This window comes from Opisthorchis viverrini (assembly GCF_000715545.1).
Source record: "Opisthorchis viverrini unplaced genomic scaffold opera_v5_257, whole genome shotgun sequence".
Classification (NCBI taxonomy): domain Eukaryota; kingdom Metazoa; phylum Platyhelminthes; class Trematoda; order Opisthorchiida; family Opisthorchiidae; genus Opisthorchis; species Opisthorchis viverrini.
The window spans coordinates 112,640-176,002 of NW_008751913.1; the positions used below are offsets into that span (position 1 = coordinate 112,640).

General features: G+C 40.9%; 2 protein-coding genes across 2 annotated transcripts; both read left to right on the plus strand.

Annotated features, from left to right (window-relative positions):
- Window positions 1–12,486: 12,486 nt before the first annotated feature.
- On the plus strand, window positions 12,487–29,234 carry T265_14761 (hypothetical protein; the record flags this gene model as incomplete). The annotated part of the gene is made up of 9 exons (XM_009175114.1): window positions 12,487–12,568; window positions 13,582–13,776; window positions 14,408–14,548; window positions 14,754–15,083; window positions 19,486–19,798; window positions 21,052–21,191; window positions 22,717–22,911; window positions 23,871–24,198; window positions 29,015–29,234. Coding segments are annotated over 9 exons (1,944 nt in total), but the record flags the coding sequence as incomplete, so codon positions are not given.
- Window positions 29,235–32,391: 3,157 nt separating this feature from the next.
- On the plus strand, window positions 32,392–40,067 carry T265_14762 (hypothetical protein; the record flags this gene model as incomplete). Its single annotated transcript, XM_009175115.1, has 3 exons — window positions 32,392–32,745; window positions 38,784–39,154; window positions 39,761–40,067. Coding segments are annotated over 3 exons (945 nt in total), but the record flags the coding sequence as incomplete, so codon positions are not given.
- Window positions 40,068–63,363: the final 23,296 nt, after the last annotated feature.

The following is a 63,363-nucleotide window of genomic DNA, read 5'->3' on the forward strand; positions in this document are numbered from 1 at the left end:
ATATATATATATATCGGTTTTTACTTCGGAGACTTGTGAATGACCACTGAACTTCTACTATACAATCTATAAAAGACGCAGTGCACGCTTTCAGTGAAATCCGGCTCACGAGACATACCTTGAGTGGTCCTATCACAGTTAACTCCGGTCTTCCTATCTTGTCCATGAAACGAAATGTGCAAAACACTCACTTGTAGCAATGTTTTTCTCCTTATTGAACACTCTTCCATCGGTATGCGTCCAAGATCTTCCTTCTACTTAACCGTTCTGGAAGATCTGAGGTAAGCGTGAACGTAATATCCATACTTTGTTTCACTCCCTAGATGGCGGGATGGCTCAGTGGTTAAATAGCAAATTTACTGACCGAATGCTCGGAATGTGTTGATCGCGTGTGCTTTTTAGTGAGCCCGATTATCTAGCGTTTCAAATAAACAGGAGACCTTTTTAAAGCTTACAATTTTGCGAGGTGCACTGGGTGCAGGTTTCGTACACACCATTCATTTGATTGGTGTCCTGTCTGTCCTCGCCGTAGCGTCTGAATTCAGCCTGTTGGAAAATCAGCCTGGGGTGTTCGATAAGCAAAGCGAGTCTGTTGGTAACATGCCATCAAAGTACACTGAATGCAACACGTTACCCTGTCTGAAAAGGCGAACGCCTTCAGTCTCAAGCGATCTTATTAGTTCACTCAGCATTTTAAGCGACGACCTACTAATACTCGCAGTTTTCTCGATCGAAAAACTTCATCAGCGTTGAGGAAAATACAAGGACGGTCATTAGAGCTCCATTAAATCACAAAAATCCTACTTTTCTTCTGACCCAGCACTTTAGAAAATAGGACTACAACAGAAGATAATAGGAAATCTTCATCACTACTACACCACAAACTTTTGAATCTGTTTCACCTATGAACACTGGTTGGCTATGAAGCCAAGTAATATTGGTTTCCGCCCATAAATGTCAGCGTCTCTGATCCAATACAGAGAAAAGCACATGAAGTGCATTCCTGTTAAGCTTTTCTGAAGCTGAACTTCCATTGGGCCAGACGGAACCAACTTCATCCATACGTGTGTGGTTCTACAAACATTATGTGCTTGCTCCGCTTCTTTTCTGATCCTTACACAAGCAAATGGGCGACACAATCCGTCTTACATTCTGCCTTGAAAGCCTGGCGGACTTAAAAGTGTTGCGAAGAATGCCAAGCATCCTTAAGACCCATGTTATCGTCTTGTTGTCTTTTCGTTTGTTGACATGGGTTCAGCGCCTCCAGATTATATAAACACGTCAAAGTCTAATTCCATTTCTTCGAGTAATCACCAAACTGACTGAGTAGTCCTAGTTTCCTAAGACATGCTTCCTGACGTCGCTTCGATTTAGGCCAGACATTATATGTGTTGCTCTGCCGTTAGGTTTATCCCACACACGAAAAACTTTTTTTCGTTTTAATGCCGATTTCAAAATTCACGTATCACTGAAATCATTTCCCATCACCTGAAATCATGTGATAGTATATTGACACAGACAGGACTAATGTAACCACACACTTGTATGTTTATTTATCATATTGGATATAATTCATCATGACCCATAAATATACTCTAACTGGTATAACGAGATTCTAAGTTTTTATACTCAGATGAGGAGGTTATCACCAAATTCATTAGAGAGATTTTTTGCAAGGAAAATTAATTTCAGATGTTTTCCGTTTTCCTGAATCGGCCTATTCAGGCATAAAAACCAAAGAGAAACTACTATAGAAGGCGATTGCTACTTGAACTCCTCCGGAAAAAATCGCAGGTTGAATAAACATATGACTAGGATCGATCTCGGTATAAAAGATGCTCTGGAACTAATTTCTTTAATAAAAAGCATCAGATACTCGTTAATGGGGCCACAGACACGACTCACCGACGACCCACTTCTACATGAACGCGCTGAATTAGGCGGAACTTTGGATACGGAGACAGTCAATTTCTCATAACAGGTAGAATGCTTGAGTGGTCAGTAGTAAAGTATTAGACCTAAAAATATAAATCACTATAATCAGCCTCCATACCACTGATCTGTCGATCATTTTTCTCAGATGTGCTCTTCAGTTGTGTCTCCTGCTCTGCAAGTGATACGTGGTTAACTGACAACGTTAAGCGAATGATTATCTGTTGGATCACTCCACTGTCACTTGATGAGTATGAATAAAGACGGAAGTGCTAGGTAGACTTTGCTATCCGTTACTTGTCAGCCCCTCCTCACAAGGTTTGATTCCGAAATATTCAGAACGCCATTTGATACCTGGATAGTTCAAGAAGCACATGATCTTTGCTTTTGGCGATTACACTTCACAGCATATATGTATATACAGAAAGCATGCGAAAATATCTAACCCTTGCAAGAAACCAACAAACACGTCGACCCAGCGTTTACTTGAGCGACTGCTGTGGACAAAAACAAATGGGCTGTGAATCGCATGCTCCCAGCCAAACAACTTTAGCGGACCGGTAAAAGCAAAGTATGTGATATGACAGGTCTGTTCATAAAACCTGACAGGCCCATGCTGGTCTGTCAATCAGGAATTCAAACAAAACTACAGCCTCAACGAAGAGATCAAGTTCTCTTGCGCTAGTACAAACATGTTACCAGACAACATATTGATTACAATCCAAGAACAATCTTGCCTACCAACTTAGCGTTAGGGGAATACTTTTTGCCACACTGTACATAAGACTGCGCAAATGGAAAAGTCACTCAATTCGATTTAGTGTCATTAACCCTCCCAGTTTTTTTGTGAGGTGAAACTATTTCTTGCCTTCCTCACAAATATTCCCACCTAAATTCGCTTTTAATTTTAAAATGAACGGAAAGGATGAGGATTTACTTTGAATGGTTTCAAATGTCACCTTCTAGAGGAATTATTCAGAAGGTCACACTGCAAGTAGTCTGTTTGCTTGAATCGATTTTTTCTGGCCTCTAAAGTAACAGAACGCAACAGAATTTTCATTTATTCAAAAAGATGAATGGTTCTGTCAACAAAAGTGTTAGTTGGGCTGTGAAACTTTTGGGTGGGTGCACATCGCTGGCGACATTGTTGGCTATCTTATCGGTTATAATTCCTCTTTCTTAGTTCCATTTTGCATCGCGCTTAAAGGCTCTTGATCGTTTCCATCAAAAATCGTGCAATGAGAACTTGTCAATCTTTGTGAGAGATTATAATCTTATTTTTCGTCTCACGCAACAAAGTGTGATTAGAACCGGCAACATCACTGTGAGAAAGAATGCTCCGTGTTGCAAGTGAATGGCCAAACAGAAAAATAAATTTATATTTTTGTTTGAATCTTCTGAACTTGGGCGCCCCACTCAAAATAAGTTAAGTTTGGTGTAAACTAAGTGTGACTAAGTTCAACAAGTTAAATTCATTGTTCACTTTTGACACCTGCACATCTGTTCTGCATTGAAAAATATTGAACTTTGACAAGGACATGATACATATCTGGGCGTTTTCGCCTACGACAACAGTGAATCCATAGCACGTGAAAACATTTTCTGAATACTGTTTTAACAGAGGAAACCAATGCAATTTTAGACTCACGCCGTAAATCTACTGGTATGATCGTGATAGTATTACTATGTACTAAAACACCACACACGCAGCAACTCGGGTCTAAAAGTTACTTTATTTCCGTACATTTCAACCTGCCGACCAACAAAATTTGGATCAAAAACCAGACAAAACAGATTTGGATTAATTCTAAATCAAGAATTTTATGCGGACTATGTTGTTTTGTGTGTTGTTCAAAACGCAAGCTAAACAACACAACTTAATTTAAGTAGTGTAAGGTTTTAGCTCCTGTTGACATTGTCAGTAACAGGCCTTGGGACAATGTACACAAACGATCAATCATCCATACGAGGACAGTGGGAACACAATGCTCATGGTCATAACCAATTCCGGAATATGATAATGAAGCCGAAACAACAAACGTTTGCATCTGCTTACAAGTGAACGATAATCAACGTTTTGCCAAATGGGCACAGGCTTTGGTAACACCCATACAAAAATATACGGTGTCACTGACTAAGGTATTCTGGTCTGTTTCACACGAACCGTGTTCTGAGTGTACAATATTCTGGATGTATTTGACCGACCCAAGCTACTTTTGTGAGGAATCGTCTGTGAAAGTTTGTTTACCGTTGAAAGCAAATAAATGGATGCACCTAAGGGTGTTTTTGCTGAGAGACCATTTTAGGGCGAGAGGTAGAAGCACATATGGTCAGTAACCTTTCCTCCAACTACTACGTCAGTAAGTAAACGAAGATAAGTAGAAAGATGGCGGAATCCTGTCACAATTTTCAGGATAAAAAATAACTACTTATGACCGAGGCCAAGAACTGCGCAAACTAATAAACAGACGTAAGTTAGATTCTTACTTACTGTCACTGAAACATAATAAAATGTAATGTGATGTAGATGTAATATAATGTAATATAATGTAATGTAATATAATGAATATGCTGCAATGTAATGTATATAATGTAATAATATAATATAATTTGATATAATGTAAATGTAATGTAAAGTAATGTAATATAATGTAATGTAGGTTAATGTAAATATAAGCTAATGTACATAATACAATGTAAAGTCGTTGTAAAAGAACATTTAATCTTCGATTACGCTTTGAAAGTTTGGTTTGTCAGTATCCCCTGCTTTGTGTTCTCGGTTGGCCGGTTACCACTAAGTGACTAATGCGCAGAGTGCACTCTAAATCGCTAAATATGAGATGGTTATGTGTAGTCATGTGCACTACTAAAGTACTTATCAGCAGTGTTTTGTCTCACCGATGATATGGCATGGATTAATTAGACGGACCATTAAGGAGTAAGAGTATTTTTTATGTTTCAAAGTATTGCGATAATACAGATGTTGCGCGGGCTATACATGCAATTGATCCTGAACAATGAAGTGAGGTGTGAAAATCTGGAAAATCGTACGTTGGTAAAGAAGTGTTCAAAACAGTCTCTATATATACCAGGCCCCACTTTGTGTCTTTTTTGAGAACATCAAGGCGTACGAGCAGGCATATGAAAAGGCACGTGGTTGTATATGGCTTCAGTAAGTGTTTCACGACGAACTAGTTGAATGTCCAGCAACACTGAGGCAGTGAAAAAATGCATCTGAGTAACATGCCGATAGAATGCACAATTGGAGCATACGCCAGGTGTGTATTAGCGGTCACCTGGTAAGTTACGTAGTGGGGCGTGCTACCTTATGTGACAAAAGGACAGCGACCCTTCAGTGAACGAGTCACTTGTATCAAACCGTTATCTAGGTATCTATCTACCGTTATCTGAACCCCAATTTGAATCTTCTACTGATAACCATGGTTCTTTTGGTGGCTGATCATATGCACGTTGCGGCAAACAGTATAGTTGAATGACGTTCAGTCGCCAAAGCGAAAAAAGACACTTCACACGTTTAGGCAATGATTGTTACGAACGTTCTTGGAGTTAAACTAAAAGTCATTTCACTCACGGAAAACATGTAGTAAGTACATGGTCGAGACAGCTATATTCCACCGTTCTCCATCTTATTATTTACGACTGAATTAAGCACTTGTTTTGCCTTTTCCATCATTGCATGCTTCATCAATCAGGTTTAAGTAAAAATATAGTGGACAAATAGGCTACATATAAGCCTAGTGATCTACATTCGGCATCCATCGAAGCTGTTGACGGTTATTCTATTTCAAACCGAATCTAACCTGTTCTGCTAGTTTAACAGTGCTGGGTACACATAGAAGCTTCCCTTTTGCCAGTAAACACGTTTTTGGGCCTCACTCCGGAAATGTGTACGTTGTGGCAGCTTGTGTTGGAGGAATAGTTTTTCATATCCCTGCCAGTCTGGACATACGTGTTGTATGGACCCAGAAAATATTTGACAACACAATACTTCTTGAAACGGCCGACTAAATGAGACGTAAATTTGGCTTTCTTTAGGAGGACGTATACCTGAGACATGTATGCAATCAGCATGTAGTCTGTATTTTACCAAGTTTGCTGTAATACATTTTGTTATCAGGACCTGAATAGTTTTCCCCCTTATCTTTGGTCTCTCTACTCTGATACTGAGTTAGGGTGCTCCGTGCTCGGGAGTTTCGGTTTCTGAGTGTTTCGTGATAGAACACGCAAACTCTGCCGACCTTTTGGACTGCGCTTGAAATGCAGAACGTTCATGACAGGTGATACTGAACAACGTTTCATTTAGTGGACAGCTGGGTGTGAAATGACATCACAAAGACAACAATTTTGGATCATCTCTTCTGAAGTCGGAGGTTTTGTTAACGCATTTATCACGGTTCTGCGATTTACTTGTCACTCTGCTTCCGTAATTGTAAGATGTCATTCTTTTTCAAAATGCCATTCTACACAAATCTCTAGAACTAGGATGTAGGAAAGGGAACTTACATTCTATGTTGTTTATGGCACGCTCTCGCTCGTTCACTTCCCGGTGTTTCACAATCATAGCTCAACTTGTGAAGATATTGTTCTGCGTTTTTTTTTCAATGATGCACTTGGTCTGGGGCCACATTGTGATTTCACGCCATAACGTGAAACGTGAACTGACAGTGGCAATAAATTCATTGTAATTTCGCCCGGCTAGACATAACAAGGTATTTCTGTGAATTAAATAACTCATTGCTAGCTACTCCCGCAAACGAACCTAAGTAATCACGGTACTTTTAACGTCACGTATCTTAAACCACACTGTTGCACTACGCTCCTCTAGGAACTTTCGCTTATCTTCAATTACAAAAGTACAAGCGATTTTACGTTCAACAATTAGGAACTTTTTTAATTAGAATACTACAGTTTGGTTCCGAGCTTGAGTCACGCATTCTGACAGATACATGACAAGTGCATCGAGAGAGTGGTGTCGACAAGGGATAGAGTGATAAATAACCCTAACATCATCGCGTGATTAAGTTTATAATGGAGTCATTAATCATACACTGGCATGAACATCGCGAGCATTTCACTTTTCTCACACCCCAAGGAAAGAGGTGTCAAGGATGCGAAAGATTACCAGACTACTCATTGCTATTTTCGTTTGCGTCTGTGTTTACCTGTCCGGTTCCCTTAGAAAATCTATTTTCTTCAGGTATAAACGAAACTTGATTAATAACCATGAATGTAAACTGAGATGGCGATGTAAGGTCACGGATGCCATTAGTCCACAATGATATTGCATGCCAAACCGAGGTTTCTAGCATACATTTCAAACACAAAACTAACGAAAGTTTCTAATAATTAGATTATATGGGACTTGTAAAATGAAGCGTGTTTGAAATGTATAGTCGTTGGTCAATGTACACACCAAGCGGAAACAGTCTAGTTTTAATGATCATCTAAATGTGTAACAGGAACAAGGAATGGAGAGAATTTAGGCTTTATTGCAACGTTTGCTGTGTCTTACCAGAAATTATCAGATTTGATTGCTTCACGGAGAAATTCTACAGTCTGTAGTTGTAGTAGATTTCACTGTGGTGAACCAGACAAAAAGTCGGGTATTATGATCATTTGTTTCGATATATGTTTAAGCCTCTTTTGTTTGTGTTTGAAGGTTTCGAGACGGGTAACAAATCTCAGGATTATAAATCGACCGTATCCCCCCACAGTCTTACATTCGTGGGTTTGACATTTCAAAACATGCGAAACCTAAAAAGCATTAATTATCTAACCATGGGAACCCGGAAGAATACAAAGAGCAGTGTCCTAAATTTGGTGAAAGTTCAAAATTAGATTCCGCATTGGAAATCCTGGTGGATGATTGCCGGTATATTGATGTGTGTGGAAAATGTATGGTGTGAAACCTCAAGTAAAGGTTGAAATGAATACACGTTGAGTATACCCTGACATTTTGACTAGCAAACTAGTAACACAAAAATGATTACGGCCTAACGAGACTCGGCTGCATTCAGAGCATTGTAATAATGGTCACCTAAATCCGTTTGACCTAATGAGAGTTCTAATGAACAAACGCGAGTTTGAACTCAAAGCATCTGTGTAATTTAGCGGTTTTTGAAGATGTCTAATTATTGAGGTACTTTTTTTGCTTATCAGGCAGACGCCATCTTGAAGATGTTAAACTTTTTATATACTTCCGAAATTTCAGTTTGGGTAAGAGATTGTCTGGTAACTTTGAGACGTGTACTGGTAACATTGATGTTATCCTGATGTTTGTGTGTAATAGTCAGACTCATGAAGGATAGAGACAACATAGGGACTCTTGCTAATAGAAGCAAGCTAACAACATATAAGACCCCACTGATTTACAAGCAGAACCCCCGTTAACTTAGTCCTTGAGGACAAAGAGGCTGCGAAGTAATGTGTCTGAGTGAAAAAAAAAAAACTTGGATATGATCATGCTAAGGCATTTCTTAGCTTGATATTGATTGGGGAAGTCTTCGTAGTCACACACAGACAAAATAAACGTATTTTCAAAGTTGATGTCGATCATTCTCTTGTTTATTTAGAATCTTGAACAATGAAATATCCCAGTAGCCATTAGGGTGCGTGTGAGACAACAGCCAGTAATCCTGTACAGGCATTCTGACTTTAAAGTGCAATAAACTTTTCTTTGGTTCGCTAGCTATCGCTGTACCTGAGATAATATGGTATTCGCGCATACAACTCTGGTACAGTTATGAAAAGATTGTGATTCTGGGTTTTCCTGTATCTTAATATAAGTGAAGGTCGTCCACTGGGATCCCGTAAGTACGTTTAACTGCTCATCTCCAAGCAAAGCTTTGTAGGTTCTTCAAATCACCAAGCTGTCCTCAAAATCATCATTATACTGATGTCAATTTACTGCAAGATCTTTCCATTTTTGGTCGGAATACATTCTTCATAGACTTGCGGTATGTAGAGGCTGAATTTTGCTATATTTACTAGCTTGATACTTGCATACGTCAAATACAATTGCACGGAGTTAGTTCTTGCTTCTTATGCAGGTCATTTAGGGTTTTCCGCGCTTTTATGATGGCCTTGCATCCTGGACTTGCTTTAACTTCTGTGGATGCAAGCCGCGCAGCTAGTGTAGCCGTTGCTTAGGTAGGTGAGTATTCTGGGGATTCTTTCGGTCGCATCTGCGCTGAAATTGGCTATCTTCCCAAGGTGAACAGTTCATTTTACATTTCTGCTCTTGATATATCTCGTAAAACTTCTACTGTATCTCAGTGGCTGGTGCTTACCTGGTTATTCTAATTTATATCTGTCTCTGGCTATTCGGATACACGTGGCGCTAACACTCGTGGGCAAAAATGTACTGCCTCTCTTTAATTAGTGGTGTACTCATGGCGTAGACGTACAGACTTGTATGAGTAACATTTTGCTCTACACTTCACCAACAAACTTCCGAAAGTTTTCGGAAGCCCTAGTACTTAAAAAAATTCGCGGTTATTTGGGGCAAACGTAAAAACAAATGACCGCAAGATGGAATGATAAATTACCCGTACAGTCCGATAAATGCTGCCGTATGGATGAGGTAAGTGTAATCATTTACGGAACTCGCCGGTATGGTGTTTTTGCAACAAAAAATGGCTCTGACTGCCTAGGCATTTGCTTCGTCTGATTAAGGGGAACAAATTTTACCATAGGGTGAAGTGATCCAATCACTTCGACTTTCAAAAACCCTACTTACCGGTGCACTATCATATGATGTCCAAATAAAAAAATCTGTTGAGCCAAACTCACTTGACAAAAGGTGCCGTCAACAGCATGAACAGTTTGCATATTATGAAACTTTGCAAGTACTCGAGTATAAGAATGATTAGGTATGAGTAAGCTATCGTTTAAGCCAAAGTTCGATGATCGAATCTTCTGGTAATTCTTTTTGCAGGATACTAATGCACACCCACTGTCATTTTCGTAAACAGCGGTGTACCACAACTAAATTCGTTCATTTTAAATGAATCCTAAGTTTACCGAGCTTTTGGATATATATTTTTACCGCATTTAAGATGAGCGCTCCAGTTTTAGACCACCCGTTAAAAAGTAGAAGGGTCACTCCAGCTGTTGTGTATTCCCGTCATCAATTATTCACAGCGGCGGTGGTGCATGTCTCGAAGCTAGCTGCTAGCTTGGGATATGCATCACTTGTTTTGCTTCCTTAGAGGGAAAAGTCCAGACGGATGCTTTAAATCGTAGAACACTAGGTGTACTGAGTCTGGAAATGAATGGAAGGACAAAGAAATCAGGGGAGCCGTTAAATCTGAACAGGATGTTGAGCAAATAGCTGGTTTCTGGAAAGAAGGAAGTATGCGAAAGTCACGTAACTATGTTGCGGAACGTGAAACTCAGGCAAATGATATCGCCTAGTACATTTTGTTGAATCTCAAGTCTCTCAGAGTCCAAAAAGTCTCAACTACTTTTCAGGAAGTGAACGAAAGGAATGCCAATCTTTTATGTACTGACAGTATTTGAGCAGCTCTTAGTTTGAATGAAAAACGAGTGACCAATCGCCTAACGGGCCGTTAAAAAGCCATAGTGAACTTCTGACGAAAATATTTTGAATAAAATAGCTACTTCAATAGCAGTGATACTTTAATGGTAGCCTAACTGATTTCGGATGTTTCCAGGACAGCGAGAAAGCATAATTCAAAGTTCCATTTACTTTCGTCAGTCCCGAAAGGCAAATCACCATGTGTTTTCGTTGTGGGGTTTCGCGGAATATGTATTTGGTTCATATTCACATCACTCGTGTGAACGACTATCCTCTTGTTCTGGATAAATTATTCTAGTGAGTCCACACCAAAGAAAAGCACTGGACCCGAGTTTCACTCTTATTAGAGCTCACCAGTAGTGTATACCCAATGGCCGTGCCGTCCTGACTGAAGGATCAGAAGCTCATCACAACCAGGACAGTTACTGGGTCGACTTTCGATGAGTCGGGCACAGCAATCACATCGCCCAAGTGTGAATGTGTTGGCCTGTTCAGACGTGAAAATTCAGATGCGTCCAACGTGCGTTGATATAGTAACGGAACACGCTCGACTCGCGTGTCAGATATCCGGAGTTCAAATCCCCTCACGGCCATTGGATACGCAATGCTGATTGACTCTAATAAGAGTGAAAATCGAGTTCAGTGTTTCTTTTTGGTGTGGACTCACCAGAATAATTACGCCAGAACATCATGACCGTTCAAGCGAGAGTGGTGTGAATATATTCATGTGACAAGGATAGAGAAACAAACACTGGTTAAAAAGACCGGTTTACAAAGGTGAAAGAGTGCAAGGTCATGTGTTCCTGGTCAGCATATTCTGCGCGTATAGGATTGATCTCGTGGTGGCCAGCACGGCTTAGTTTTTTGCTAACAGTTGAGTTCAAATTGCACAGCGGAACCAAGAGTGACATCAACATGTCGCAGAGAAGGCCCCTTTCACTGAGACAATGAACGATCGAAAATCCCAGAGACTGCGTGATCAGTCGTACCGGGATTAGAACCATAACGTCGGCACATTAAGGAGAGCTAAGGCCCATTAATACAATAATAAGATGCTCGCCGAAAGTTCACATACCACGTGCCTTTATGGGACTGTTCCCAGACTTGAAAAATTCAGCTCATCACAAGCTAGCTCAATGGTTGATAGATAAATTTGACCATGTTCAGAGGTATTTGACTCCCTATTATCTGGACAAATTCTCTGAAATTAAATGTACCTTGGTAAATTTATCACCGTGTTCTCGAAACTTACCCTGTAACGATTTAGACCCATTACTTGTCGATTTTTGAGCTGCGTGGACTATTTGCTTACCTTCCTCAATAACAAAGGTTATTAAATGGATTTCCCCTTGAGTTACCAAAGATCTTATTTCATCGTGTACAGAAAATCCCCGCCTTAAGCTTGAAGGTATAATCTGTACGCAAACAGATAGTTTAGCTCTGTGTAGACTGTTAGGCTCAGCTCTGGCCGACGGCCTTAGGAAGGACAGGCAGGAAGTCAGGTTACCGATACACTGAATGACACTCAGTTCTACGAGTTTTATTTTGATAACATTTTGATCTTCTTTGTGAAAAAAATTCACTTTATTTTCGACCACATTAATCATTTACACTTCAACCGTTTTTGTCTGCCAAAACTCAAACTGAGTAATTTCTTAACTTTTCTAAACGTCCCGTTAACCCAGCCCCTTCGATTGACCTGCAAAACGACCAGTTTAGCATAAAGTTACATAGATTAGTCACTTGCTTTATTTTAGAAGCAAACCCCATTTCTAGGAGCTAGGAAGATACGCGGACCTAACCATTCAGGATGTCATCGGCTGCACAAACTGTTCAGTGGGTGTCTGAAACTGAGGTCAAAGGGTTGCGTGTTTCATAATTCTGCGTCCTTTCGGCGACCCACATTAAAAGAGAAAAGTGCCATCACGGACGAGATGTTCGGCATCGGACACATTACTGTGTCGAACCACATTGCCGTTGAATAGCCTACTTATATGACTGTTGCTATGCTCACTCGCTTGTTCACATGTGAAATTTTAATACCAGATCAGAACAAAGAAAATGGTAAACTGTTCAGTAACTAGACGTCCGCTAAATGGAAACATGTATGGTAAGGATAAGCACTAGGTCACCACTTACTTTACATGTAAATGAGTAAATCAGTTTTCACATTCTTGCCTTTGGGGCAGATGCAGCAACAAAGAGTGGCTTCCCAAGGAAGAGATATTACGAAAGGTGTTCCAAATGATGACTAGCTGAACTGCTGAACTTTTGTTGACGTCAGGCTTTCTTATTTACTACTCATTGCATGGAAGCATTGAGAGTGTATTCTGTAGTGCTGGTGTCAGAAGAGACTGAGGAACTTTTTCATCGATTGTGGTTCAACGTCAAATACGTGGAGTCATTGAAGTGGGAAAGAAAGACTAACTAGGTAAACTGGATTAAGCTAGTAAGCTGTCAAGTGTCTGAAAATATGCGTTGGCCCAGACATTGCAAACGAGCACCGAATGGGATAGGCGATGAACTGCCACAACAAATCCGTCATAAAAATAACGCGAGAATATAAATAGTGTAAACAAAACAGCAGAATTGCATTAGCCCCGCAGCACAGCTCGTTTGGAAAACCTGCAGATTGGCGATGATTCGCATCTGTAAAAATGAAACTTTTATTGCTTTTCGCTGTTTTTTTTAAAAAAATCGCCACTTATTAATGATGGTGGTCAAAGGTCTACACCCGATGTGTTTTAGTCTTATTGTTGTAAAAACGGTTTCTCAACATATATAAAAACATCCGGGTCCTGTAAAATATGTGATTCTCTCTATACGAAGTGGTTGTCGGCTCGTTAAATAATAACTAGTCAAACTCTCAGGATACTCATTTCATATATTATCACCACTCTTCGTAAGGTATTGAAGAATTTATACGCCTTCGACAATCCATACTCCACAAGCTCAACTTAAAACCTTTTTTCTAATGGACAATAGGATATTCGTGTTCTACACATGGCTTCTTATTTGGAACGAATGGATTTCACAAGCAGCACCACCTCCGAACTGGGATATTCGTGCAACAATCCACCCACCTCTAGCTGCTGTGGAATACCTACAGTCTGCCGACGACACCGACAACCCAGCGGCTTTAACTTATCAAGATAACAAGACACCGGACACAGGATCGGCAACCAAAGATTGTCTTCAGTCGCTAAGGTCATGCGAGACACAAAGAGGAATATGCCGTGTTGATTTGGAAATTTTCAAGCAGTTTTGTGGAGATTGGAGGAATGGTGAGTTGCAATCTTAAAAAATGTGCAACCATTTGCCTACGAAAAACATGATCCTCATGTTTTTGTAACTATGATGCGAAATGGAGGGTGGGCGTAAACTATCTGTAAGTCCGAAATTTCTTTTGAATGACACAGTGACGCACTACTGGTGAACTCACTAACAAGGGACAGTATCTTGCGTATGAGAGCGCATGAATACAGCCATTTGCTCACTATTAGAGTATTCCAATTGTTTCCACAGTATAATTTATTAAAGGCCCATCTCCATCGGTTCCCATAAAATATCTTGAGAGTCTTACTCAATCAAGTTTTATGCCATCAGATTTAGGCCATATCAGCATACCAGAAATTGTGCTAGAAGCTTGCGAGGAATAAATAAACATTGATTTGAAATTGTGAGGTGGAATACGAACACAGATTACACTCTGACCTGAATATTTATATTTATCCAGTGACTGAAATAATCCAGTCAGTGAAAAAATCAAACTCACTAACACTCGTAGGCTCAAAAGCATTGATTCTCCATGTGCATCTCTACTGTAATAAGGAAAAAGCTTTGGAAACGCGCTTCATAACACCAGATCCACTAAATGAGGGGATGATTAGCCAAGCAAAATGTATCAGTGGTTAGAGCGTGAATTGAATGGCTGGAAAGTTTGTATTTTGAACCCTGTCTTTGTATCTCGATTCTGTCTGTCTAGTCTTGTGCAACCTGGCAGTATCCAATCCTTTGTGCTCCCTTCGGGTAGCGCTGCAACTAGGCACCGAAAGGGTGCTTAAGTTGAACGATTATCTTATTATAAGCAACTAGTGGGAAATAAGGAGGCCCTCTTCACTGATACTGAATTATTTCAACGCACTGTCACACGATTGATCGTAAAACAGCGCACCACATACCATTCTTTAATGATGCACGTTTATTATTTCATGTATTCCGATAACACATGTTGCATTTCCAATACAATTGTTTATTTCAGAACGCAGTCTTCTTGGTTGTCACAAACAATTTGTAAAGGAATGTCGCTCAGCATTAAAGACCGTGAATCATGGCAGACCCAACCTGCGTCACTGCACTTGTGATGGACAGGTCAGTCGTTCTATTGAGGACTTGTCCAAGTGCAATTTACTCAGGCGTAACTTAAACAGCCATCCGTGTATACAGGAACCACCCCTATTGTACCGAGAGATTACAAACTTCAACTTAAATGTGGAGCATCGGCTTAAAGATTCAGCCGAGAAGAGAGACAGCGCCACACCCATTGAACAGACATCCACTCAGGAATCTAGTGAACTGTTTTCTGGGGCAAGTAAGTTACAAGCTGAATTCGTTTTCTTTTGGCATTGGAGGATATGCGTGTTTAGTATAACCACTAGTTAATTTCTGCTAGCCTCACGACAGAGTTTTATATACAGATCGCAAAACACATGCATTTCCGCACCCATCTAACTGGTAAGCTGAAAAACGTAGACCTCGAAAGTTAAAGAAAGACAACGATTTGATGATAGTTCCTTGTTTAAGAGTGTTGATTTTTGCCTGTGTTCTGGCCACTCGACTTTTGAGTGTTGTCAGCAAACTTTTGTCGTGCAGTACTTACTGTGGAAGATGTGATTTTCTGGAACGAATCCTACAATACAAAAATATCTTTCATCAAGTTATTCGTTAAACTTTGGTTCAAACGTTTCTGCATGTTGCCAGACACGACTACCCTTAAATTAATATGCTACGTGGCCGAACAGAAGCCGACAGGCAGGTGAATCATAGTGACAAGGCCTGCTCATTCGCACTTAAGTCCTACGTTTGTCCCCCAATGACCGGGTTTATTAAAGTTTTGTTCGTAATATAAAGTGGTTCCAGTGACTTCAACGACAAAAACTGGTAGATGGGACATATGGGTCACATATGGTGAGTTGAACAATATAAAAAATAAGGATGACAGCTGTGACAAGCCCTGTGTTATAAGCAGAAATATGTGCAAAAATACGACAGACAACCAACCCTCAAGTGAGATCCATCGAAATTATTCGGTAAACTACGTAACATTTTACCCAATTAATGGTAGGCCTAAACACCTGGTAATTCTAGACTCAGTGGGAACCGTTCAAGAACAATATAGGTGAAAATGGAACAAGATAAACACTTCTGAATGTCGCATTGATATAAGACGCCATAGGCGGATTGATTCAAATTCCTTTGCGAAACTTACTTCGATAAATCTAACTTAAATCAACAAAGAATATGCTAGTTAGACAGACATTATGCTCTTCACAGGTTGTTTATGCGCCCTGTCCTATGTAGTTTTTTGCCAAATGCAACTGGAATGACGCGGACTCTAACCAGGAAAGTGCAAGTATCCTTAGCTCGACTGTAAATGCCTTCATTTCGCCTTACCTTTTCGTGACCTGTGCCACGGTAGGCCTCTCACCAACGGGTCTGAAGTTGAAAAGCTTGGTCGCGGGAATTTCGACTTGCACACATAGACTACTTTAACTACATGAGTTTTGTGTAGTGTTCCAGTGATTCACCAAGTACATCCCTACGCATTAAGTAGAAGCAACCGTGCTCCAGCTAGTCAACACTAACTTTATTATGAAGAAACTGACGGTCAAAACTTCGAATGCGACTAATATACTTTGATCCGTGGGTGCAAGTTTTCGAATAACATATTTCATGCACTGGTACCGTGCACGAGGGTATTTTAGCTTCCAATAAATGTTTCTGATATCACAAATAAATGAAATTCACAAGTTCTACGCTCGCACGGATATCGCGTACCATGACTTCTGTCAAAATGCAACAACAGCTTTTGAAGGTGAAAAATAGGTGAAACGGGTCACAGAGTCAATTTTCATTCCCTGTAATATCGGGGGGACACGGGTCACTCAAAATATCGCAGCAGTGCTTTCCAACTTAGAGGTTCACAGCGGCTACCGAAATTAGAAATCACATCTATCTATTTATCACAACTATGTGGAATACAGGAATGAATACAGGAATGAACGAATACAGGAACGCAACTTACTTTTTCGGCAGCAATTTTTGCGGCACCTCAAACCCGAGATAATAAGGAGCACGTAAAACCCCTTCCTAGAGGCTAGTTGCACCAACAGTCCCGTAAGTTTTCTCTCTCATACCTCGCTGCTTGTGACACTCTGATGGGTGCTGCACATTTCAACACTTTCATGAATGTCTTCACGTGGTTCTTAAAACTGAACTCTACGGAAGAGTAGTCAAATGAAATACGAGAAATGCTGAAAGGAATAGTGAAACGAGAAGGGATGTGTGGACATTCGTGTGTTTTGCTTGTCTAGTTTGCCGTATTCGATGAATAAACCTGCCCCGATCCGACTCTGGATTCGCGATGCAACGGGGGACGTGGCATGAATGCACGTTTGTTTGCGCAATTGCTGCATATAGGTTCGTGTAACAACAGGAAGATGAAACCCAGAAACCAGCAAGTTGAATTTCTCAGCCAATATGGTTGACCCTAATGCCACAAATCAAGACACCAGCAGTTGTTCAAACACTGAAGTTAATCTGGTACGCAGGTTCTTGGACAACAAACACAGATTACCAATAATTGACCAAGGCACGAAAGGAGCAAACAATATAGATACGTCATGTATACAAAAATTTGTAAAGTAATTAGCAAAAGATAACAACTGAGGGACTATGAGCAAACAGAGCATGTTATCCTTTTACAGATCTCAGCCCGCATCCGTCTATAGGCAAAACAAAGTCACAGAATTGAATAAACGACTGCCGGTCTCGACTTTATAATTATCGACATAAAGGGGAGCACAAAGGAAATTTGAAGGTCAACTTTCAAGCCTGATTGACATGTGTTCAAAATTTGCCGAAGTTATTGGACTTATCTAGCAAATTATCCAACATGACTAAGAGTCAGCTGTCCATTTTATTGTAATCTGTGGTGCACCGGAATAGGCTACAAGGGTTAATTTCCGGCCTCTTTATTCATCCTAAAACATCACACAACTGGCAATAAATCAAGCGCAGATTTCCGAACTATGATAACGGGCTCAATTAAAGACGGGGTTTGATGGCTTGCTTTTCTGAGATACAATCTATTAGCTTCATAAATCAGATAAAACTGATTGATGTTCGTCAGTCTAGCTGGTACACTTTTTTGCCCAGTTCCAAGAGACGAGAAATTAGTTCTGGAGCTCACTATGAGCAGATCAATCATCGGGAGCAACAACAGTTTGGGACGACCCGTCAAATAGGAAAAATCACCAGCAACAAATCAGCACCTGGCTGCTATATGTAACGAAAGTATATGGTCACTTTGCTGACAGCCAATCAACTTTGCAGGTGTGCTATGAGGTTAGAAATTTTGTGGCACAGTAACACAAAGCGGCAGAAGTTGTCTTTGTAAACATGTCTACCTTAAGTAATTGTTTGTTTCAGATTGAATGATGCACCTAGGTGTCCGTGTTATGAGTCTGATTAACTGTGTGAAGCGGCTTGGTCAGATATCCGTGTCAGAAAATTCGTGGGCTTGTAAGGAACACCTGTTTACCAGTGACCGAAATCGTCAACAGTTCACAGCACAATAAACGCAGTGAATCAGCAAGGCGCTGGTATGTTTAGACAACAACTAGCAGAGTAACGGAAGTATTGTATAACTTTTCGCTTTCTAGACATCCGAAGTGGTTTTGCTCGTCAACAAAGGGGTTGCGCAGAGCCAAATGTGATGCTGTGCTAAAATACTTGGCTCGATTCCTTGGTCCAACAGCCAATGAGTTCGGCAGCAAACTTGAGAAGACCTAGTCCACTTTCGGAGTAATTTGATGACAATTAGTTATTGAGCGATCATTTGCTTCTCAGCTTGCAGCCCACTGATTAAGCGGTTTCGCGCTTGACTCAGATCCCTCTAAGTATATTCCGCCAGTCGACGGTGTAAGCTCCAGTCCATTCAGTTATTATACCGTTTACCATAGTTACACACATTAGCCTGCCACGTGTAAAGGACAAAGATCGGATTTAGTACGCGCCATATGGAGGAAGCTCTCCAGTAATTAATAAGAGCAGGATAATTGGACCGTCTGGATAAGTATGGCTGACTACGTCACAAAGTTTGAGCGGTATGGTTTCCTTCGAGTAATCCATACTTGATTAAATCTTTCGTATCGCTATATTTTTCAGTAAGTACCTACCGTGGATGTTGCTGATTGATGTCTAGATAGATCCCGCAATTCGGCAAACCCCCGTCCCATGGACAACGACGGATGTACAGGATTTCGCCAAGTTTTTGTTTCAACGTCAATTCCTCAGAGGTTCGTTAGGGCATATCCCTGTGGGCTAAAAAGTTTTATCCTAGCGATTGCCTTCTCACTAAATCTCGCTTGCTCTGCTACTCATTGAAGCTCCGCTAAAAACATTAGTTTTCCTGTAATTATATCTATTCTATCAAAAATAGGTATTAGTCGGGCTTATCGATGGACAACACGTTGATCGCCTTGTTAAGTAACGCAAATGGTGGAGAAAATGAAGCGCCATCAAGCCCATAGTATCTGGTTATGCAAGGGAATTATTTCCATACTACTTTTATAGTGGTGAAAAATGTAAACTTAACAACTACAAGGTCAACTTTTGCACAAGCGTTTAAAACATGATGACGCTCAAAAATGTAAAAGGCGCTTCATTATTCGGGTCTGACTGGTAATTTTCCATTGTTTTCCTGCCTGCAGATGCGGCGCCTCAGACTACCACGAATTCCTCCCATCCTGGTGCTGGTTCTTCAGAGGAAAATTTTGAACCCCCGGTTGTCGGTTATTCTGAACAAATAGCTACCCAAGAGCCAAGCAAAATTACAGTGGACAACCAGACTGTTTCGCAAGGCATGGAAGAAGGGTCGGAGAACGCCAATTTAACTTTGTCCTCAATGGCTAACATGACTAGTTGCCTTGTTTTGCTAGAACAGTGCACCAACCAGCCCTCGTGTGCTAGGACTTTGAATCGGTACAGGGCATTGTGCACACCAAGATCTTGCAATAAACTCAGGTAAGCCAAAAAGGCAATTTTTCGGCGGCAAAAGTGCTTATGACTGGTTTTTACAGAGTCATTAAATAAGTTGCCGGAATAAGCGTGAGCTATCATCAGGCGATCATCAAGCTATGAGATATAGATACCTCCAGTCTCAGACAAATCGTACATGAGATAATTGGCAAACTACCGCATACTAGTTCATTCGCGCTGAGGGGAGAGCAGATTTACAAAGATATTTGATTCACAAGGAAATTCTTCAAAGAGCAGATAATTTTTGCAGCACAGTTGTGGTTTTATCTGCGCTCAAGAAATAACTATTTCATTGAAAGAGTTCCATTTTGTACGTTTCGTCACATAAACTCTTGTCTTACTCTTTGATGAAAACCATGGTGTTTAATTATTTTTCTAGACAACAAGTCCTTTACATGAGGTGTTTTGCGGTATCCACGTATGGAGATAAACAATGAAATGATGGAATTTCTCAATTATCAATCCAAATAGGGGAGTCTCAGTTAATCCAATCTATGCTAAAAAGCCGAGAGGCATTGTGTAGCTGTTTCTTCCTTACGAAAAGCGTAGTTTTGGCTTCACTAAATGGTCTAAATTGTACTTGAAAACCATCCAATCTACTCATACTGCCATCATTCCATAAGTGGCTGAGAGGAAGAATGACTGAACAAGGTCTGTAAGACGTCCATCTGAAAAGTCGTCGCCCGAGAAGCTAGTCTTCACATGATGACGTGATTCACGATTGAATAATAATAATAATAATAATAATAATAGTGTCCAGCCACAGACCGGAAGACTGCACGTTTAAAACTCTCAAAGTTTCGTGAGTGGCGCACTGCTAATGACTATGCCCCAAAGGTTCTTCAGTATAGACTAGTTTCGGTTACAGTGCGGAATATCAACTGAAATGAACAAATGAATTATAAGGCAACAGTAGCTACAGAGGTGGAGATGAACGTGTCTACTAGTGAAGAAAACTGGATCTTAATGCTTAACGCAAGTGAAAGTTCTTTGCCCTCAGTGGGCAACGCAGAACGAAAAGGTCATTATATATATATATATATATATATATATATATATATATATATATATATATATATATATATATATATATATATATATATATATATATATATATATATATATATATATATATAATTTTTACGTCCTTATGAACAACGAAATACATCATTTTCCTTCTGAAAATAACTAACGAAATTCCGATTGTGCTTCATTCACAATCTGTGTTCCATTGACAGATCACAGTGCCTATTGGCACACCGAGCAATCGAACGTTATGGGACACATGGGAATTGTTCATGCGATACGGAAGGCGACCAAGTGCGTAAACGGCGTTGTTTGGACTATGAGCAGAGTGTGATTTTGAATCAGTGTGTGGGTGAGTTCTTTGTTTCAATCATCCGTAGCATTTGTTTGCTGTGCAGTTTTTTCATTGGGTATGCAGCTTTCCAGCAATAATTTGCTCGCATATATAGTGTCGATTCAGGTTGTTTTTTTTCACAATGGGAGGTATGGTAAACGATATCACTGATAAATATTGATGAAGCATCAAGTTAGGGGTGTCATTTCCGTCATCATTTCCTGGTCGCGTTTGACAGCGTGGGTATGACGCGCACAGAGGATTGAAGCATAGCTATTCGCACACGTCTGCTTTCGACGGAGGCAAGTTATGTTTCAGCCCGAACTTAATTCCTGAGACGAATTAAAGTTGAATGCTAGCAAACAACACAAACAACCAATGGAGTTCGCAGATTTTGCTGGCTTAACTATTAAGGTGGCAATGATAGCAAGGTACGTGCACACATACACACACGTATTATGGATAAACCCTAAATACTGGTACAAATAGTTGAGGCATTAGGTAAGCTCAATAGGTAAGCTCAGTAGTATTGGCCAGCTGAAACCCAGTGTCTCATAAGAGAATTAAGTGTGTGAGATTGTTTTCCGGTGCATCTATTCCATTCAAACCTTGCGTCAACCAAAGCTTGGGATAACCCTAGTTTGAGTGTAATCATCAGGAAAACAATGTATTGGGTTCGGTTACTGTGCGCCAACGAAACCTAAGCTGTTTTCCGTGGATAATCGAACCCGATTGGCGGACTTTACGTCTTCAGCATACGAAAGATTCTTTGCATTCAGTGATCAGATTGGGCAATACCTATAAAATTAGCGAAATCGGATGGAGCATCAAAGACAAATCCCATACAGGCTTAACTACAATCGAATGAAATACGCTACTCCAGCTTGCGTTATCACAATTCTGTTTGGATAAAATTTTTAAAAAATGCTACAGTGTTTTCAGGTTTGGAGCAATCGAGCAGCCAATTCATTAAGGAAGAGTATAATACTGCTTGTTGATTGAAAGGAACTGACAGCACAGCTGTGCTGTAACCAACCACATTAAGTAGGCCTCGCCTCGGTAATTGAGGATGTCTCGCACAAGTAATTCGTCTATGACCGTTGCGCTTGTGATTGAGAGTTAAAACCTGGTCGCGTTGAGGCAGACCGCTCCCAGAAAGGCAGTATTTTGACCTTCTGATGACTACCGTATTCTCGTCGGAACTCAGTTGCAATCTGGCAATGAGTGAGACAGATTGAAAGGCAAACTGATTGATGTCCAGCTTGCAACTGGATACAACTATACTGCATTTTGTTTTGACTCCTACCTACCTTTATCCCATTAGTATTTCTCTGAGGGAATTACTAAAGCATGCCCCGAAACCCGTACGAGCAAGAGATTATTTATTGAAGGCAATATACAACGTTTGTATCTCCATGCATTTATTTACTGACCGAATTTCGAAAGGCGTTTTTGTCAGCGTTTCAGATCTGGTGATTACATTTGTACGCGTCAACTATGTTAAATAACCAGACCGAAAAACAAGCATAATTTTGTTTTTTAGCCTTAGCAACTGAAGAAACGACTGATTCAAAATCGACGCAGGACTTCTCTTCAATGGAGCTCCCAAAGTTGTTTGGGACGCAGGTGGAATCTCAGCAACAAGGCACTTCTTTGCAAAACCAACAATATTTCAAGGCCGTTGCAACCAGTCCAGGCTGGCCTACATCGTCGTCTAATCCAGGAGGTGCTACAACTAGTAAGTTAAAAACCGTCACTTTAATAAGGACTGTATAAAGTTCGGTGCAACATGTTGTCCAGAGTTTGCGAAAGGTGCACTGTATCCAAATATGATTTTCACGAACATTAGAAAAAACGTTCAGTACATAAACGATAAGCTATCTATTGACAGAGCTTAATAGGGGCCTGATTTACAATTCACTATAACTTTCACTTCTTCAGCATTCCGACTTCTCTAACAGATGGTCTAACTACTCGACGGAGGAACCATTTCGATGACTGCGAACCACAATTAGTTCATAAATCAAAACAGTACCCGATATTTTCCTCAGCTTTACCACTTTAGGTTTGCATTCCACAAAAGTCATTAAGATTGTGTTTCCTCTGGAGTTCAGACTTTAATTGCTAATATTTCCACATTTGTGCCTGTAAATTTTAATATTTTCAAGCAGAAACGCGGTTGTATATTTTTGTAGTCAATCCGAGCAAGAGATTTGTTAAGAAACTTCAAATACCCCTTGAAAATGCTTGAATGTTTGAATATGACATGGGAGTAAGACGAATGATGCGGACTCCCTTGTCTTATTTCAGTAAATAGGGTAATAAGGGCGAAATTGTCATGTCATCATGACTACAACGGGTATATTCAGCCGCTTAAGAACGAAATTCCGGATATGTCCAAAACATGGATGTTACGAACAAACCTTTCATTGTGACTGATATGTCGATTTGATTTGGAGCAAAACTCCCAGACACTCATTGAGGAAATAATTTGGTCGGCGGTTTTACAGAAATCATTCGATGACAAAGTTGGCAGTCGGCTGAATACACGCATATATGGCTGTTACTCATATTTCTAAAGGTGATATTAACTTTCTCGATCCCTGTTATGTGTTCAGAAAACGTTTGACTTCACCTAAATATGGACTTTGTGCACACCACTCATGTTGATCTTTGTGTTCAATTGTATTTCAACAGACGTCACAAATTGTTACGATGCGTATCGTCTTTGTATCCAAGATCGAAAATGTCTTCAAATCTATCTTCAACTAGCGACCACTTGTTCGAACGCAGGCACTTATTTTCTCTCACCAACGCCAACTTGCAGCAGTCGTTTAAAGGACTTCTACTCCCAAGCTACTGCATATGTACACCAGGCGTTGAGTTGTACCTGCACTGAGAGTGATCACGATTGTCAGACACAACTCATGGTATTCCGACCTCAGCGTATCGGACTTGACCAAACTAATTACGAAGATTCTTGCAATGCACTATGGAACAATTGCCAAGAAAATAGGAACTGCAGGTTGGTTCATTTTTTAACCTCGAATGACCGATGGTACTCATGGAAGTACGCTTTGTGTTTTGAGTCAGTTGTTAAAACCAACGCCCAGTTTGCCGTTTTCTATGCTGGTCCAAATTGCATAAGACCTTTCCCCCTGTCATGGAATTGTTTTGACTTTGAGATACTGCTGACTAGCCAGAATCATTAGCTGACATTTCCAAAAGCTGGAACTCATTGTCCAAATTTAGGTCGCTATCGGTGCCGTTCAAGGCACAAGTTGTAAGAATAATGCGTTTAGCTTTGGAACCAGCACAAGAATGACAAATAAATGCCAACGGAAAGCAAAGGAAAAAATCCGGAATTTTTTTCATATGTTGACTTAATAGGAACAGAAGAAAGTGCTGTAGCATATATAGTACGCTGCAAAAATTGGAGCATCATGCAGCTAGAAAGGTAACCTTTTTGCATTGTTAGCTATGTGGATCTGTTAGAGGCACGCCCGTATGGATACTGCACCGTTTTCTAACAGTCACATTATTTAGATCGTCCCCACAGGTTTTAGGGGTAAAATACAAAACCGTTGTTGGGTTGGCTAGAGCAATTAAAAATTTCTACCAGATGAGTAGAGTACGCAATCAGGCACGTGATAAGAGTTACCAAAATAAGATCTCAAATTTTAAGGAGTAACCAATTTGAAGTCCACAGCTCCTGAAATGTATCATTCCGGGGAGTGAAAACTAAATCACAGTTTACATCACTGGTAATATCCAAGTTCACTCTCACGGATCGCTATCAGTCCCTAAGAAAGAATAAAACGTCAGTCCCGGGGAATTTCGCCTTTGTAGGACTCATAAGGAACGCAATCTACTTTCGGTTGAAATGTGGAATTATTTTGCATCACTGCAAAATGAAACAAAGGCGTAATGTGAAAGAGTTCGTGACTGTACAATGAAGTGATCTGTGTAAATTTTCTAGACATTGTTTTTGTGTTTGCTGTAGCAGTTTATTTGAATCCAGAAATTAGGATGCTCCTCCTTACCCGTTGTCGAAGAATCATGGGGTGGACGTGATTTTGGACAAATAGGATCTTTGTCATTAGAATGCTCTTCCCAGTGTCAAGCATAGAAAAGCGCGTGAGGTGAAAAACTACCATACGTATATTTGAAGTTGCAAGACTGACTTGGAGATTTATGGGAAAAAATACTCCTGAATCCTGTTTCACTTAAGGCAAGTGGAATAGATTCAGCAATGTAATGCTTGTAGAAAACATATGTCGGGACACTAACCTAAGCGGCAGGTATCGCGCAAGTCGTTATTCGAAAATAAAAAAACACAAAGACCTGATCGGGTCGTTCTTCTTAAGGCCTCAGGAGAATATCTCATTAAAGAAGTTGTGATATAGTCATTTGATTCGCACTTACACATTAACACAATAGTCAAGCCAAAAATAACGTGGTATAGAAAGTGCAAGATAGTTATGAGCAAACTCAAGCTTATCTTGACTAAACTGACAACTCATTATTGATCAGCGAAAAAGATGTATAATAAGAAAGTGTATGAAATCACCAGGGGGCACATTTAGAGCAAAAATTTAACGAAATCGAGGGATCTGCACAGCATCACGTACAGAAAGCGAATTCTGCGCCGGATCGAGCAGTTACCAGGTCAGTATTTCAGAAGGGCAAGTGAATTATTCGAGTTGTTGTGTAGTCAAGGGCGTCAGTGCTTTCACGAGTGAGGCGAAACGCATACCGATGTTTCAACAAGATAGTGAGAGTGCAGAGCAAACAACTTGAACTTGAAGTTTGCTAGGCCACAAAAATTTTGCACAAACCTTTTGCTTCGGTAAACAACACATTGGTCGCAACAAAAGCCTGTTGGGAAACACACCTTAAGTTATTTCAGCAAACTGCTGAATTACCTGAAAACCGTTTCGGACCGATTGAGTTGCCATCATTTTCGGAAAAGTCTAATAACAATCAGAAGATTTATTGCTGTGAACCTTTGCGCTTTTGACACGTAAGCTTCGTCAAGCCAAGTGACTAGGTTACGAGTTTGGTCGAGATTTAAGGCGGAAGGAGAACCAATCAGTTAAATCAAGCGAAATCTCTGTTACTTGTCGGCCGAGGGATTTTGTGTTAGGTTGGGTTAAAGCCTACATGGATTGGGTCCAGTCTAGGGTCTTGTTCTTCACGTTATTGTATGGTTGTCAGTGCATGCAGAATCACTACCGAAACTAGAGGGGGTGGGAATCTCACCCCGACCAAAGTTCACAGGATTCCTCGTCACAACTACGCCTTCCCAACTATCCTAGCACTAGTTAATCCACAAGGACGAACGGAAAGTCCAAAGGACGTTTGAGGGGAAGAATTAGACCTTAGATTGGACCCAAATCCATGCAGGCCTTAGCATCGGTCTAACACTAGGTGACACACCCTAACATAAAATCCCTCAGACGACACGTAACAGAGATTTAGCTTGACTTACCTGATTGGTCCTCCTTCCGCCTTAGATATCGACCAACCTCGTAACCTAGTCACTTGGCCTGACGAAGCTCCTGTGACAAAATCGAAACGCTTCCGAACAATCAATCTACCGACTGTTACCAAGGTTTCCCGAAAACATCTGAATTGCCTATTCAACAGTCTACATTGACACCGACCACCACATCTGAATATATGTTGATATTTTATAAGCAGTATCGCTGAGCTTCCTGTTTGGTCTGTGGATGATGTACGCTCTCAACGGTCCGAGCTATCCCATTTTTCATTCTATTGTGTCTCGTGACGTGATACAAACGATTTGTGTAGTTGTCATTCAAGACATCTGGTTATGAAAATTTAAAGCGAAAATTCCAAACCACATTTAGTGTGTTGATTCCATTTGATGAATCTGCTCTAAATCAATGCAACCGGAATTGCGTATCCTAATAATGTAGACTGATTTCCACATGTGATGCATAACAACCTAGCCCCCTCCCCAGATGTGTACGAGGGTCTCTCTCATAACTGTGTACACAAAATACTTTGGGCGTTAGCTTCTTTTGTTACTAATATGTGATGGCAACCTACATGTGAGCAGAGTTTTGGTTTAGCTTTTACCGGTTCCACNCGAAAGTAATGATGTATACTCTAGGTGTATGAAAATTTAATTTGTCGCGTAGATGTAACGTAGCGCTAGACCCGTGTCGACACTCTTGTAGTGTGTAAGGCTGATCCTGTTCATCGTATAGTTCGTCGGAAAAGAACAATGGTATGATAAACATAGAATCGTACTCTTTCAAGGAAGTCCCAAACGGTAAATCCTGACAGTCACTAACTGCCAGTAGAATAGTAAAGTTGTCTTTCAGGTCACCCCATGAAGTGCTCTTCATTTTGGTCAGCATTTCATCGAGATAAAACGGTATTAGTCTGACACCACAGGAATCATTCATGTTTAGGAGACATTTTGAGTGAGCCAAGTTCAACAACGACAAAATCTTCTGCATTTAGACTGACGTTAGGGAAATCCTCCAGAATGGTTTAAATCAAAAAAGATCATTGATGTCTTGATTCCTGGACTTCCTAAAATGAACACATTTCTTGACATGCCCCGTTGAATCGATTAACGAGATTACCTCCAGTGAAGATTAAAATATTTTCAATTCCGTTTTAGTTGCTCTGACTTCATTATGAGTTAACTTGGAAACTAATTGTGGATATGTCGTCGTGTAAGTGGGCTAGTTTACGCTGAAAAGCCGAAAAGTTATGAATATAAGTTCCCTACCTATTGGGACTCATCAGCTGTACGTAGCTCCCGAAACCCCAGCACGGTGCTTCGAACCCGTAATCTTTTGGCTAACTGTTTGAACACTTAATATTTTGACCACCACTGGCTGATCAGCGGTTTGGTGAACTTTTACAAGATAGACCGCGGCTGACCGTCCACGGAAGATGGTGTTAAGTTTATTTTTGCTGAACATTGCCTTTCTTTGTAACTGTCAGCTGAGTTGAAACGGATCTAGCAATGTTGAAGCAAGTGATACAACCACTGGCAATTGAGAAAAAAGTTCCAATTCTGTCGACAAGGTGATTTATCTTTGATTCACATGACTGACTGCTACTAACGCAACCTACCGGCGATGGCGGCTTGCAGAAAGACGTTCCCAGTCAGTTAAATTTCGGAGGAATTCAGGAATCGTTGGTCGTGTTCATGTAGACCGTACTTTCGTGCCATGGCAAAGTGAGATAATAGCCTCACTCATCGCATGAGAGATTGAGTAGATTTAAAAGATGGAGTTTAGCGCATGATGGAGATGAAAGCTAATTTAGGTTATTACAGTCCTTAGAAATATTTCCTTCCAGAAAGGTGAAGATTTCGTGATCCTTTAGGCTACATATAATAATTTTATGTTCAAGTAAGAACACAGAGATTATTTGTACGAATACTGACCCTGACAAGTGTTTGACCAGCCAGAGTCTAGACCGGTCATGTTGCCAATCTGTTTTGTGTCTACTGCTTCATAAGATTTGGTACCAGCCTGATTACTACACGAAGGCTGTTGGGTCGGTGAGAAGCTCTGATAGGATAATTAAGAAGGGATTTATTTTTGGACATCTTTATTTAACTTTCCAAGTTTCCCGATATTCTCAACACAAACGGAATCACAAATAAACCAACCTGTTGATACAATTTATGCCTATCAGTATTCGTTTTCCCGTGATGGTTGCACGGCTGACTTATTCGTCGGTCAGACGTCGGTTAGACGATTTAAGTCAACCCATTTTGTGCTTCTCTGTTTGTTTAACATTTACACAGGTGAAAAATCACCTACGCAAATTTTTTGCTAATTTTTTAGAGCCAATATTAAGTATCTACTGCTGGACTGCGGGCGCAACGGTGCAGCCTGTTCGGTATATCCAGAAAAGTGCATTGAGGCATATCGTTGGTGGCGTTCCATGGACCCTTTGTCCAACTGCCGCTGCATGGAGACTGAGCTATTCAGGCTTACCTCCAACGAAGGGTTGCATTCATTTACATGTGACACCCTGAAACAGTCTGTGATCAAGCCACCGTGTGGTACGTTGATTTTTGCAAGTCTGATTCATCCAAGACATGTACTGCATTGGTAAATCATATGCAGTATAGGAACCTAGGTTCCGTCAACTTCACACAAAATATGTTTCCGGTAAAAGTATTTAGCACTGACTTTCTGCAGAAGAAAATGCGGTGCCTTCCCTTCTTATGTATCTGGCAATATGAGAAACTGTGGTTGGTCCCGTAACATTTATTTATTATCATCTTCATCAACTACCAAAGATGATACTTAAAATAATTTTCCCTTGGTAAAATTAACGCGTTTAAAAAAGGTCACTTTCCGGTTTCGCGCAACTTGGAATGGATTGTCCATCTAAAGAGATGTGCTCTACTGAACTACCACAACCCAAACGGGGAATATATAGCGTTGACCTGTCAGGTGACTGAAGGCGAAGGGGACGAAAAAATCCTATACACTGGTCATCAAGTTTAAATCCATGATTACAAAGAGGAAAATATTCAGGATTACTATGCTAACTCATTTTGCCAAGTGTAGTACTTAAATGTCTTGTTAATGAATACGAACACCTGCGACCTGCCTCCCCAAAGAGAACAATGTCTATCTCAGAAACTTAACTAATTGGCTCAGCATGTGACGATGAGTGTCTTCTGCACACAGATTTAATTTCCTTTATCCCGTACCACTTTTCTAAAAGGAGGTTTCCCACAGACCCTCTCATAGGGGGGTCTAAATATTATGTTATATCATCATCCATGTACAGTTCACAGAAACCATCTTGCTGAAAACACAATCTCTGGTGGCTCCAACAACCGACGCCTGAAATACATTTTAGCATGTTTAGTCTAGTACCTCTCGGTGGACGACAACAACCTTACCAGAGTTACCTTTCGGAACTAACGTTCCCCAATGCTTTATGCCACTGGGTTAAGTATGAACGTCAAGCCATTACAAGCAGTGTTTGAATAACTGCTCATAAGTACAACCCTTACAAGGTAAGTGTAAAGCTTTGTTATAAGACATTTGCTGTTTTTCGGTTTTGGAATACAGTTTCAAGCATGCACAACAGTTTGCAATTGGGGCCGTTAATTAACGATATCCATATGAGTGCGGTATGAACGTTTGTATGGCAATTTCGGGCACTACCTTGTTGAGTAATATAGGTGACTGCTATGCTGCGGGACTGCTGACACCTTGCGAGATCAGACAACATGTTATTTAAATGGGTAGGCAGTGCATGCTGACGCGGGTCCAACAAGAGTTCCCATCGCAGCTCCCAACACATCATTGTTCAGATTATCAATCAGTATAACTTCAGCCATTGTTGGGTAGCACATTTAGATGTAAGTTGTTCCGCAGCATTTCCGTTACGCTTCAGAAAGTAGTGTGATTTTAACCGGTGAGCTGCAGTAGGGTAGCATTGCAAGGCAGGACTTGGTAGAATAGGTTAAACATGGCCATCGATACCCGTGCTGGGCACAGTTAGTAAAGTTTAAGCCTCTGTAATTTAGAGATACCGATTGTCTGGTGTGAGGCCGTAGATGGAGGTCTTTAGTAACATGACTAAATTAAGGAAGAGGTCACAGAGGAAATTAGGATGTGATTACCCGTGAAAGGTCTGTGTGTACGTTTTGGTGGAAATTCTACACAAGAGACTTGAAGCTATATAATCGCACATCAGATAAACTGCAGAAGTTTTAGCTGCGCTGATTAATTTACTGCGGCGCCATAAGGATGCAGCCAAGCATTCCGACTGTTTAAATGTATATTGTTTTCTTTCGCTATGAGTCCCATTGGTTGAGACACATCTGTAGGGATTCTTGCTTTGCGTTACAACTTGAATGAGTTGCAATTATCACAAACCAGCTTGGTTTTATATTCATCGTGCTTGTACGTTTTCTGTTTATTATAAGTGAAGTTAGCCTGATTGGTAGACATTGTTCATCGTAACTGGAACATATGAATGACAGCCCAGACAAACAGCAATTTGCAGACGGGTTCAGTGGATCAGAGCTCAGAGAAAACGTTGCACACATATGTGGAAAGATAAACATGAGCAGTCACAGCTTGCAATATTTTGTGGAACCTGCCTGCCACAGCTACCGGAACTTGTGATTAATGTATGCCATTTTCATGGCTGACGGTTTACTTCATAATGCAGTGAATCTTCATAAATAACGTAACGCTTCGAAAAACTGAAACTATATGGCATTTTAAACATTTACTAAGTGATGCTTACTCAGAAAGTTGTGATATATTATGTAGACGAATACGGTAAAGCTTAGACAGAAATCTTACCGGTCACGTTGTAATTCTGTTGCAGTGAGGAAAAATTACCTTCTGGAAACACAAAGTACCTTTCCTTCGAATCCACATTCAGGTACGTTTCAAAAGTGTAAGCAAGTTAGTATGCTTTACAGTTTCTCGAAATACACACGTATATTTCGCCCTGTGCCTCACTATGGAATACCGTTCCCTACAAAACTGTCGACATGAACCTAGAACAAGTACGTTTTGTCGTCTTTAGCAAAAAACCCCCCATATGTCACCGAATTTATCACTCATAAAAGTCGGTATTCCTGAGGAACTACGGCTTACATACTCAACAACTAAAAAACAGCTTTGAACAGATGGTGTGCGCAAGCTTGTACGTTAGTATGCCAACTGCTAAACCAGTTTGGATCTAAACCAGGAATTCAGGACCTCGCGTGTCAATTGTCAATCAGACATTAAATGTGTTCGCCTCGATGTTCGAACAACTCACTGTAGATGTTATAATCATGTTAGGCAAACTGTCCAGGCATTTCTGATTCAGGTTATATCATGTGAGATGGTGCGTGAGATAGTTTAGAGGAGTATGTTTACCGGCCTAAGAAGTATATACTGCTCAATTATTATTCTACAGCGAACACACGGTCCGTTTCCACAACCAACCACCGTTTTTGAACGTTGAACCTCGAACAGCCCAGCAGGCAAGAGCTTAACAAAAACTCTGTTTTCGTCCACTCGTTTTGTTACAAAAGGCGAATATGAGCGTTTGATCTAACCCTAATCCTAACACCCGTTTAGGACCTAGGTGCGACTGCGCACACCTATATGTAGACAATCATGAATCCTCTTCATCCGGTAAATATTCCTGTCTCGTTTTATGAATTCGATTTTTTCATTTACCCTTTAAGTGGCCTGCTTTGTTACAACAAGATTGGAGTTATCGCCAACAACTGCCATCCGCGTGCTCGCAAATGAAACACACACGAATCTGGCCATGAAATCCTCCGAGTGCTCCTATTTGTGCAGTTGTTCAGGTGGTTGTCAGCATCGTCTGTGCGCTTTGGAACAAAGGCGCCTCGAAAATGATAGACGATTTGAAGATGTCTATCCAGAGGGGAGCAGAAGGGATGAAAAAATTGCTCTCGATAATAGTCCATCCCCATGTCACTATGCTTCGTTGATCGATTCATCATGTATCTGTCGCGTAAATGGAGACGTATGGTGCGACGTTACTCAGAATATTGGACCAAATGTCCTTTTGGGTAAGCCCAAAGAGTAGTGAATTGCGATAGCCAGTGTCGTGCTGAATAGCTGCCATTATTTTATTTATTTTTATTTTTGTTTTTATTTTTCGTTTTTTGTTTTTGTTTTTATGAATCCTATCTGGCTGATACAGTCGCTGCTCACCTTCCGGGAATTTTTGTACTTAAAGATCCAGTCCGCACATAGATAGCACCACTAATTTTCCAACTCATATCGAAAAGGATTTTTGTGCGTAAGTTTCTTCCCCCAAACTTACGTGGTTGAGGCACTTCTCGACATTTCTTTGATTAAACCAGCCGTTCAGAAGAGCAACCTTGGGCTGCTTGATCCGATATGAGGAATAACTTCGTAGATCACATCGTTTGCGCAGTGAGCATCTACAGGTAGCCCACTGCGCTTTTACGGTGAGTAGCACACATAGCCAGTCCAAATATAGTCACTTTTGTCAAGATGGCATGCATAGACGAATCACCTTAATGGAAGAACTATCTGATGGTTAGTTACGGAAATTAGTGCAATAAGGCTATATTCACACCAAAAAACTAGGAAGAACAAATTTTTGAAACCTCTGGACCATCTGACGATATTAGTATAGCTTAGACCAATGCGGCTACTGAAATGAGGTTTCTGGCGGTATCCAAATTATCCCGAAGTGCACGGTAGTGCAGCGTTCTTTCTATCATAGTGCATAACCCTTTTTGGAAATGTTCTAAATCAACAATCATTTTTCACGCACTAGAAACAGAGCATCAGGTTGATTACGGCGGCGGACAAGTAACTCAGTCAGGGTTTGTGCGCTGAATTATCGGATATAAATGCTTGCGAAGTAGAATACCATTTGGCAACGGACCTCAGAATACACAGCTTTGGTTCGAAAATTTGCGCATCTTGTCTCATTTCAACAATTTCTAGAATCCACAAACCATGGACGTTTGGTAAAGTACTGTCCCTCAGGCCCATGCACAAAAACCAAGCCTATAGTACCTACTTCAACATAGAGACTAATCTAATCCCAGGAATGTCGTTCTAGCTTTTATACCGCTTAGTTAGGTTTCTTAGTTACGTTTATTATTTTTGAGGAAGTTTACCTACGGCAACTCCATAGTAGTCATTGTCACACTGCTATGCCATTAGATTAATGGTTTCTGGATTTATGGTCTGCTTTATAAAACGATCCGTGTGCAGTTATGTAGTGACAGCTTAGTGTTTGCTCATCCTCATCAAAATTTTGCGTAAAATATTGGGCGAAGTAGCGTAAAATGGGTGTCAAGAAGGCAAGACCTAACCAGGCCACACTGCAATATATAACATGTGATCAAATGCAATTGCTTGATGAAATTCCTAAGGCTTTCGTTTGAAAGTAGTATGCTCGTTTTGTCGAACAGAATGAGGAATGGTCTACTTTGACTTTCGTCTAAAATCCTCCGGGAACCTCAGAAATCTACTTCCTTTTCTTCTGTTTGTATGAATACTGTTGATTCCGACCTCCGAGCTTTGGCATCTAGCCACAGTTGTCCTTTTTCGGGAAGATCAGTGTAAGTGCACGCGGTTCGGATCAGTATGCATCTCGAGTTCGGCAGACTCAGTCGGCCGTTTTCGATTCATCGACGATTCTGAAATCAAATCGGGTCAATCGTGAGGCAGACGAATAGTTCAGGTCAAGCTGATTCATACGAATTACGCTGTCTATCAACTCTGATCAGACTAAACGCACCATATTAACAAAAAACACAACTATCCAGACTCACAGCTGTTGGTAGGAAGCATTTGATGCAACACACACAAATTGTTTAATCATTCTCTATCAGAGTGGAGATTTTCAAGAAACTACAGTGAAAATTCCCTTCCGTATCAGTCCACTTCCCCGATGATACTCACAAATTTCATAGTTCTGCGCAATGGCTTATGATTGCTCTAACATATTAACATGAGTGCAGGCTAGTTCCTATTCATGTGGGCATATGATCGGCATTACCCCTTCTAGATGATTAGAAATAAGTAAACATGTCTCGAAGGACTACGGCTGAACATTTCATGTCAATTCCTACTCTGGACCCGAAATCAACTGTTGGAGTCATGTAGCATTCGGATCTTCGATTACGAGTATTCAGAAATCAGCAACCGCAATTCACATGTAATATATAGCGTATTGCAAGCAAAAGTAGCCCAACCAAAAGTTCAGGTCACGCGCTTCGAGCAAAGAAAACTGTTTACCTGCCTCATGACCAGCATGCCGTCTTTCAAGAGAACAAAGATATGCCACAAAAAGATTGTAAGAAACCATTCCCATCATTATTTTATTGACCTTTTGTTTTCTACAAAATGTGAATATCCGACGACTTTTCCGAAAACATCCTTGTCCTCCATCTGTCGATTTTCTGTGAACTTATTCAGTCTTATGAAGATTCCAGTATGGTTCATTTTGCCAATCTTGCCATGCATTTTCATTTCTTGTAACAGTGCATTTGAGCCTCACTCAACAGTGGTACCAGGTCTTCAGTGCTCAAATGATGTGCGCTGACTGCTGTGTAAAGGTCATCTCACTTCAAAAGTAACTTTATTTGCACAGAGGGATATTTTTAGGGCCTGAAAATTCCTTGCAGGTGGAAATCTAAAAGAAGACCAAAAAGCTTTATAAATGTTAGTGATTTTGTGCGAATTAGAAGAACCGACTTTTTAGAAGCGCATAACACCGTCGATCAGGTTTGACAAGACCACTTTGAGAAGCACAAGTTTTCGGTACCCGGTATGTGATATCTGAGTGAAATGCAGACAGTAGATGTGGCTTGGGATAGAGCTGGGCCAGATAAGCAGCGTCCGCACGCAGAAAATCTTGGCTAGTTTTAGGGCAGTCATTAACAGAGACATCCAGAGAATCCGCACCAACTACACAAATGGGACAGTGGTTTCCTCAAAAGAAGACCATTTGCCACACGAAGCTCCTTTCTCCAAGCCATGTGCTGAGTCAAAGTGGCCCAGAGGTGGATAGTATATGACCTGAAAAGAAATTGTGAAAACACTAACCTGTAAGCTGAGTTGGGTCGACGACTGCCGCTTCTCTTGACGAGGATCCCGGTATTGGAATCACCAATGATTAGTGGCGGTGGCAGAGATATCCCAGTCGCTAATGCATCAAAGCTGTCGTCTTCAGTGAGTAACCAGCCATTTCCCGAACTAGCTGTACATGCAACGAACTTGAAAGCTTGATTATACCCCATACTCTCTCACTTTCTGGTGATCGAAACCATAGCAGCTGAAACTACTATGCTCATGGTACACCGTTTATAGTTGATAAGTTGATTGATTGGGTTGATTGATTCCCCAGTTGTCAGGTGGATAGTGAAAAAAGGTAATTTCCATGAATAGAAGGAATGTGGTGTCCATCATGGGATGGATAATGAACACGAGACGATGAAGTGGAACTATTGGTTAGGGTGAGTCTACATTAAATATTTACAGCCCGTCACGGGCCACAAACACTGTGAAAACAAACGATGACATGCTGTATTTGCTCCTTCTGGCTCAAGCAAGAGAAAAGTGTCGGCTTGGTGCTTGTGAAACATCGATTGAAGTAACGCCCTCCATGTGAAGTAACGAGGTTTTTTATATCCAGTTCTCACTTTTGAACTGTGATCGCCTGCCTACTTAGATCAGCAAAACTATCCACGGAGGGGTAGGTCACGGACGTACAAAGAAAATGAGAAATTAAAGAATGAATATCACTGTGGGAGACACTCGTTTCGCGCCGGTGATGATGGAAAATTTTGTCTGTCCGAAAGCATGTGTTGGGTGTAGTTACGAAAATTGTGGTATTCGAGCCTGACCAAAAACTGTGTCCCTTGGAGAGATATGCAAAGCCTACAGGAGCCGATTTCTAATGACAATCGTATAATGAGGTGGTTGTCGGATTAAACGTTCGATTACTCTGTGGTTTGCTGAACAAAACGTACACCAGAGTTACCCGCTGAGGCTTTGTTTAGAATGTGGTTTTCCACACTCATCCTGGTGTACATTCTCAGTAGATGACTGGAATTTAGTCTGAATGAAATTGCACCGTGTAACAGATTTGAAAGCACATGTGCACAGCCACTATGTGAATATTTCAGGATGCCTTTACTAGTGGGTTGTTATCTTGGCTGAATCCGAGTAACAAACTATCTGTCCTTGGGCGTTCTCAGAGTATTGGGACTTCTAACTCTGTCTTATTTCCGTTAGAGCAGCGTGTCCTGCAGAGTATCTGTTGTCGAAGTTTTGAGGGGGTCACTCCTAAATACAGAGATTATGGAACACGCAAAAAGGTCGGTGTGGTTACAAACTCATGTTTAACTTGTTCACATTCCGTTTGAACAAGACCTGAGTCCGGAGAGCTTTCCAAATATCACGGCGGAATCTGTTTGAAGTATCTTGCATAGTGGAATATCATTTCCCTGAGGACTTCAGGATGCTGACAAGTCCGCGGAAGAAAGCACTGTCCTAAACATTCCGATGTCGTCGGAACTCGCAGAACTAACCCAGCGTAGTATAAGGGTCCAATTTTGAGTAAAATTTGGCGAAATTGTCAAAATAAGTGGATCCAAGGAGCCTAATGGATGAACTTGTGTGAAGCAAACATGTTGGCGCTGCTCAATACACCAGCAGATCGTCTATATGACTTCGCGTTGGAGGCGAAATAACCAATGCAATGAAATAATTTATGTAGGGTGGTTCCCTAGCGATACTAATTTTGAAGCAAACGCAGTTTTTTGTATTTGTTCTCGCGTTAGTTCTGGAAATGGGGTTTGCACTCTGAGAATACTCTACTAGACACATAATCAACGCGAAGATGCAGCCTTATCTACTGGTGAGTGTAATCGCACGGACAGCCAGAAAGAGAGTAAATCGCACTCCTAATGTGCCGCCGACAGAGAAGTCAAACTCACCATGCCGGAATTTTTTTAATGGTGACTGCTCTTCTAGGATTTCTAGATGTTCTGGAAGGTAGGTAAGTGCTGGACTGTTTCTAACGTTCAGTGTGCACATATTCATAGGTTGCCGCTGATTAACCTATAAAAAGGCAATCAAAACAATTTCAGTTAACGACCTTGTTTCTGAAAAACTGGAGAGAAATTCGCTGACAAAGAATTTATATTGATCATTTTGGGATGATATTTGATGTATTTTTTTGGTAGAAACAGAGAATGTTGTTACGTAATTTGGATGATTTTTATCAAGCTACTAAGATAACACTGATTCTGATATTTGTTTGACACTTTTCACTGTTTCATGGGCACTGGAATCATATGATTGGCAGTTTAAGGGATTTACTTCAAAAGGTGAAACGCATTGGAGCTCACACTTGATAAAACAAATGCGAAACTTGCCCTGTAAAGTATAGCGCTCAGTGGCTGGGTGCCAAATAGGCTGCGTTACAAGAGAGTCACCTACAAGTGGAAATCAGTCTAGTCAATCAGCTTGAATGATATCTTTTGCGCCGGTAAACTATGCGATTTTGCGTGTTAATGTATGCTGTGTGTGTGCTTGAAAATTGCTCATTTGGCCCAAACAGATTCACCGTTGCTCATCCACACTTTATACGCGATAACAACGTCAGAATGTTTATATATTAGTACATGTTTGCATAACAATTAAGCACGGAAGCATGTCCTAATGGTAATATCTGTAGCACAAAGACAATGTCCTCTGGAGTTAGCAAAGTTTTGACCGGCCTCCGGGGTGCGCGGTCTGTCTGAGAGAACTGGAATGAGTTTGTCACAAACATTAGCTTCTGTTTGCATTGTTGGTGCAATACCTGCCTTCTGGAGCGTATACGTAGCGTATACGGATTATAGAATTACGCTTGGAAAAGTTGAACTTGTGGGTGGGCAGGTGGCACAGTTACCACAAAACACGATTTCACCCTCTCAACTTGGGAGATCCGGCCCGAATGGGAGACATTCATGGAAGATTAAGCGGCTGAATTCGCTTGAATTGTTTTCAGACTGCATGCGTTATTTTTTAACGACAACAAATTATATTAAGCTGTTTTTTCTCCCCACAGACTACCAGTTTGTGCTCAGATACGATAGCGGAGAACTCATATCTGTTGTTCAGCTTCTAACTGAAAACCTGGTCAATTCGGAACTTCAGTATCTCAATAGCCTCATCAGCATAGGGCGTCTGCTGGTTGACATCCTACGAAACAGCACTGGAGACCGGGACTGTGGCTTGGTTTTGAACGAACACCGAATCGAAGCTGACGCCTCCCATGGTGCATCGACACCTAGGCTCCTCGGTGGCGCGGATGCACCAGACTCGTCCGATCGGGGAAAGACCGGATATTTGGTTTACGCGATAATAACGCGGCCGAGTTTGTTGATCGACTGGCAGTCTGCTCATACTAATCGGGACAGTGATCAAGATGCACGATCAGTAAGTCAAATGTCTGACCAGGACTTACTTCGGCAAAGTTTGACACTCGACACATAGATCCAACGAGATAGCAGATGCCAAAGTAAAAAAATACCTTCAGGTGTATGTTGTATGAAAAGCAAATAAACAGCACTTTCTTTAGCGAAAAAGCGACAGATTTAAGTGAATACCTCACATATTTAAATTTATGAAAAGCGAGCAATTGGAGTCTGAGAAACGGTCTTCACTCACATTGCTGCACACTGGTAGCCTGATTCAGGCTGGATAAAATCTGTGAGAACAAGCGGCGACTTGATGAAGAAAAAATACTCAGATAAGACATTGCTGAGAAAATTCTATACGCTCGTATCACAGCGACCATTGAAATATCCAGTGTGTTTTGTGACAAACCCCGATGGTTGACCCACATGCCTCCATTTAATAACCATGAGAGCCTCCAAGAAACCGGGGTTTCACTTCGTAAAGGCGTTCCGATGAATTCTAAGGCATACAAAATGCCTAGTCTGAGTTCATAGAGCGGAGCTGATTAGGAATAGTTTTATTAAGCTGTTTCACATGAAAGTGCAACTAATGAATAATATATTTTCCAATTCAATTTGATTTCAGCTATGCGTGCAATCTCTCAAATTGCTGGAGCTCATGGTTAATAGGCGATATGGAGAAATACGTTTTCCTGCTGTTTTGTCAGTGTTGAAAAGGGCCGATATCGTATTTCGGTCAAAGTCAACTGGCACGACTTCTGCACATGAAAGACCTGCCGTTTCGTTGTTGGACTCAGTAGCGGACGACCGACAAAATGTCAACCAAGCCACCTGGAGGCATCCGAGGACTTCGGTTGCAAAACCCTCCGGTCTCTCACACAGATCGAACAGAGGAAATACCCAATCTTTCCGGTCATGTACATTATCGCATATTGTGACTGTCATAACTTCTTTCGCTATGTGGTTCAGTCGCCTAGCCTTATAAATTTCGTGAGTTTGAACCCAAACGGAAAACCGTGAAGGTTTTCACACAGGACACAGGCAAGCCTCCATATATGTAGCAACGTAACTGTCCTGTAATCACACTACCACATTCCATCATATGTGAGTAAGATTCCCACTTTCACTGCTTTATAAAGGTGCGTTTGTAAGCGACTGCCTACCCAGATGTGCCACTAACTTTGTAAATACATGTGTACAGTTTTATATCAAGATAAATTATATTCCGAAAGATATCTCGCTTTTATTGCGCCACATGGTGGTCAAAAGTGGCGGGTTTCTCGTCAGTTTTCCGTACGATCAAGTTGCTAATGATCAAATACGGTTTTAAGCGCTTAGTGTCATAATAAGTAAAATATTTCGAAAACATTTCGGATGTATTTGTCTTGTGTTTTTCGACACTGAAAACATCCTTGTAGAGCAACTCTCAGATGTCTTCAACTCTCTCTGATACTATGCATGAACGACAACTAGGGTAACAAGCGAAATTAAACTAACCAGAGCGATTGGGTTCCGGAAGTTTTTCTGGTTAATTTTGCACCGAAACCCACCAACTAATAATTATTCATGCAGGCACACCGATTTCAAATTCCCCTTTTCTACCGATGCCGTGCAGTATTCTTGTTTACCCAAAAATTAAAAATCACTGTGTGTGTATTTTATTGATACGGTTGAAGGTGAAAATTTGAGTAGCTCAATAGAGCACGGTGAGTATTTTGGGAATTCTCTGGGCTGCCCAGCGCGCTGAAAAGAGATTAACATACATAAAATAAACTGGGCACTGAAGACCCAAACACCTGTCACACTACGTGCAAGTGCATTGTGTGCCACAGTGAAACAGCCATTCAAATAGAGTCATAACTCACCGAAGAGAGATACGCGAATTACTGAAAGTTAAAACGGCGCTGCCAGTTTTGATTATATTTCTTTCTCATGCACCAAACGGTGACAACGTACAAACGGAATTACTGAGATTGGTGCAAAACAGCGAGATTTGTCAGAAAGTATAGGTTACTTTTCAATGCTCTGATGAACCACGATGGCCTCAATATAATGTCCAAAGAAGCCCCGATATGTCAATACTGGGATCTAAAGTCTTGATGCTGGACAAAACTAAATTTACATTAGTAGGTGTTGAACGAAGTAAGACGCACACCAGAAAACGTTGACCTCTCAAAGGGATCCAATTTGTTCGGGCTCTGTAATATTCAAATGGGACATTCAAGCTTTAAAGTCCACTAAACATCACTGAATGAAAAGTCCATTGATACCCAGGTATTTTCGCGTTAGTTAAACCAGCTGCATTGTTCATTGCCGGTCTCCCCAGCTCATCGGCGACCTGTAACGCCCATAACTACTGTGAGGCAAAATATCGGTCTTCACAGCTAATGACTATAATAGGGTGACGTCCAAACAGAAGCCGTAATAAAACCCGCTTTATTTCCTCGCTTGTTCCTGATAAGTTAAAAGTTCGACAACATTATTTGATTCTTCACATTTGGAGATGAGTTTAGGCTGGACGTGTGTATGTAAATATCCGACGAATCACTTCGTGGTTGATAATTAATTATAATCTTTTGACTGCTACACAGGGACGTCTTTTTGATTCACTCAATAATATATCAATAATTTCAGTCTATCTTGATTAAACTTGAATGAAACCGAGGGGGGTCACTGGATCGTACATATGTACCGAACTGCAAGAGAAGCCCTTCTGTGTGTAGGAGGCAAGAGATGTAAAATGAGGATCTTAATAGTTTCTGTGGATAGACCTGATCCTAAACAGCTCTTGTCTATAATGAATGGAGTGAACTGTTTTTAGTGAATAGGCAGCCTGGCATGAAGTATCCGTTTCCCAGTGACGAATTGTTCAACGTTCAGACAACCATCTGCAGTAATAAAACCATTACACTAGATCAGATGAGTAACAACCGACCAACAGCCATTGTCAATCTGTGTGTTTGTCTTGAAACTCGGGTCTATGGGTTCTATTTCGCTCATCGAATTTGCGTGTCTGGTAAATTATTTCCTCTTACTTGCAGGAGATGAAAACGTATGAAATCACATTTAACTAAGCCGTAAATCGTCGAAACTGCAAGCACGACTGACCGAGACGAGGATAACGCACTAAACGTATGTGCTCCATGATTAATGACCAGGTTAGTTCGAGGAATGGATAACTGGGTTTTCAGGCGTCTATCAGACCCGGGTATTGGACATGCAAGCTGAATGTTTCTCCTAGTCCCAGAATTTTTCCCATTGGGAGGTTTTGATATTATATGTCTCCCTAGAAGAATATTCATCAAAACAAAATCCATAAGGAAACTATCCTTTCAAACATGATCAGTGAAAGAGTTCAGTGAATATTCATTACACGGCTATGAGAAAAAAAGTTCAAAATTATGAACATTTCCGAATTACGCTAAAAAAGAAGTAAATATTCGAAATGGGTGTTGAATCCTGTTACCCCAGATATACGTCTTTATTTAAACCCTACAGTATAGTTTGGCTTAATTTCACAAGCACGAATGGGAAGAAATCAACTTGTTTGTCACTTGGACAACCTAAAATTTCAGTTTTCCTATTCATACAACATTCTGCTATTGTCTCTTGGATTAAAACAAACTGGCAGAGCAGCATAGTAACATTTGTTAGCCAGATTGAAATGGAACCATAAAACTGTTGTCCTTGAGTGAGTTTGAGACCGTCAGTTGTTGCAAATTGCCAGATTGCTAACTGTAAAAAATGTTTATGGTGCATTTGAATCCTGATTCAACGAACACGAATGGCTATCTTAGGCCAGATGGGAATGACGGTCGAGGAAGAAATTCAGTGCAAATACCCAGTAAGGCTGCTGAGAATGGTGTTTAAGCTATTTTTGTAATGCACTACTCACATGTTCGCCAAAAACTCCTCGACAGCCCATGATGGGTTTCGCCCTTCTTGGGGCTCATCGGTTGAGCGCAGTCCCTGAGTTTCCATCAACCTTATGTTCTACATGAAACCAAATTGCAGGAAATTAGCGAAATACACTCATTTGCAAACCAATTTGGTTCTTCGAGGGACTCACCTAGAACCCAGCTGAATCTCTCGGTTTTGAAGTTTTCGGGCAACTGAATGTGCTGCATCAGGCTGCCTCATATTTCAGTCGCTGCGAAATTCGAGATATCGCGATACATATATATTTTCGTAATGCACTACTCGTTAGGTTGCTGTCTAGGGCGTTTAAGCTATTTTATCATACGCACACAATCGCATGATTATTGCAACAATCTAAATGTTCTTCAATCTTCCCTTAGGCTGTTGAAAATAACCGCATCTGAATGAATCGAGCACGATGTTTTTATGAAGGACATATACGACAGAGATATTGAGGTCCTTTAGGTAGTGTTTTCCGGTCATCCACTGTTTTTTCACCTCGATGCGATAAGCATGTCAAGTCGATGACACAGGTTTTCTTGCTTGTCGAGAGGAAACCATCACAACGGAGCTCGCAGCTGCCATTGCCGAATTTCGTGTGTACAGTTCGCACGTTGGCAACCAGGCGCAAGTCATGTCGTAAGGGAGAGAAAATGTTTCATATAGTTAGCTGAGTATTCATGTGTATTTCTTTTTTATCAACTTTTAGAAATAGGAAATCCTGTTCTGATTCGGTATACTGGGCTGATGTAATCAGGTACTCACAGGTGGTACTTCCGACATTTTCTCTTACGTTTTCCAGCTGCCCACTTTCTGGGTGTCACGTCACCCTGGTGGATACAAAGCAAACATATTTGTGTCCACAAATATTTTTTTGGTGAATAAATGACCCGGAAAATATCTCTCTAAAACACTGCTACGCTCGAGTGGCTTTTGTGGTTGTTCAATATTAGCCGTTGCGTTTAGCACAACTGTTTACTTCAAGTAACCAGCACAAAACAGCTTCAAGTCTGTGAAATTGCTTGTCTAATACATGCACAAAATACCTATGGAACCCTATCAATCTGGGTTTGTTACGCGCACCTTTGACCAGTCCTGATTACACAGGTATACTGAGATCTAGGAATCGATAAATAACTCCGAGGATCGAATTCAAACGGTTGCAAAATCCAAGGTGCGACATTCTCATCCCAAATTTTATGCGCAGGATAGTTTTTCACCTGGTCTTGATTTATTGCGAGTGTTCAACACCGGTCAATAATTACCAAAATTTGCCAAAAACGGAATTCAGGACCAGAAAACCCCAGTCCCTCAGATGAAAATGGATGTTTTTTGCACACAGCGTCATTTGAAGAGAATTAATGAAAAAAGGTCGGAGTTTTTGGTAGGTTAAAGATAGTTTTAGTGAATTCCAATGCACAAACCAAAAGCCGCATGGTTGCCAGCAAACAGCGGTCTTCTCACAAAGGAATATTTGTGTCAATGAAAATCTGAGTACTATCTTTTGCTCCATCAGTTCATCCAATCGGTCTCGTCACGCAATCCTTTGGCTGTGGCCCATTCACCCACTGTAACGGATGGGTTTTTATCTGTACACGTAACGAATAGTGAAACGTGGGGTAATTACGATGAATAGTTTAAGTTTTATGTGTTCTGTTGAAAGAAAAATGCGCAGATGAAAGTCAGGCACATAAGGTCATCCTGGGGAGGAATTTATCATTGGCAATTTGTGAGTATTACTACCATGCAACATAGGGACATTGAGACCAAAGCAAACAGCTTTTTTCTCTATCGGGATATCAGTGCATACAAAATAGTGCAACGCTGATCCGCAAATTGATCTGAACGTGTTTTAGAAGGTGGTGAGGTGCAGCACAGCATTACCGACTGAAATAATCTGTCGTTTTTGCTTCCTTACACCATACGAGCACAACAAGATGCTAAGTTGCAAAGCCTTCTGACGGTTGACTGGCCACCGACAAGGATTTGCCTGTTGACAGAATGTCTGTTGTGTATAACTATGGAAACGTAAGGTTTGCGCGGAGCAGAATGGGTCAGCCTGTGCGAGTGTGAAGGAAACTCTCAGCAGTCTGCTGAAGACCATCGGTCGGTCTAAGCATGATAGTTTCCTCTTCTCCAAAGCGGGCCAGAAAATTACACTTAGTCTGCTCAGTCATGCAGAAGGGACTGAAATTGTTTTTTTGTCGAATAAGAATTGAGGCGCACCTGTTGACAACACAGAAACCATTCTCTCGTGGGCTCTTTCTGGCTAAGAGGATGCTCTACTGGATGAGCCATTAAAGGCATGGTTCGACCTCACTTATGGCAGCCTAAAATACAAAGGTCCTTGATAGGGAATAATGGAGAATTTACGATGGTTTTCAACGGAGCATTTAAGTCCTGTCTAAATCCTTTGTTCACTTCTTGACAACCTAAGTTTAACATCCGTCTGAATACTTTTGTAAACTACCGCATGTCCTACCCCCCTACTGGCCTTTAATAATCGAAATATGCTGGAATCTTCACAACCGATGCCCCACATGAGCAGTGCAATAACATAGGCAAAAACCCCGCCAGCAAACCTCTCCCCACGAGAATTTGGGTTTTAGCTTTCCTTTTATGGCTAGTGACGAAAGGATTTGGGGAAAAGACATGACCTTGCTTGGTGACCCTATTAAATCTCTTGTGCTCCCCTGAATGACGCAAACGCACTGGCATATATCTTGATTGATAACTTCTGTAAAACACTACACTCGCTTTACAATAAATTTAGCAAGAGAAACAGAACCAGCGTTTGAAACCTCGTTATCGAGAAATTTGAATAATATACCACTCGAGATGGTTATCAGTGGTTCGTTCTTCCTTGTTAGGGGAAGGTTTATATCCAGCCGGAATTGGCACCATTCTTGGTTGTACATAAACGACAGGGTGGCGGAGAGGGACAAATTTCTCAGGCACTTTGAAGAGTTTGGCGAATGATTAGTTGTTGACTGTTGGCTTAGCTATTTGCGCGAGTCGGGACCTACGACTCTGTTTTACTGCAAATTTCTGCAACTCATCCAATGTTCGTCGCAGTCGCAACATACATTCCCACCAGCAGTGAATTGGAGCTGCTGTCCTGCTTATTACTACGACGTGTTGTTACCCTGGCAGAAGTGCTACTCAGAGGTAATATATTTTGCTCATACACAGTTTATTCAACTGTTGATGTGTTCAGCTAAACAGTGGGAATATAATTCAATTCATCACTGACTTAAGGTGATTTATATTATATGCTGTGACTGACCTATTGAGTGTGGTTGCTTTTTCAATAAGCTGTGTTGTTTTAAAGGTATTCATTCTTTGAAAAAGATGTGGACAGTCTGGCTGCAATTTTATATATCTTTGATTGACCTAAGATTTGTGGGTATACTGTTCTTGAGAATTAACACCCCCGATATCTTGTCCAGAAGACTTTGAACTCTCCCATTTGTTGGTGCTTAAGAATTACTAACGAAAGTTTTTTTGGCATGCTAAACGGTGCAATCACCCACGAACTTTGCACTGAAGCCTTCCCTTTACATCCATCGAAAACTGGCATGTAATTTATACCGAGTGCTTTAGGTAATTTGCAAACTAATGCTGGGATATGGTACCCATTGTGATGTACGAAGGAGTTGTCCACGCACTGCGAATTCTTTAATAAAAGAGGACGTCAGACTGCGGCAGTTACTAAATCGGATCAGAACTCATCGCCGCAGAACTGACGGGTTGGTTACATGACGTTCATCACCGCTGACTATTTACGTCACGGATGCATCTGCAGTCATATGGAGTAGCCGAACGTTTTGCGCTCGTCTCCCAGTTGTGAGCAGTGAAGTCGGCAAAGGTGATCACAGTTCAATTTTATTACCCTGTGGCAAAATCTATGTAGGTAAACTAGTTCTCTGGTTTTTTGCTCTCTTCGCGCGTTACAGACTGTTATTTTGCGAACGGGAAACGCTGACGGGAACGAATTTGACAAACGTATTGACTGATAGTTGAGTAATCCCACTTAAAACCTATGCTCGCTGTCAGACGTCCTAGACGGACAAGCTCGCAAACTTTGACGATAAAATCACATTAGTGAAAGGCTTGCACGGAAGAACAATGTTCCCGGCATTTGCGTGACATGGTGTCCGCTCGGTAGTATGCAAATCAACTTTGTCATGCAGACAAGAACAATGAATGACTACAATGACTATGAATGGCAGGATTCTGTGTGGTCGGTTACAAAATTTCGTTTCAGATTTGCACACAAAACGTTAAAAAATGTATATTATTCCAGAGGTCTGAATTAATGTGCTCTAAAACTGTGCATGTTTCTGCTGGTTTAATGCCTCATCTCTTCCGTCCGAACATAAAATTATAAGATCCTTCGGAAAAATCCAGTAGGCTATGTATTTGAAGTTACGACATCAAAATGGATCATTATTCAATTCGCCTGTTTTGAAAGTGCAAAACGCCAAACTAGAAAATTAATAAAAATATCACCATTATTATCAGATATTATCGGCAAATGTCCCTGAGGCCAAAATAACATTCTGACTAACACAGGTAACGGTATTTGCACCGTTTCCATGTGACCTCTTTTGAATCACCTGATGATAGGTGAATCATGCTGAATCGATTCAAGTGGCGTTTGAACCAAGTCGGTCAATCATCCGAGTATTAAGTAAACTCACAAACAAACTAATTGGCATTTGGTTGTTTTATTAAATGTTAAGTTCCATCAAATCCGTTCTGTTTTATGGTGCTCCGTGGAAATGCTTTCCTAAATATTTCGTTGTGTAAAGTTACACATTAGCAATGCTTGAGACGCACGCACAGGTAATGTAACTCCATTGAGATACTGAATTATGTACCGGTGGCGAGACATTGACGCACATAAGTACCATATTAAGGCCACGCAGTTTCCAATTCGACGCAGTACAGTGGTTGTGATTTTCTGATAAATGGTTCTGAAATGTTAGCTGGGGTATCTGGACGTGTTCTCAACCTCCGTGGCTCTATCGAAAGGTCTGTCTCGAGTCAGGGTCTTGGCTGAATGAAATGGTCATCGCTAGTTTTGTAGGAAGAGTATATTTTACGCAAAATTTCCGCCGGAGTTTATAAGAGAGACTGTCCTAGACTGGCCAGACATGCGTATTCAAAATGCCTGCTCACTGCAAATGTACATCAGCGAAATCTCCCATCAAACAAAACGTTCGAAGCCGGTGGATTTCAATAGTGTGATGCAGGCATGAAAGTTCAAAACGTCACACATGATTTTTAATAAGCAACTTAATAAAATGCGATGACTGCACACTTCTAAAGTAACGTGGTTCTATTCCATTTTTACGAATGGCTCAATTTGGCAATCCTGTATGCTGCATTCCAACCAGTCTTTTCGAATAACTGGTCAGTTTGACATTTTATATTTTTGGTAGTTTTATTCCTCTGATTTGATTGCCCCGTTTTCCATCGCAGTCGTTATGTGGCTTAGTTTGCCATCTTTTTAGCTTTTCCCAGGACAAAATTTCTGAGTGTCCTTCCGTTGAATCATTCTATTTACTCAGTCTGTTCCACCGACATACTTTTGAGTTTTCCTGATGATTTATTCTATTGGTTTTCTTGTTTTCGTGCACCATTTTGTGCTGAAGTTCTTTGGTTCCGGCAATTCGGCAGTTTGGGCTGACCTTGTCGTATTCGGTTTTTGGTTAGGTTCTATGGTTTTATGAACTCTTTTTTTATTATCTGCTCCTGTTAGGGCTAGTACGTGGATGATTTTCCACTTGAAATTTTGCTTCTCTCTAACTTTGGTCATACAGCTTGGAGGCAAAATTGTACAGTTGCAGTTGTTGAAAGCCTGTTTTTTGTTTGTTGAATTTTGTGTCAGACCTTGTATTGGATTCTTCATATAATACTGGTCTTCTATGTTGTTTTCAGTTTTCTTTTTGAAATGGCTACTGCGTCGCAAAACGTGATATTTTTCACATTACTGTTGTCTTTTCTTGTTTTCGTGCACCATTTTGTGCTGAAGTTCTTTGGCTCCGGCAATTCGGCAGTTTGGGCTGACCTTGTCGTATTCGGTTTTTGGTTAGGTTCTATGGTTTTATGAACTCTTTTTTTATTATCTGCTCCTGTTAGGGCTAGTACGTGGATGATTTTCCACTTGAAATTTTGCTTCTCTCTAACTTTGGTCATACAGCTTGGAGGCAAAATTGTACAGTTGCAGTTGTTGAAAGCCTGTTTTTTGTTTGTTGAATTTTGTGTCAGACCTTGTATTGGATTCTTCATATAATACTGGTCTTCTATGTTGTTTTCAGTTTTCTTTTTGAAATGGCTACTGCGTCGCAAAACGTGATAATATTTTTCACATCTACTGTTGTCTTTTGCTGTCGTGACATTCTTGTATTAGTATTGAAAATGCCTTTCACATACGGAATTGTAGGCCACTTGACACCCCTGTGTTCTCGAGTTGGCTGGGCCACTTTCTCTCATTAATCTTTGGACAGATTTTCTTTATTTTGTTCATGACATGTCGTTTTTTGCCATCGAACGTACTTAGTGTTGTTTGTGCTAACCGGAACAACGATTCGACAGATAATTTGATTGTCTTCATCAGCTTCAGTAGATTTCATTACTGTTTCCAAATTAGTCAAGTACTACAGGTTCATGACGTAAATGAAATTGGGAGGACTTCCCTTTCTGTCTGAGTAGGCTAATTACTCGGGAGATACATAATTCGGGCATTATTGCAGTGGGATTTTTCGTCACGACGGCTGACCATCAATACGGAGAATTTGTTTTACAGTATGGTTTTCTTGTTTTCACTGGTTGCTCTAACTTTGTTGCTGCACTGGGATGCTGTAAGAGTGCCCATCCCATCCAAATAAGCATCAAGACGTTCAGAAGCGAGTCTCTTACATTTTCTGATGGTTACTGAAACCCGTATTCATTGGATTAACCATCAGTTTGCTTTTTGGCCAGTCCGCAATATTGCCTCACCTAACAAAGGCGATTGCATCTTCGGAAACAGAAAGATAAAAAAATACCTACTCATGTAAAAAATTTGCTTAAGAAATGGTCTAAACACTCTTGAAAACGCTGGAATGGAGTGAAAAGTTTATCTTATGTAATTTAAGATGCCAGGTAAGCCGGAAAATGTCGTGAAGCTCAAACAATTGAACTCTTCACAAGACCTATTATCCTGATGGAATTTGGATTTGGAATCTTGATCTGGTCGTGCGAATTGCTTTCTAAAATATCCTCCTGTACGACAAGATAACTTGGAATGAACACAGTAAAGAAAGAACATTCTCCAAACTTGGTTCGAACGATCCCTGCATTGTACGACCAGCTCAACAAATATGTCTGATAAAATGACCGGAGTATTGGTTGGTGGAAAAATGGTGACGGACATTGTTTTTCGCCCAACGACAGCTAAATTGGCAAGGGGTTTGCAAACGTAGATGCGGTTGAGAAAACCTTGAAACCAATCCCATATTCTTCATATGATTTGAATCGAGCTTAGGTTTTCGACTACAATGTTGTGTGATGTTTACTTAGGTGCTGTCAGCAATTTTAAATTCATCATCTGAAGCTGACGTTATGCTGGCGGCGTTTTTGTGACCATTCACGCAACACTTACCCCGAAAACATTCTTTGGAGGTACTTTTATAGGAATTTTGGCATTGTAATCCTTAGTTATTCAGCGTTCCATTATCTACAGCGCTTTCCTACGGTTAATTTCACCAGGAAATTTGAGACAAATCAGCCAATATTTCTAGACGAACGCGTAGATACCGTATTCCGCAGCCAAAGTCGTGGTAGCAGTTTGTCCATACGTTCATACACCAATTCAGATACTTTTGGGGCGTCTTTTGGTCCTGTGAAACTGATTAATGATGGATTTTTTGATAAAAGCGAATGTGGCGCACACCTGAAGTTCGTTCCTATGGCGCATAGAGTAGATGTATTGTAGTTAACCTTTCATTTGTGGCGATGAAAAGCCAGTCATGAACACTGACTCTGGAGGAAACTCAGGAGAACGCTGTCTACGAGCTTCCATACTCTCCGGGATAAAACGCAATGCTGAAGCGTGGCGAATATACTTTGGCTCCACTATAAAGTGGAGCACTCGCCATAACTCGGAGTGATCGGCCGTCTCAAACGCTGCTTTCAGGTCTAGGATGACGATAGTTCTTCGGCTCCTGTGAATGCCTGTTCAAGAAGTTTTCGCTAATGAGGATTTGACCGATGCGATAACTAGGCGGACATATCTATGCTCAGTTTTCACGAACCTGCCTGATCATTGCTGGCTAGTCTGCGTGCGCTGACGCCCGTGAGTATTTTGGAGGCGGTCGTGGTTAAACTGACACTGATGATTCTTACCTTTGCATCTGATCTCATAATGAAAAAAAATAGAACGTCAGATTTCACTTGTTATTCTGGTACCTTATTCCTCTTCCGGGTGGTACGTATGGGATTTATTGGCCTGTGAAAGAGTTCTTCTTATCCTTAAAAAGGCAGTGGTCAAAGGAGACTGAATGCTTTGGCTCACTAAAATTATTTTGAAGAGAGAAACTGGTGCGTTGAAATCTGTTCTGAGCTTTTCGTTGAAATTCCCAGCTTAAGTAAACAGGTTCAGATAGGGAAAGAAATTTGAGCAGTCACCCTCCAAAATGTCTCTACGGCTCAACGCTTTTTGACCTAATGTTAATCAGAAACATAAAGAAGAGCTCATACAGTCTTATTGAAGCCGCCATTTTTATTTATGGTCTTGTTTGGCGTTCATTTCTTCAGGTCAGTCATGAGGTTGCGAGGCAGATATCGTTTCCGAAAACTTCTCACCGATTTGTCTTATCATCCCAGTGACACCACCTTTTCCGCTACTATCAGGCACACTGTCCACATTGCGATTCAAATTAGACCCTCTTTTAGGATTTACACAACTAAACACTGAATCGATAGCATTTTGAATCTCACACCAGCATTCGTTTTGCCGGCCGATTTCTCGCCTGAGAAGCTGCTACTGACAAATTTTTGTGACAATCAAAATTTCCGGGTACCGTACGCATCAACCGGATGACAGGAAATGACATGACAACGTTTTCTGGAAATCTGACCCATAGGTGCATGGGCCTGGTGGCATAGAAAAGCGTTAGCGTGACGTAGTCATAGCACCTGTGTTTTGACGTGACCATTTCCGTTTGGACGAAAGCATTCCAGCTGGGGATGTTACTCGAGGTTTTAAGTCAAAATTTGGTTCTAAGCGCATTCGTTTGTCCCTACAGGTGCATAATTCAAAACAAACATTTATCGATACCATTCAGGTCGGGTAGTTCTGGTAACGCCTTGGCGGCTAGCATCTGTATACGATCTATACCCGCTCAGGTAACACAGCGTAAACTTTCGCGATCAATTGCCTGATGTGATCGTGAGTTTTACTGTCTTCTAGGGTCCATATTACCGGAGATTTTGCACCACTGCTTTCCTTGGCAGTGGGAATTTAGTAATTGTGTGACCCTATTGACTCTCGACCGTTCCAATGTGAAGATGATGACTTTTTAATTGACTATGAAATGGGGTCGTTCACCTTTCTGTTGAATTGTTTTCAGATGCATTTAGGGTTAAACGGTCTGCCAGAGTTACAACCGATCGCCTCATCTTGAGATCACCAGAAGGCATTAGAAATGATGACCTAATTACCTGGGGTATCCACTTATTTACGGAATAAATAGCACAGGCCAAGTGTCTTCTACTGCGGGATACACTATTGTTTATTGTAAATGGTGCTGGGTGCACTATGTTTATCTTCGCTGCGGAGCCTCGGTATTTCCGAAAGTCCGCTGTCCGAGGCACCAGAAACGCTGAAATATTGCACGCTTGAAACACTGTTTGACGTCCTTATTACAATAGACGAGTATTACATCAATGTTACAACCTGAAACATGGCTTGAACCCACGGCTCTCGCGCCATCACGAGTTTGGTTATTGAGTACCGTGAAGCACGGAATCCGTACTGAGCCTCAGCAAGAAAACAATCGATCTTCATATGATCTAGCAGCGTACACCAGATCGGCTTTTGATTCGATAGGCAAATACTTGCGTAAGGTTTATTGATCTGTAACTCAGCGGCCAAAACTTGTCACATTGAATGACTTTCAGCTAGGAAGTACAATGTTCTTGCGACCAACATGGATAGAGTTACCGAGAATGTCGGGATCATTCGGATTCACAACTATGTGTACATATACGAGCTACAAATAAACCAATTACAACTGTATGCTACCACAACAGACGTCTAAAGATTTGAATACGACAGAAGGTAACCAATATTTGTCAAAAAATGAAGTATTTGGCAGCGAAAGTGGCTCGGACGTCGCCGTTTTTCCCAATAATGCGTTTCTTGTTGTCGAGTGCTGGCAACCATCCATAAGGACGAACGAAACCTTTAATATGGGTGTGAACTCTCGGTTCTTTATCTGGACCCTTTGTCAGGTCCGCCTGAAGCAATTGACTTCTGTTTTTTGTTAGGATTTGGCAGAAACCTCTTTGCCGCAGATAATTATCGTCGTCTTTAGTGTACCGGTTAATTGATCGTTCTGTTCCTGCACTGAGCTGACACACTAGGAGCCCTTCTAACCACTATGGTTTGTGGAAGAGTCCCGTTAAGAAGTGTCTATCCGTTACACAGAGATATTTCATGAGTGGCTTGGATTATTGGTAGGAGGGTGTGATTCGTTAATGATGCTGGGCGTCCCTAGGAGCCAAGGAAATTCCTTTCACTCCATATGAAGTACACTTCGCCAGTCTTCAACTGTTTCTATGTGTAGGTTTTCTAGTCTACGCAAAGGATGCCCTTCAGACTTGCCATTCAAGTTCCAACTTGGTACGTTATAGTCAACCACAATAAAGTGCCCGGTTTTTTCGCAGTCACTGTGAGATGTGCAATCCACGTTTTTCTCTCCTGTGGATTGCCAGGCCTAAATAGGTACGTCAGGTCCAACCTGGCAAATTGCGAAACACCACTGCTGAAAACGCAGCACATTGGTAGATCGCTCATATAACTGCTAGTCGATTAATCTCGGGGCGTTCGCTTTCATATTGGGCAGGGGTTAAGTTAAGACATCAGTGAACAAGGAACTGCGTTGGCCAAATGACATTTCCCGATTGCTTGGGCCGAGGAAGAAATCTTAGCTGCGGTGTTCGTCTAGAATATCTCAATCAAAAGCCTGATCAACGAGACAGAGGGAAGTAGGTTTTTGTTAAAGCACCATTCCCACAGCTAATGGCTTAGCAGTCTAACCTCGTGTAGAGGATCCTGGCCTTTTTCAAGGGCTCACTAAATATGGCGTGGGCATCTCATTGCTGCAGACACGTCTGGAACTAAAAGGCATTTACAGAAATGTCAATTTGTTTCCCACTCCTAGTGCATAATTTAACCTCGGTAACACTCAACGTTTGGTCGATCGCAGGGTACATTTTTTAGGGCTGATCTTTTGTGTGCTTTTCTCTATCTCAGGGAAGACAGAAACGCTGTTCCTATAAATGGGGATTTTCTGGTTTCCCAGGGGAAGCACCTTACGGTATCCTCACTTTTAGTGCGGAAGACAGCATAGAATCACCCCAGATTACCCCGTATCAGGACTGCGCTAATATTTTACTGGCGAACTCTGATGTTTCCAACCATAAAGTATATACAGAGCACGGTCATCTACGTGTTTTCTTCTGTGAAAAATGAGACGACTTTCCTATATCCGTCCTCTCTTTCCAACGCCTATGATGTGAAGCACACATAGACGGGAGCGTGTATGTTGATACTCGGTTTTTACTGTTTTGTCAATTACTGCCTAGGCTTGTAAGGAGTCCAAAAAACTGCGAACAACCTCACCACGAGACACACCGAGCAATAAACGTGAGTGAAAATACGTTTGATATGAATGAGGTCAGAAAAACATTGTAAAAACGTAATTCCTTTGAAATTCTAGAACAATTGACGGGGTTATTCTAGACCCTGAGGTACATAATGTGAATGATTCACCTATCCCAAACAAACCAACTTTTCGAATATTGTTAAAAGTAGAATGGTGTGCATTCACACTATAGAAAAACATGCCAAAAGAATCCCATCACTTGAGGTCATCGTGAAGACACTCGATGCACAGACGGGTAAAGCAATCGTTAGAAGAATTTACTTCACTTTCTAAAATCTCGTACGTAATTGGGGAATAGCGTCGTTTGATACAAAATTACCAATTCAAATGGAAAGCTTGGACTGTTGGCGCAGTAAATTAAAGACGGATTGGTAAATGCATGCAATTTACGTTGTCTTTCTACCGCCAATTTTAGAATTCCCTGGAATTATTTATTATCCCTTCTACAGCATGGGAATACTCTTATACCTCTGACACTACGTCATCATTGGTACGCATAATGTGGAAAACATTATTAAGCCAATGGTTTTATTTGATCTTCCTGCTTAAGTCGCATTATGGAACATGGATTTTTAACGTGATGCATTCGAGGGAACTGTTCAACGAAGGTTTCACTTTGGGAGCATTTAATGAACGCATATGAAACGTTTACACGTCTAGTCTAGTCAAAGTCGTACTTGTAATTTCTTTCGTTTTTACCTACGTCTAATCGAAGTTTGCCAATTCACTATCTTTGACTTATAGAATGCGTCGGTGCTCTATTCTCTCGAGTTCATCGGAATTAACCTGGAGCGCTGTTTGGCTGTACATGGGTATGAGTTTATATCCTTGTACTAGTTCGACTGATGTTCATGGAGAGAAGCTGAAACGTCATTACTAAGACTGATCCACTTAGCTAATTTTGGATTATTATTTTGTTGCACCTGTTTTTCGCAAAATCAGGAACGCACGATAGCTGAACATCTGGCTTGATGATCCACGACGATTTTTACTTCACTTTTAGCCACGATAATTTGATCGAGCGCGGAACGAAAATTTTACGCAATAAAAGAAGCCAACTAGATATCACTTACTATTATCAATAGATAGCGATCTTACCTGAACCTGTTTATGCGCCTACGGGGTACAGGATGTCAAAACGTTTCTCGGAACTACTGGCACGCAAATGCACCGACTAGTATCTGTTCCATACGCTTGGTGTTTGTTGTGTGGCCACTTAGGGCCCTCAGCAGATTTCGCACTCCTCGAACACACAGAATCCTTGGTATACCGTTAGCTCACTAGTAACGCACCAAGGGTGACTGACGATGAAATTATTAGATAGATTATATTCACTAAATCTGTCCGTAGGAAATTTCGTGTTAATTAAAACATCCTAGTAGATATGTGTTCTGTAAGGGGAAATTTCGAAGGCTCACCTGGTGCCAGAGCTTGCTCAACGAGCTGTGAGGAAGTCCGAGATTTTGTGTTCAGCAATTGTTTAGGTAGTGCAGCTTGTAGATATCACCACGGTGTGCAGATTTTAAGGGTGTTCTCATGGAAGAACCATGTGGCACTGCGGACAAGCCATAATATGCTTTTTGAAAAACTCATTATCAGCTACAGTTTGTCCAATGACGCGTTCGTTTTACACAGTAGTTGAATTGTCAGAGAAATTTAAGTGCCGCAATTTTTTTGGATTCAGGCGATTAGAATGTGAGCCAGCGGCATTAAGATTTGGGATTCCTGGATCAGACTTAGGCGAATCTAAGTACCTTGCCTGAACAAATTTATCACCAGTAACCGGAAAATATCTTCGCTAATTATCCTGCGTCTTCTCTGAGTAAGGTTCTACGTTGCCATCGGAAACGATGCCATCAACATTATCATATCTGCGGACACACCTCCACCGGGTTCCAGACAGCACACCAAGGATTAATCCTCTAAATCTCCACAAGAAGCCGTTGATAGTAGCGGAATTCCGGGCTCTCAATGGTCATCAGTGATTGAAGTACCCACTTAGAACTGTCTGATTCAGCAAAGCATCATACAGCTACAACGTTACGTTCTTAGGTCTCACTGTGAAAACACTGATTGCCTATCAAATTCACTTAACTCAATTGCTTGTACATTAACAACAGTTGTTTCCAGAGTGCAGTCTAGTTCCTTCTGAAGAGGGAAAACCGGCAATTACATACTCGTAACAGTGACGTCCATATTCCCTTGGACAACGCACCAAAAATCTCGTCCCGTAAATTCACAGCGCAACCTTTCTAAACTGCTCCGTTAAGCGCGATTCTCTATTTTGTGAAACGACGTTCCGCTTGGTTAGGTGACGTCAGTACACAGTGGTCGCACACAAAGCCTAAAATCCCTGATTCTTCTACTCAAGGGAAAAATGCAACACGAACGAGAACAAATCTTTGACAAGAGAGCTAGCAATTCGAAACGCGCTCGGTCGAAAGTCTTGTATGCCAATGAAAGTTAAGCATTGCGTTCGGGGAACATTTCGCGTTTGCCTCCTGGTGTAGCGGTGATACTACTGATGGGAGGCATGCGAGTAGTATGTGTTGTCCTTGGAACTTCGCTTTGTGTCTCTTGAAGAAGAAAGATCTGTTGCGAAATTTGTCAATTCCCTTTGTAGCATGGATTTGAGCTTAAAGTTGAGCTTGGATTTGAGCAATGAATGATAGGAATCAAGAGATATTCAAGAAAGTTCAATAAGACGCGTTCAGGAGAAGATGGATGTCCAGTTTTTGTGAATAAGATGCAAATGAGAGGTTTGCTTCCTTGTCCAGTAGTCTGTAACCAGTCAGTTAGCATTTTCTAATAAATAACTTCGCAGCGAAGGCCTTTTTTCTTTCACCAGTATTCACCAAAATGTATCATGTAATTACGTCTCAACTGTCTCGTATAATGTCGCAGCCCGTTCCTTCATCCTAGTGATATTTTCTCCAAGAAACACGCTAATAATTTTTGCCTCCTCCGCACGTCTCTTAGGCCTCTCTTCGCGTGACGATTTGAAAAGACAGGAAAATAACAACCGGTCCCTTATTCAACGACCCTTACCTTATCGAAGCTTAGTGGCACATATTTCGTCAATGGACTTCAGGAGTTTCCACCAACAGGGAGCATCATATTGAGATTATTGTCGACATATTCGATAAGTTCTGGAAGCAAGAAGATGAACACATTCCGGTCATATCCAAAATAATAGGGACTAGCGTCACGTAGAGCAGACAACAGGAATTTCATGTGACTTGAAAACGATGGTTTAACTGGCAGTGAACATTTTAGATTATCAGACTCAGGTACAGTCAATTGTAAGTGGGCATATTACGTTTTTTTCTCGCACCTCTCTTTTTGTTTTGTTCATTCTTTCCATATAAGAAAAAGTTTTGCGAACGGACTCGATGTACTTTTGGATCTTGGGGTTTATGTCCTCCAGGAAATTTAGCTTTACCAAAAACATCATGATAACCAATCATGGGACTGCAGGCCTTCTGGCTTCAGGTGAGGTTCTTTATCTCCCCACAAAATTCTTCAAGTACTTTAACAGATGGTTCAAAGCAATTTATTTTTGCTTGATCTCTTGACGTCAGGTTCATTCATGCTGAAAATGTACAACGACTGTTTATTTCGGTACCAGTTTATCAAAATAAAAAAATGGATCAGCTGAGGTATCCCAATGATAGGCAGGAGACAGCACCCGGCTTTCTATATTACCTTGCCGAAATTCTCTCATTAAGCTGGCCGTAAGAGTCATTCATGTGGGTTGTTTTTCTATCATTTGATTGTATGCATTTGAAAAGATTCAGACTCATGGGAAAATGAAATGGCTTCATCCATCATTCATTCATTCATCTTATAAATCTAAACATAAGGTACGGTAAACATACTTGAGCAGTCTCATAATGGTGGTGTTTCCGAAATAAATTCGATGGAGATACGGGCCTTACTGAACTACTGTTAGAACAAGTCCGTTTCGGGTTCACAGTGTAAAATGCCAACTTGTCGTCTAAGAATCCGCGATAGCACTTTGTCTTCTCTGATATTCCTTTTCAAGGCACTACTTTCAAGATCACTCGTAAAATACTGTTGGCTGATACCGAGCCCAGTGATAAGTGATGACAGTAGAGGGTGTCGTAGATCAGCAGTTGCATATTCTGTGGGTATTACAAGTTGGTCTCATCGACTGACATTAGAAATAAGCGTTGCTTGCTCTGATGTTATAACATAGATAAGTATCAGTTTTATTCAAGAGGATTTTAGTAAAACAGTGGACCCTAATGAATGTCTAGTGAGTGTATGAACGAATCATCCAGTTGTAGTTCCCAAAATGCTTTCACGAAAAGGGGTGCATCAGCCAAGCTGTAAGTACGTAAGTTTCTACTTGTGGGTGGCCAGACGTCCAAACGTTAATGGGCGGCTCCGTAAAACAACCAGTTCTTCGTGTCTGGAATCGGTAGGTTTGTGAACATGGAACAAGGTATATAGGTGATAGATTGTTGATCCCGTAGGCAAGACTGCTTTATATGTTTTTAGGATCATACTATCTGCCTGCAGACCTTTCATGTATGTTATAGGTTGTTTTCGTCATTGCACCAGCAAAAATGTGCGTCATCCTTCGCAATAGTCATGCTTACTTGCCACTATCATCTTGGTGCACTTGTCGGGTGGGCTGATCACAATTTCGTGTCAAGCAAAAGGCGCTCTTATAGAACCCACGTTTTACTTTGTCGCTGATTTCCGAATGTAAGTGACTTGTATTGTTTACCAGAGGTATACAGCGCGACCAAGATTCCTCCGCGACGTGAGTAGATCCTTCTTGTCTGAAAATTTATGTGTTCAAGTAATTCAGCTATTTTTTAGCTGATAACATGTAATATTTCTAAGCAGCAATACGACATATACTCTGGTTCATATTCATTCAAACAATGCGTTATCTGCGTATTCCTAAATAGAGCTTGGACTTCAGTACATGTCAGTAGGTCGCTACTATACCATGTTTTATCTATAGCAATACTACTTGCACCATATAACCGATTAACAGGTATAATGCTGAGAAAAAATGAACGGAAATTCATTATTTCATCAGGTATAGAATTAGTTGGCAAAATTTGGAATTTGGCGCTCGATCAAATATAAGCACAAGAAGAAAAGGAATCAGAAATTAGCCACAGATTTCACCGAGGAGATGCTAATGCTTCTGGAAGAAAAATCTCGTCCAATTATGGTTATAGAAACTGATTATTTTTGCGCCATTTGGAGTAAAGGGTTGGAGCAGCTGAATACAGTTGGTTCAATGCATTCGTACATTTAGCCTTTGAATGGGTTCGTGATTTTTTCTTGCAACTTCAAAGTCAGGCATCGACCTGCTATTACAGGGCTAGTTTGGGAAACCATCTGAGTGATGGCTTCGATCACGAAGTCACCACTTTGTGTACGGAAGCTTTCGGAGAGCTCTTCGTATACTCTCACTATGTCCGGAAGTCTGCGAATACAAAGAACGTATTATGTTCACAAACTTTCGGGGCATTCCTTGGTGGGCAAGCGTGTCAAGAAAGACAGATCGATCAACCGATTCAGATGCGCCTTGGAAATCCAGAAATGCTAAAATTGAGGGGTTGCCCATACGTATAGAGTTGTTCTAGCACCTGACTGTGAGTGAACATTTGGTCAAGACAGCCCCTACCACGCCGGAATCTTACTTGCTGCTCTCGAGTCAGCCTCTCACGAGCCACCGTAAGGCGACGAAACGCAAGTTACTCCAACAGTCTCGTTACGGCTTTTCTGAATTGCATTTAGAATACGAACGCGTTTAGTTTCACCAAATTCGTTCAGTCCAATTTTATGAATGAACGACGTTTCCTATATGGACGGGGGATTTTACATTAGGCACATATGATTTTCCGGGAATTCGCAGCAGTTTTGGAAGATCTCGCTTGGCGTGTAAATGTATATAAAAAGTGTAACCGCACAATCACAAAATGATCGAATTTATGATAAAAGCCTGTTTAGTTGTTTGCGCAGTTCTCTGCGCACATGTACATAGTGTCAGTGCGTAAATTTCGCTACGTGTACTGATTTGTTGACAAGTTTACCAGGTAACTTGGTAGACGACGGACCATACCGTTACTCAACCAAGTGTTGTCAGCGGCAGTCACTTCTGCAATATTCACTCCTCCGGTCTATAGCAAAATTCAGCGTCCTTTCAACTACTCCCACGGAATACGTTGCTTGGTACTACACAAAGTGAAGATCCATTGAAGAACTCATGATGCTGTCCTGAGTTGCATACTCTCTTGAGGTCTTTTTCAGGTTAACATTCTACATTTATTTTGAATATCACACCCGCGGCACTTGAAATGGTTGTTAAACCATAAAGCGATCGGTTTTTCGCATACCAAGGTGAACTAGAATAGCAGGAGAAGGATACTAACAGAAATACTGTGAAAATTTCAGAATCTACTGAAGTCTAAAACACTTGCACAAACATGCGGTTACAAATCTATCTGTCTAAAGTGAAGCTGCCTGTTTTCCTAGCCCATCGTTGGAGCATTTTCTTTGATGCTCGCACTTGACTTTTCCACCATCTTTAATTCCCGGTGACCAAATATTCATTTACCACTATTTTTACGGCAGATTTCTTACAAAATGCACCTCGGAAATGTCTTATTCCCTTCATGCCGTAACGGAAATTTCTTATCCGCTAAGCACTTAGAAGAGTAATTCAAATTATTCTGGTGATGCAACTAGTTGATCGGACATAGACATCCAAAATTAAATGTTCTATTTAAACAGGTTCCCAAGAATCTCTTCGTGTTATCAGAAATTCCCTAAAATCCATTATGATGTTTCTTCACTTCGAATATTGCATATTCTACAACGACATCCAGGTCAGCGCCCCTACCTTGCTTTCACACTTTTTCACAATTTTTTTCAAGATTAGACTTCGTATGGCAACAAATTTCAGCTTTTTCAGGTATCTCGTTAAACGAAACGTCAGATGCATGGTTACCAAGTTTGTTGCCGATTTCATAGATCACAGACAGCGCGAACACCAAGCCCATTTCGGCAAACGCTGGTATTTCTGAAATTGATCTGTTGAGGAACATACCATAATATATTTGCCTCAGATACTAGGAAGCAGAGTATTCAGGCTCAAACGGCGACTGTTTTCGATGGACTATATGATAACTTAGCTGTTTCTTACGGATTAGAAAATTTCCACTGGAGAACTCGGGAAAACCGGACCCCAATTCATCCAGTGGCATGTACGGTATTTGTGAATCAGCCAGTCTGACCATTTTGTGTTTTTTTATATATCTAATGGTCACGCACCCAAATATAAATCACTGCAATAAGCAGTACTTTCTGCTGGAAATTTTCCATCAGAAAAGTGCGATCTGTCGGATAAGCATATTAATGAGCAAAAATAATGAGCAAAAATACTAGGATAAGATACTTCCAGTTTTGTGGATGGTCTCACTGGTGAGTTGAACGACCGTAGTGCACATTCCCTACAGGCAAGTATCAAGATGTACTGGAGTGATTTTTGTGAATTTCCACTGCCGACGATAGCGCTGGTGGTCGTAAAACCCTCTGTGTCTATGAATCAATCACTGTTCATTTAAGGAATCCATCGCCTAATCAACAAACCAATCTATCAAGCACCCATCTATATATATATATATATATATATATATATCCTCTTCCCTATCATCTGTCTGCTTCCTTATCTATTCGTTGTTGAGCGCACAAAATACGTCATTTGGATTCTGGATTTTCATTATAAAATGAGCTACCTCAGGGAGTATTTGACTCCTTTTTGTAGGCTGTTGCATTCACGCGAACTTGGAAGATTGTTGTTTGTTACGGCTACAATCATCTCAACATTGCAGCTGAACAATCATAACAGCAATAGCTAACTTACGTGTGTGTCGATCGTGTTCACTCTTTCCTGCAGACGGATATGTTTGGCCAAGAATAATCTGTAACTATGGGTGACTGACAGCTAAATTCCATCAATCCAGGACGTTAGGACACTGCTTGAATTTGTTGCGGTTTGCTTACTTCCATGTAATCAATAGTCAGTTGATCTCCATGCACTGAAGGCACGAGACACTGTCGGATGTATTCAGCTGAGCAGCTTATCAGATAGAAGAGGATGGCGAAGTACAGTTATTGGGTTACAATTAGCTTGCGTCCACATATTTTGCCGGCGAATTTATGGTTACTTGTGGATTTAAACACAGTATGTTTTAATGGGTCGGAATCCCTGACTAAGTAGACCCGAAGACAGTCATTTAGTAACGTTTGGAGTATTAAGATAACACTTACCAATCGCCAACTTGCATTTTTTGTGAGATATTTTATGTGCGTTTAACAG